General features: G+C 47.8%; 3 protein-coding genes and 2 non-coding genes across 9 annotated transcripts in view; all 5 read left to right on the forward strand.

Annotated features, from left to right (window-relative positions):
• Positions 1-10,198, forward strand: part of SLC25A38 (solute carrier family 25 member 38) — a 10,271-nt gene extending 73 nt beyond the window's left edge. Inside the window, exons 1-7 of one of the 3 annotated variants that reach the window (XM_040994278.1) lie at positions 1-11; positions 4,003-4,124; positions 4,684-4,768; positions 5,199-5,378; positions 5,602-5,776; positions 7,816-7,982; positions 9,507-10,198. The exon at positions 1-11 is cut by the window's left edge and continues 73 nt beyond it. In XM_040994278.1, the coding sequence (XP_040850212.1) occupies positions 1-11; positions 4,003-4,124; positions 4,684-4,768; positions 5,199-5,378; positions 5,602-5,776; positions 7,816-7,982; positions 9,507-9,629 (863 nt within the window). In that variant the 3' untranslated portion in view covers positions 9,630-10,198. The remainder of the gene's footprint in view (positions 12-4,002; positions 4,125-4,683; positions 4,769-5,198; positions 5,379-5,601; positions 5,777-7,815; positions 7,983-9,506) is intronic. The other 2 variants (XM_040994279.1, XM_040994280.1) reach the window with 2 other exon arrangements.
• A 2,725-nt stretch (positions 10,199-12,923) lies between these two features.
• RPSA (ribosomal protein SA) lies at positions 12,924-17,717 on the forward strand. The gene is made up of 7 exons (XM_040994281.1): positions 12,924-12,988; positions 13,842-14,008; positions 14,844-14,962; positions 15,519-15,764; positions 17,017-17,145; positions 17,242-17,407; positions 17,559-17,717. Exons 2-7 carry the CDS (start codon positions 13,876-13,878, stop codon positions 17,651-17,653), a joined length of 888 nt encoding a protein of 295 aa, XP_040850215.1. The 5' UTR covers positions 12,924-12,988; positions 13,842-13,875; the 3' UTR covers positions 17,654-17,717.
• LOC121166202 lies at positions 14,630-14,777 on the forward strand. Its single transcript, XR_005885364.1, has one exon. It is a non-coding gene; the product is annotated as a small nucleolar RNA SNORA62/SNORA6 family (small nucleolar RNA).
• LOC121166201 lies at positions 15,816-15,969 on the forward strand. The gene has a single exon (XR_005885363.1). It is a non-coding gene; the product is annotated as a small nucleolar RNA SNORA62/SNORA6 family (small nucleolar RNA).
• A 17,316-nt stretch (positions 17,718-35,033) lies between the features above and the next one.
• LOC121165914 (myelin associated oligodendrocyte basic protein) lies at positions 35,034-60,554 on the forward strand. 3 transcript variants are annotated; one of them, XR_005885331.1, is made up of 5 exons: positions 43,033-43,113; positions 55,238-55,447; positions 58,380-58,560; positions 59,754-59,837; positions 59,955-60,554. XR_005885331.1 is itself a non-coding variant. In XM_040994934.1 (3 exons), the coding sequence occupies exons 2-3, from the start codon at positions 55,242-55,244 to the stop codon at positions 55,993-55,995; spliced, it is 468 nt and encodes a 155-aa protein (XP_040850868.1). In that variant the 5' UTR covers positions 43,033-43,113; positions 55,238-55,241. The 3 variants fall into 3 exon arrangements, 1 of the variants encoding a protein (XP_040850868.1); XR_005885332.1 differs by lacking the exons at positions 59,754-59,837; positions 59,955-60,554 and adding an exon at positions 35,034-35,093 and having other exon boundaries at positions 43,035-43,113; positions 58,380-58,554; XM_040994934.1 differs by lacking the exons at positions 58,380-58,560; positions 59,754-59,837; positions 59,955-60,554 and adding an exon at positions 55,734-55,995.
• The last annotated feature ends 394 nt before the right edge of the window (positions 60,555-60,948 follow it).

Consider the following 60,948-nt stretch of genomic DNA (forward strand, 5'->3'; position numbering starts at 1 on the left):
GAACGCTCATGGTGAGTGCCGGCCGGGACGGGAGGGGACGCTGCGGGCGAGGTCCGCACGAGGTTGGGACCGCTTTCCCGGGCGTCGACCTGAAGGATGCCTGGAGCGACCGCGGCCTCCTGGCCGACCTCGGCGGGGCCGCTGACCCCAGAGCCGGGCACCTGCTGACCCCAGAGCCAGGTACCTGGTGACCCCAGCGCCGAGCAGACCCCAGAGCTGGGCACGTGCAGACCCCAGACCCGGGCGAACCCCAGAGCCGAGCCAGGTACCTGCAGACCCCAGAGCCAGGTACCTGCTGACCCCAGAGCCGGGCACCTGCTGACCCCAGAGCTGGGCACCTGCTGACCCCAGAGCTGGGCACCTGCTGGGCTGCTGGCACACGGACCCACGGGCCAGGCAATTCCTCTCCGCGTCCTGATTGGCTGTCGTGGCCGTGCCGCCGGCCGCCATTGGCGGAGGTGGAGGCGGGGCCCAGCGGATGTTGTGCGGCTCTGGGCAGGTGCCTGGCGGGTGCGCAGCCGGCCCTGGGAGGTGTGTGTGGGTTTGTACTGTGAAGGGGAGAGGAGAGAACTGATTACTGCGGCTAACATGACATGCACAGGGTTGGAGAAGGGGCGACCATGCAACTACGGAGTGAAGGACAATGACTTTAAAACAAATTCCGGGCAGCACTAGGAAACTGCTTAGAGGTGCCTGCCTTGTCAGGAAGGCACTTTCACAGCTTGTGTAGGGAGGGCTGGGGGCTGGAGGGAGCTGGGAAATGGGCCTGGCCTTGAACAGGGCCTGGAGTGGTGGGGTAGAAGGAGTTGGCTCAGGAAAGCAAGGACCTTGGGGCTGTTTGTGACATTTCAGGCTAATCCTCCACCTTGCAAGACCGGCATCCCATATGGGAGCCGATTCGTGTCTGGGATTCTCTGCTTCCTAATCCAGCTCCCTGCTCGTGGCCTGGGAAACAGCGGAGAGTGGCCTAGGACTTTGTGACGTGCACCCACCGGGGGGCCCTCAAGGATGCCCCTGGCTTCTGGCTCGTCTCTGGCCGTTGCAGCCATTTGGGGAATGACCCACTCCAGTTGGAGGACTTCTCTTTCCCTCCTGTCTCTGTAAAATCTTACTGTCAAGTGTAAGCAGAGCGATTAGACCCAAGTCTAAGTGTTAAAGGCTGTAAGAGCCAGCCATAGTGACGGGGTGTGTCATGCCTGGCCCAGTGCTGCTGTGGAACCCGAGTGGAGGGTGCATTGTCACTGCTGAGGGTGGAGACTGGCAAGGAGGCCATTAGGATGGGTCACCAGGGTAGGAAAGTGTTCAGTGCCAAACCGAAGTCCCTTACAACACCGAGCTCACTGGAGCCAGCAGGGCGTGAAGAGGAGGGTCTGCCATTTGTCCACTGACCGGTGCTGTCCTAGAGGACTGCCTGTGCTAACCATAACCTGAGGAGTAACTTTGCTGAACCACAAGTTTGAAGCAAAGGTCATTTCTACAAAGACACTGCCCCAGTACCTGGCAGGTGCTGGGAAATACGGAGAGCAGCCAGGGCCTGCGTAGGAAGCACCAGCTCTGTGGTGGTGTCGGTCAGCGGTGGGCTTTGTTTCCAGGACACTTGCCTGACTTCTCCCTTTTGCCTTTAAAAAGAAAAAAAAGCCTCCTCCTGCAAGAGTGCCTGTGAGTCGTCATGGTACACATATCCCGGAACTGTAATTCACCTGCTCGTTTCAGAATAAGCTTGTTCTTCTGTAGAGAGCCTGTTGCTTAGGTCAGAGGACAGACTGGGGTGCTTGGGGTCCATGAGCAGGGCCTGATCTTGGGGCAGCAGGGTCTTGTGTATCTCTTAGGGTGCTAGTCTGGGTGCCAGGAGTAAGTAGCCCCGCACGGGCTGGGCAAGAGATGAGTGTGTGGAGAACTGTTACTGGAGTTTCCATCTGGGACATGTTGAGGTTGAGGTGCCTGTGGGCCACTGGAGGGGAGAAAAGAGATAGGCTGGTGGCATCTGGAGAGAGGCCGGGTTGGGCTGGAGCGTGGGTGTGTTGCCAGCCTGTGGGGAGGAGCTCCCAAATGCCGGGGGAAACTGAGGGAAGAAGCTTCAGGAAGGGCAGCCAGGAAAGAGGCGAGGGGATCGGGCCAATGCAGCAGAGATGCCAGGTAAGGCACGGGCAGGCCATTGCAGATCGTTTTCTGGAGCTTTGCCTGGCTGGTGGCCTGGGGCTGCCAGGGTGACTGACACACAGCAAGTGGAGGCACTGGTGGACAGGGAAGACGAGGCCCTGGGTGAGGGAGGTGCCGATTGAATGGAGAGGCCCTGCCTGTGAGGGAGCTGCCTGGAAGCCTGGGATGAGGGTGGGGAACCCGGGAACCCGACAGCGACCCACACACCTTTGCCGGCTCTGCTTGTGTCCCATCCAGCTACCTTGGAGTCTTTGGGAGCTCATGTGGACTTATCCTCTTCCAGACTTGCTCGTTTGGTAGAATTGATAGATTTCTGTGTGAAACAAACGTCACAGATGACAGAGTTCAGTTCCAGGTAGGAAACTGTGAGGAGTATGACAAGAAACTTGATGTTCGTTGTAATGTTTATGGGACCTTAGTATGTCATGGAACAACAAGGACAGTGCAAATGCATTTCATGAAGGAAGAGATTTTTTTTTTTTTGAGGTGGAATTTGCCAAGTGTCTTGAGAAAAAAGGGCTTTTTCTTCTCTCTTGGGTTTCTTTGTTTTGTTGGTTTTTTGAAGGCAGAGTGACCCAAGATAGTTAGCTCTTCCATCTGCTGGTTCACTCCCCACATGCCCACGACAGCAGGGGCTGCGCCAGACTCAAGGCGGGGTTCTAAATGTAATCCAGTTCTCCCTGGAACCCGATGACTCGCTGCCTCCCTGGGGTACCCCAGCAGGAAGGCTGGAATTGGGATACAAGCCCAGACCCTCTTACATACTGTGCCAGTGTCTCACCTGGGGCTTCCGTCCCTAGGCCAAATGCTGGCCCTTCCACCCTGAGCTGGGTTTTTTAGAAATTTTTTTCATGACTGTTTATCAGTTCTGTTGAGTGGCAGGGGCCTGTCGTGCTGTGATAACCCAGTGCTGGGAGCGGCTGACTTGAAACAGCTCCAGGGAGATAGAGTGGGTCTTGGAGGTATCCTGCCCTGCCTGTCTGGCAGGGTCTGCAGATCAGCCAGCACATGGTGACATTGCACAGGCTGATGGGCAGGCAGCAACCGAGAGCGGCCCCTTGGCTACAGAATTGGCTATCACCTGCTCAGGTGCCCTGAGGTGAGTGGCAGTGCCAGAATGGGACAGTGTGAAGCCAAGGATATCCACAGATGATACAGAAAATGGCTCTTGCATGTCTCATTGTGGCTGAACTGAAGGTTTCATTTGCCTTTTCTACAAGTGTCTGCAGGTCCTGCAGTTCACAGTAAAAGTGTTGTGCTCAATTGCTTTTGCAAAGATAAAGAGATAGTAACGTCCTTTTTTTTTTTTAAGATTTATTTATTTTTATTGGAAAGGGAGATTTACAGAGAGAAGGAGAGATGGGGAAAGATCTTCTGTGTGATGGTTCACTCCCCAAATGACTGCAACAGTTGGAGTTGAGCCAATCCGAAGACAGGAGCTTCTTCCGGGTTTCCCACGTGGGTGCAGGATCCCAAGGCTTTGGACCATCCTCGACTGCTTTCTCAGGCCACAAGCAGGGAGTTGGATGAGAAGTGGAACAGCTGTCACATGAACCTGCACCCATATGGGATCCTGGCACATGCAGGGTGAGGATTTAGCTCCTAGGCTATCATGCCAGGCCTTGAGTAACAAGGAAGCATGGTCGGTAGCTTGGAAATAGGACAGGGTGCTGAGCGTGAACACGTCCAATAGCAACCCACAGTGTCCTCCACAGCAGTCAGCTTGGTTTACTTCTGGCTACACTCCTCACAGGTTCGTTTGAGTGCGCCTGGTGAAGGCTGACTTTGGGCCAGGTCTGGCTAAAGGCTGAGCGGCTGACCCTGTGTCTTCTTGTCCCACAGCTGCATCCGGGGATCAAAGCGTTCCTGTGTGGCTCCATCAGTGGCACCTGCTCCACCCTGCTCTTCCAGCCTCTGGATCTCCTTAAAACCCGCCTGCAGACTCTGCAGCCCGCAGAGCACGGGTAGGACCTGCTGTGCTGTGCTCCCTGAACAGCACTGACCCCACCGGGGAGTACCTTCCCTGTGCTGCCCAACTGCACTTCACTGGGGCTCAGAGAGGCACTCAAACCAGGCCCAACTTTTGCACACACTCTTTTTTGTAAACATTTGTATTTATATTGGCTGTGAATTAAGTTGGAGTCCTTACCTGAGCTGTCTTGGTGACCGCTGCATTTGATTGTGTTGGCTTCTGATGCTGTGGCTGCACTGCCTGGTACATGCAGTGGGCGGTTTCTGAAAACGCTGCCAGAGCTCAGTGTCCATGTTGGTCTCCATGTTGAACTTACCATTGCAGGAAGCAGGCAAAATGTTTATAACCTGGGAGGCCCTCTGATTGCTCCGTGTAAATGAACAGTAAACCTGCATGCCAAAGAGTGAGCATGTGGCACATCAGAACATTTGAAGTTCCATTGTAGGGATTCTGAGGTGTTCTCACATTCCACACTAAGGGGTCTTGGAGTGTGAATTTCTTTGTGAGGAAGTTGTCTGAGTGATAGTCTCCCCTCTCCATTTGACCTTCAGGTCCAGGCGTGTGGGGATGCTGGCCGTGTTCCTGAAGGTCGTGCGCACTGAGAGTCCTCTGGGTCTTTGGAAAGGAATGTCTCCTGTAAGCTGCCTCTGGGTCTGGGTTCTCCTGCCACACCCTCTCCCTCAGTAACCAGCCATTTCCCATTCACTTCTCCAGCTCCTAAGGATACAAGAGTAGAGCACTTCCCATCTTTTCCATGATTTCAGTCACCTGTGGTTAACAGTAGTCCAGAATTACTAAATATACAGTTCCAGAAACATCCATAAGTTCACTGTTACTTCCCTGCCTCCTCAGGTGAAGAGTTCTGTTCTGATTCCTAGTGTTTGCCAAAGACATTTATAAGTTGCCCACCCTCTTATCTCACTTCCCCATGCCCTTATTGGCACTCTTGCCATCCCTTAAACCACCTGCGTGCAAGCATCTTGGGGCCTTCCGGGAGCACTGAGCTGAGACACTCCTTGCAGTGTTGGATCTTTGACTCCGTGCCTCCCTCTGACTTTTCCTGCAGTCCATCGTGAGATGTGTGCCCGGCATGGGAATCTACTTTGGCACTTTCTACTCTCTGAAGCAGTATTTCTTGCGAGGCCATCCCCCTACTGCCCTGGAGTCAGTCCTGCTTGGCGTGGGCTCTCGCTCCATTGCAGGGGTCTGCATGTCGCCTATCACAGTGATCAAGACACGGTACGAGGTGAGTCGGTCTGCTCTCTGGCCAGATGCAGGGGAGGTAAACACAGCCACCGCGCGTGCTGACCGTCAGCGTCAGTGCTGGCCTGTAATCAAACAGAGGCTACATGACCAGAGTTGCTGGTCATAGGCAGGCTCCTGGCAGGTCCATATAATCTCTGGTGGGTTTGGACGGGCCTCAGTGGGAGGATTGCCAAGCAGTCACTGGTTCTGTGCTCCCCCTGCAGAGCGGGAGATACGGCTACGAGAGCATGTTCACGGCCCTGCAGAGCATCTACCGCAGTGAGGGCCACCGGGGCCTCTTCAGTGGCCTCACAGCGACCCTCCTGCGTGACGCGCCCTTCTCCGGCATCTACCTGATGTTCTACAACCAGACCAAAAGCCTGGTGCCCCAGGGTATGGGTAAGGGAAGACGTGTCGGGGAGAGAGCCCCGCTGGGAGGGCAGCTGCTCACCGCTTCCTGTGGGATGTGAGATGATGTGTTTCTGTCAGCAGCTGCAGCTTCCTAGCGGAGTGTTAGCATTGTGTCAGGGACTGGGCTGGGGGCTGGGTTGGGAAGGTGGACATGACTGGCCTGCTCCCTGCCCTTGGAGTTTGAGCCCTGCTAAGGGGAAGAGTACGGATACACCCGTAACGTGGGGCGGGGGGCGAGAATGGAGCTTGCTGGGCAGGGGTCCTACCAGAGTGCTTCCCAGGGTTTGTTCTGGGGTTGTGGGGTCTCGCCCGAGGGCTCCCAGATTGAAGCCTTTGGGATCCATCCTGGGCGCCTGTATTTTTTAAGGAGCACCTGATGTGGTTTTTGGCAAGCAAGTTTAGAAAAATCTGCTACATTACAAATGTAAAGGAAAGTGATCTATCCGTTTCCCTTGCTTTGTTCCTAGCTCACATTGTTTTGAGCCCTCTGTTTGGGTGGAGCTGACAATGCCAGGCCCACTCCACTTTAGGTACCAGGAGGTCCTGTTGGGCTAGGAAGGACCTCCTGTCTAGAGGTTTATTTATTTTTATTGCAAAGTCAGATATACAGAGAGGAGGAGAGAGAGAGAGAAAGATCTTCCATCCGATGATTCACTCCCCAAGGGGCCACAAAGGCTGGAGCTGAGCCAGTCCGAAGCCAGGAGCCAGGAACTTCTTCTGGGTCTCCTATGCAGGTGCAGGGTCCCAAGGCTATGGACCATCCTCGACTGCTTTTTTCCAGGCCACAAGCAGGGAGCTGGATGGGAAGTGGAGCAGCTGGGACAGGAACCAGCACCCATGTGGGATCCCGGCGCATGCAAGGCGAGGATTTAGCCACTAGGCTATCATGTCGCCCTCCCCCCGCCTCCACTAGAAATAATTTTAAATTTGTGAAAAAGTCACAATAGAATATGATTTTTTTTCTGAGCTAAGTGGATTATGAATATGATGATATTGTAGATGCTGTAGTTCTCTCTTTATCATTTGGATAAGGTAGTATCTGCCAGGTATCTACTGAAAACTTTTTTCCCTTTATAATCTCTTAGTATCCTTGTGAGGAGAAGACTGAATCCTCTCTTCAGAGATGTTTTAGCATTGGTTTTGATCCTTGCCTGAACTGCTAATTGTAGTAGAAGTTGTAAAAGGGTTTTTATTAGTCAGATTTCGTTACTCCAGTAAAATGCCTGAGACAGCTGTGTGTGTCAAGAGAAACAGCTCCTTGAGCTCACCATTTTGGAGGTTCAAGCACGAGGTGGGTGGTCTCATTGGCTTGACCTCTGGTGAGGGCAGCAATGGCCATGGTGGGTGGGGTGTGGGGGGGGTGGGTCACAGGGCGAGCAAGGCTGAAGGCAACTGGGCACAAGCTTAGGATTCCTTTCAATCCTTGGCAAGACCAAATCTGCAGTGACAGCCTCCATTATCTCCCGGGAGCTTTACCTGGAGACCAAGCCTGTAACGTGGACTTGTGGCATGCAGATGATGTCCAAACCATAGCCACGTGCTTTCCTGCCTCCAGTGGCCCATTTACATTGGTAAATTGTATTTTTAACTTTAATCCTTGAGGTGGATGATACTGACATAACACAAAAGAATGCTGCTTCTGCTCCAGCTTCCTGCTGCCACAGCTGGGAAGCAGCAGAAAGTGGCCTGAACACTAGGGCCCTTGCTACCTGTGTGGGGGACAGGATGGAATTCCTGGCTCCTGGCTTTGGCCCGGCCCACCTCTGGCTGTTGCAGTCATTTAGGGAGCAAATTAGGGGATGGAAGATTCTGCTTGCCTGTCTCTCTCTTCGCCTTTCAAATAAACAAGATCCTTTTTTGGCTGTTAAATTGTTAGCTTTTTTGAAATTATTTGGTAAGAATGAGTGGGTAAAATAAAGAAAAATAAACAAAAACCGAAAACAAAACAAGAATGAGTGGGTAGCTTGTTGACAAGAAAAAGTGAAGTGTTAGATTTATAGCTGTGTATTCTGTTTGTTTGATTTCAGACCAGCTGGATGCAGCCGTTACTCCTGTTGTGAATTTTGGCTGTGGGATAATTGCTGGGATTTTGGCCTCACTGGTAACTCAACCTGCAGATGTGATCAAAACTCACATGCAGCTCTCCCCGATGAAGTTTCAATGGATTGGCCAAGCAGTGATCCTCATTTTCAAAGTAAGACAGTGGGATAAGTATTGATTCTTTTGACTAAGGATCCGTCTCAAAAGCAATCGTTGACATGCTCCATTCACCTTAGAGTCATCTGGAGAAAACTGTCTTCGTTCCCAGCACAAAATATAGGCCAGTTATATCAGAAGCTTGGCAGGGTAAGAGCCCTGCCTCAGGAGTTTGTTTGCTTGTTTGTTTTTAAGTCTCCAGGGTTGCTCAAGTTGAGAACCATACATTCCATTGTTGGTGAGGGGCAGGCGCCTGCATTAGCATCTCCTGTGCTTCAGCACGCGGATGGCTGGGCTGAATGAGTCTGCTTGTCTTTGCCATAACAAAATACCTGAGGCAGGCTAGCAGAACCAAGAAAAGAGGTTTATTTGAGCTAGTGGTTCTAGAGGGTCCAAGGGACAGGGACCTCAGTGATGATGGCCTTCTTGCTGGCAACGTCCCAAAGCAGAGGACATCACACAGCAAGAGACAGGGAATGTGCACAGGTGCCCTGTCTGTGCTTGTCCCCACTTAGGAAGCCAGCAAATGTCAGTCGGAAACTTCACCTTAAGCACCGTGGTCAAGCAAAGTTTTTCCTTCTCTGCACCATTAGCCCAGCATGAGTGTGTGGGGAACAAGCCACACTCAAACCCTAACTTGGCCTCCACTCACACCTGCTGGATCAGTGCACCTTAGTGGACACAGTACTAAGGACCAGGGACAAAACGTAAGTTAGAAAAGACAAAAAAAAAAAAAAAAAACAAACAAACCCCACGCAGTTTGGTTCTAGCAATCTGCTCTAATACAAATGGACAAATAACATTATTGAAGATAACCAATAGAGTAGACATAAAGTGTATACTAGAGTACAGTATTTAAAGCCTGGGTTGTTATGACAAACCAGATATTCCTGTGAGAGCTCAGTGTGAGCTTGTGCATCTGATATTCTTTACAGCATATGGGTTTGTCTCTTCTTAACTATAAAATCGTAAAGTTTTATAATACTAGTGGTTCTAGTGTATTCTTTGGAATATGTGAAGTTACCACTCAGTCCAGACTCTGAGCAAAGATGAAGAGGTGTTATGTCTTTAGTTCCTATGGAAGGAGAGCTCCGCTGAGAACAGTGGATCATAAAAAGACGCACACACCTGACAGACAAACGGCGAGCAGGCCAGATGCTGTTTCCTTCCGACTGCAGCCAGGATCCCTTGCTTGAGAAACAGACGACTAACTGCACTCCATCTGTTACCAGTGTTTTGGGAGAGTGTACAGACTGTGCAGCTGGACCTGACAGCCTTGTCTGCAAGTTGCCAGCTAAGAGATTCCTATAGATAAGACTAGGGCTAAAAAGATTGAGCATTGCAACTATGCAAAAAAAAAAAAAAAAGTTTGTTGGTTATGTCCTTGTCCTTGGCCCCTTCACTCATAGATTTGACATGAAGTTTAGATTAGACAGGAAGACTCAGAGTGTAACCCAGAACCCATCCCTCTGATGGCAGGAGACAGTTCATTGTGCAGTTCTGATGTTTGTTTTCACCGTAGGACTACGGGCTGCGTGGCTTCTTCCAAGGCGGGGTCCCCCGAGCCCTCCGCAGAACTCTGATGGCAGCGATGGCGTGGACAGTCTATGAAGAGATGATGGCCAAGATGGGCCTGAAGTCCTGACGAAAGGACTGGGGGCAGGGTGGGATCTATCATCCTGGTTGCTTTTTCTGCCAAGGGCTGCCTCATCTCAGTCCCATGGAGTCAAATGGAATCCTGCCTGGTATACAGGCGGGAAGGTCATTGTCTCAACTACGCTGTCCAGGGAGAGAGCAGATGGACCTGACTCAGCCTGCTTGCATGCCGGGAGGCTGCGTGCAAAGGCGTTGCCAGAAAGAGCTCTGTTGGGCATCTCAACCTCAGCCATCACCTGCACCACGATGGCTGCTTGCCTGTGTTGTTGGGCCAGAGAAGCTGGAGGCCACCTGCCATGTCAGACGCCAGCAGTAATCTGAGGAATGAGGCCCTGTCGCCAAGCTCCACAGTGTCTGAGGTGACATGAGGAAGAGCAGGTATCGTTATTTACCTGGCTCCAGAGTGCTTCCCGGAGGCTCTGCAATGTGGACAGTGGCTTCCCAGCCAGAAAAGTGGCTTTGACTTTGGCCCTGCACTATTGTAATTCTAAGTTGTTCTGGCATTTTTCTGCAACTATATTTCAGAGAAATAAAGTGAAACACTTTATGATATATATACACAAACGTTTTAAGTTTACTTAGCAAGTTATAAGCTTGCAGCCAATACTTTTGGTTTTGGGTTAAAATGTTCTTTTCAAAATGAGAGTTGGGGTAGAGCTATGGGAGAGGGTAGGGCAGGCTCCTGATCCCGTCGAGCACCCAAGGCTCCAGTGTTGTGACCTGTGCAGCTGGGGGAAGGCATGCTGCATGGAGTAGCTGCCTTCTGGAAACCTGGACACTGGCAGGGCGTTCCGTGTCCTTTCTGCAGGCTTCTCTGACCCACCAGTATCCTGAGCTCAGGGAGCTGCAGGAGGCCTGCAGTGCAGGAGAGACAAGGCCTTGGACTTGACTGGCGCTTTCATTTGTTTTGCAAGGGACAGGCAAATATGATACCGTCAGCAGTCTTATTTCCTCTAATACTGAGTGGGCCCTGTGTCCAGTGGCAGGCCACCCTGAGTGCTACCCAGGGCCTCTCGCACTCAGGTTTTGCTGTCTTGCAGCCTGTCTGTAAGCTCAGTAAGAAGCCAGCTTGCGAGCTGTAGTGTGCTGTGGGAACCATGCCCTGCACTGCTTTTTCTTAGTGATCTTGGCTGCTTCAGACTCAAATTTCTTAGAGGTGGACCTCTGGGGAGGAAAACGGTGCCCTGGTGACCGAAGATAAGGCCTCCTAGGATGTGAGCCAAGGAAGCAAAGCCAAGGTTTCCAGCTGCTTCCTGAAAATATGGTACAAGGAAATGTTTCGGGCAGTCACAGCAGGACCGAAAGTGCTTTTGGGCCTTCATTCCCTCACTCACGTGGAACAACTGTCAAGATTTTGCTACACCGGAGGCCAGTGTTGTGGCCCGATGGGTAAGGCTTCAACACCAGCAGCGCCCATCCCAGCTGTTCCACTTCTGATACAGCTCCCCTGTGACCTGGGAAAAGCAGCCAAAGATGGCCCACATGGGACACCTGGATGAAGCTCTTGGCTCCTGGCTTCGGCCTGGTCCAGCGCCTGGTTCAGCGCTGGCCATCTGGGGAGTGAGCTAGTGATGGAAGACCACTTTCCGTAACTCTTTCAGCATAAATAAAAGTTGAAGGAAAAAAAATTTGCCACACTTGCTAGTTTTCTCACCACTTTCATATCACACTTTCTTTTCTTCAAAGGTGAGCAGGGTGACTGCCCCACGTCCTTGCACATTTCAAGGTACATCACTGAAAATTAAATGTCGTCACCCCACATGGCAAACTCGAACAGCCTGTGGACAGGGCATCCATTCATCCTGCCCTGATGGCAGAGTTACACAGAGAAGCTTGCTTGTGCGGGTTCACTCCCCAGATGGCCACAATGAATGGGGCTGGGTCGGGTCAGAGCTACGAGCTTCTTCCAGATCTCCCACATAGATGGCCAGGGTACAAGCACTTGGGCCATCTTGCTCTGCTTTCCCAGGCACATCAGCAGGGCGCTTTGTTGGAAGTGGAGCAGCCAGGACTTGTACTGGAGCTCCTGGGGTGCTGGAGTCCATAGGCAGATTAACACTATGCCACAGAAATGATTTTTCTAGTTGGCTTATTTGTATCAGAGCCCAAGAAAATGTCCATATATGGTTTTAGTTTTTTAAGTTTCTTGCTAACCCAGGATAGCACTCTGCTGCTTTCTCAGTAGTTCTAGTTTGTTTCTGTGTCACATCATTTCCCATAAACTAGGTGTTGGCTCAGCTAGTTGGATTAAATTCAGATCTGTCCAATTTCCTAGCCAAAAACAGAACATGCCATGGCTTGCGTCATAGCAGGGTGCCCCAAGGGTTCAGCTATGGCTTTTTCACTGACACGGAGATGGGTAAGCTGGTTTGTGTGGTGACCACCTAACCCCTCCATTGCCAAGCTGCTGTCAACCTTTCACCTACTGACAGTGTGGCCTTGCCAAGTTATTTCCTCCTGGTGGCTTCCACATTTATTACCTGGAATTGTTTTGTAATAAAGCACTTTTCCTGAGGCTGATATTCTGGTATAGCAGGTAAAGCCATGGCCTGGAACACCAGCTTCCTACGGGGCCACCTGTTCCTGTTGTGGCTGCTCTGCTTCCAGGGAAAGCAGAAGAGGGTTCCCTAGGTGCTTGAGCCCTGTCATTCATATGGGAGACCCGGATGAAGCTTCTGCCTTCAGCCTGGCCCAGTACTGGCCATGGTGGTCATCTAGCGAATGAGCCAGGCCGGTGGAATCCCTTTCTGTCACACTCCTTCAAAATAGGATTTTGTGGAGAAACCAAACACCTAGGGACAAGCATGGCACAGCAAGTTAAGCCACTGTGTAATGGGTTCAAGTCCCAGGTGTTCCACGTTTGATCCAGCACCCCTGCCTTCCAAGTTTCATGCATTCAGCCACGCAGTCTCGTGCTTTTGCCTTAAAAATAAAACAAAACCTACTCGTAACTGATTATGTGCCGTTAGACTGATCTCCAAAAAAATCAGGGAAGGCGACTGCGGCCCAGGAAGCTGCCGCTCGTCTCACGGGCACAAGCGGCGGGCTGGAGGGCCAGGCAGGACAGGATCAAGCCCGCGGGGTGTGCCACGACGGGCACGGGGACGATCGAGCACAGGGCGGCGGGCAACGGGGACAGCCCCACGACTCCAAACGCCCCGATTCCGAACGCCCAAGGCTGCCCTTCCGCCGCGCTCGCCCCGCCCCGGAACCTCAGCCCTCCGGCTCCGCCTCTCTTCCTGTCCCCTTCCCTTGCCATTGGTTGCCGACGGCTTATATAAACACGTCACTTCCGCCCTCCCTTTCTTTCCGCGCTCCTGGCGAGGGCTCTATACGGCGTTGTCTTTGGTGAGCTGCTCCCGGGGTCGCCGTCTCTCCCCGAGCACCTCTCCCAGCATCCTTCCCGCCCTCGTAGGGGGCATGGAAATGGGGCGGAGAGTCGATCGGGCTGGATCTATGTGCGATCTGGCGGGCCCCTGGTCCCCGGCCGGCGGCCCGCACGTGGCGGGGCTCGGGCCTGCACTGTCCCGTTCCGGCCCACGCCTGCCCCGGGAGCCGAAGGCGGACCCTCGGCCGCCGGGCTCGGGGCTGGGTTGGGCGAGTGCGGGAAGCCGAGCGAGGGCCCAGCGAGGTCGGCGCCCTGGGCTGGTCGGCTTGGCCCTCTGCCCTGCCGGCTGGGGACTCAGGCTGTTGCTGGGGTTTTGAGAAGTGGGTGTGGAGGTGCGAGAGCGTGACCCCCGAGTGCCAAGGCCCGCCCTGCCTGACCCGCACGTGCGCTCACTGCCCTTGGTCTTGGACCCTTAGCTTCTCGCGTTGCCTTTGATGCACACTGCGGATCGTACTGCCTTAGCAGGGCCAAGCTGGCGCCTATCTACCATTTTGTGTCCCGTGGCTGCACTACTGGACGCTGCATGTAGGCTCTGTGTATGTGCGTCTGTTTTTTAATCATCTTAGGAATATTCACGGGGACAAGGAGAAACGGGGGGGAAATCTTCGATCCGCTGGTTCACTCCTCTAATAGCCACAGTGGTTGGAGCTGAAGCGGTCAGGAGCTGGGAGCTTACCATCTCCCAACGTGGGTGCAGGTCCGCTGCACTTGGGATCCTGACGCCTGCAGGCAGAGAATCAGCCAGTTGAGCCCTAGATGGAGGGACCGGCCCACTCGGCTGGCCTGTAACTGTTAACCGTTTTCCTCCCTCAGATTCCCGGCGTAACTTTACAGGGAAGCTGTCGCAATGTCCGGAGCCCTTGACGTCCTGCAGATGAAGGAGGAGGATGTCCTCAAGTTCCTGGCTGCAGGAACCCACCTGGGAGGCACCAACCTCGACTTCCAGATGGAGCAGTACATCTACAAAAGGAAAAGTGATGGTTAGTCGTTGCGTTTTTCTCTTTTGATGGAAGACAGAATGATGGATATCCATATTGATAATATGGATAATATCCATTTGATGGATAATACAGGGAGTTCAAATGACTTAACGTACTGAATTTTTTTAAAGTTATTTATCTTTATTTGAAAGGCAGATTTACAGAGAATATTCTTTCCATCTCTGCACTCCTAAACTGGTCACAAGTGCTGGAGCCTAGCTAGGAGCTTGTTGCAGGTCTTACCATGTGAGTGTAGGCTGCTATCCTGGGCTGCTGGGACATGAATTGACAGTACCCATATGGAAAAGAGGCACTGCAGGTGGAGGGTTAGCATAATGAGGTGCACTGCCAGTTATGGCTCGAGCTTATCTGACTGAGTACCGAAGGAATTAGGACAAGAAATGAGATTGTGGCTTAGAAGGAAGGTAGGTTAGGGCATGAGTGTGGACAGCATTCGTTAGGCGATTACTATTAGAAATAAGAGGTCAGTAAAGGATTCCAGCCTCTTGGCAGCCCAGGAGAAGTTTTACAATGAACCTGCCTGGCATTGGTGCAGGTGCGAGTAGCAAGAAACCTGCCAGGACCCCAGGGGACAGGAGGAGGACCTGCTGACTGGGTCCCACTGCACACTGTTAAAGCTCGGGCGGAGGCCTTGGTGGCCTGTGAGCTTCCGAGTGTCGGAGGTGTGCTACAGCAACGGCAGGGTTTTCGCTAACACCACGAGAGCTCGGCTCTATGACTGGGGTTGATAGTACCCGCTGCCACATCCCCTCAAGGTGCAGAAGGATGTCTGCCCGCTGGGGCCCGGTTCCTATGTCCTGGCGTCCTCCCCTAGGCATCTACATCATCAACCTCAAGAGGACCTGGGAGAAGCTCCTGCTGGCGGCGCGGGCCATCGTGGCCATCGAGAACCCTGCTGATGTCAGCGTGATCTCCTCCCGGAACACTGGCCAGGTCTGGAGGGGCCCTCCGGTGTGCGGAGGTTTACAGGCGGATGGAAAAGAGTCTTGTAATTTATAACTGAGTAAAATTGTCTTTTTTGGTCACAATTTTGTTTTTTTTCCTGTTGAGAAAACTGGGTTTATTGGTTTGTAAGGGTTTTCAACCAAGTTTTTATAAACCCTTTAACTTGAGAGATCTGAGACTGTCCAATAAGGCAGGTTACATTCAGGCTAATTTGGGGGGGGGCTTAAGTTTCTGCGGGGCCTGAACCTTGTCCTTTAGGATCATGCATAGTAAAGAGGTGGATGTCCAGATGAGGAAAGGGAGTGGAGAGAGAGCCCTGAGGAACGAGGCCTGTGCCCCAGGGGTTCTGCGGGGGGGGGGGGGGGGGGGAGGGACTGAAGCACCCGCTGATCCCTGTAGGGGACACAGGGGGCCTTGGTGTCCTTGTTGGAGATGCTTGGGGTCCTGGAACCAGGCTGCTTTCTGTGATGAGGGAGCTGGGGTTGGTATGCCGGGAACAGGACAGCCACTTGACTGGTGTTGACTGTTCTCCCTCTGCCTTCAGAGGGCTGTGCTGAAGTTTGCTGCTGCCACTGGAGCTACTCCCATTGCTGGCCGCTTCACTCCTGGCACCTTCACTAACCAGATCCAGGCCGCCTTCCGGGAGCCGCGGCTCCTGGTGGTGACAGATCCCAGGGCCGACCACCAGCCCCTCACGGAGGCGTCGTACGTGAACCTGCCCACCATTGCTCTGTGCAATACGGACTCTCCTCTGCGCTACGTGGACATTGCTATCCCATGCAACAACAAGGTAATGGCATGAAACCAAAGTGGACTTTGCCAGGAGGGGAAGCCATGTCCCTGTGCACATTGTTAGAGCTTGGAGTTGAGGCTGCCGGTCGGCCGATGAACTCCCAAGTGTAGGTAGTGTGCTACATGAGCGGCAAGCTTTTCGTCAACACCACGAGGGTCCCTGGCCTCATGAGTGGGGTTGGATAGTAATCCTTGCTACAAGTGTGATGTTGCTGTGTACCTGCGTGAGGAGGCGTGCTTGGGAAATCGCCGTTTTCCTCTGCCTTCTCCGCTTCTTGCTGTACCTGGGCCCCTGGTGTAACTTGGCTTGACAGTTTTTGTTTGTGTCTGTTGAAAAGGGAGCACTAGCGTGAGGAGACCTGGGCTCTGCTTCTCACTTGAGGCTGCCACAGCCGGGGCTGTGCTAGGCTGAAGCAAGGAACCAGGAGTTCTTCAGAGTCTCCCTTGTTTGTTTAGGGTCCTAACTGCTTGGGTCATCACCTGCAGGTATCTGGAACCCAAGTGGAGCATCCCCTGGGATGCCAGTGTGCAGATGGCATTACACTGCCATGCCGGCCCCCACTTTCTGTTTTATTTCACTTGCGCCTGAGTCTGGAAGTCAGGAGCTTCCTCTGCTCTCTAAAGGAGGGCACAGGGGACAACCTTAGGTCAGGTCACTCTGTTTCTTTCCTTTTTTTTTTTTTTTTTTTAGATTTATTTTATTTTTATTGGAAAGGCGGATATACATAGAGGAGAGACAGAGAGGAAGATCTTCCGTCCGATGATTCACTCCCCAAGTGAGCACAACGGGCCGATACTATGCCGATCCAAAGCCAGGAGCCTCTTCCGGGTCTCCCACACGGGTGCAGGGTCCCAAAGCTTTGGGCTGTTATCGGCTGCTTTCCCAGGCCACAGGCAGGGAGCTGGAAGGGAAGCGGGGCCGCCAGGATTAGAACCGGCGCCCATATGGGATCCCAGGCGTGCAAGGCGAGGACATTAACCACTGCGCCATCGCACCGGGCCCAGGTCATTCTGTTTCTTTACCAGGCTGTTAATTGTCAGGAAGCTGGACCAGAACTGGAGCAGCCATGACCATTTGGCATGCTGGTACTGCAGTCAGGATTAGCCATCTATGCCTCTAATTCTCGGATTTCAGTGTTTGGTTAGTGTTGATTGTTTTGGTTTGTAATCCAGGGGACCAAGATGATGTAGGCACAGGTAGGATGAGCTAGTTTGGGGTGTCATTTGCTAACGGTTTGTTGCTCTTGTAGGGAGCCCACTCCGTGGGTTTGATGTGGTGGATGCTGGCCCGGGAGGTTTTGCGCATGCGTGGCACCATCTCCCGTGAACACCCGTGGGAAGTCATGCCTGATCTCTACTTCTACCGCGATCCTGAAGAGGTGAGCTTGCTGCGCTCCTGCACCTGAGCCTGTGCTCTGCTCGTGAGGGCAAGGTCTCAGTGCCTCTACGCTTTTTTGGTTTTATTTCGAAATTAGATTGAAAAAGAAGAGCAGGCTGCAGCTGAAAAGGCTGTGACCAAGGAGGAGTTCCAGGGTGAATGGACCGCGCCCGCTCCTGAGTTCACGGCTACCCAGCCCGAGGTTACAGACTGGTCTGAGGGTGTGCAAGTGCCTTCTGTGCCCATCCAGCAGTTCCCTACTGGTATGTATCAAACAGGTGTGCAGCCTGGCGCTTTGGGAAACATGACCTTTGTCCTTTGGAACGTGTGTGTGATGGCACTGTTGCAAGATGGCTGTTTTGTTGATAGAGCTGAAGGCTTTACGTTTCCTTTTTTTTTTTTTTTTTTTAACAGAAGACTGGAGTGCCCAGCCTTCCACTGAAGACTGGTCTGCAGCCCCCACGGCTCAGGCCACTGAATGGGTAGGAACAACCACCGAGTGGTCTTGAGTGATCTGCACTCTTGGAAGCAGATGTGAAGTTGACGGAAAATAAATAACAGTTTCTAAAGAAAGTGCATCTGTTTTTTAATTTCGTGTCAGATTATTGGGCATTGGTTCATGTATCCAGTAGTGCTTTACTCTGGGACTTTTTAGTGTGCAGAAAGTAAATGAGAATGCTGGCGCATGTGTAGGTGGTAACTATTTGCATTAATATGCCTAGTAAATCTAGTCTGTGGGTGACAGACAGCCTTTGTGTCTGCCACTGTGTGACTAGCATTGGCAGGTAGCTCCTTTTTCTGGAAGCTTAGAGGGACATGACCTTAGCATTTTATTGTTATTGGAAAGGCGGGTCTAGTTTGTAGAGAGGACAGATCTTCCCTTCACTGGCTCACTCCAAGTGCTCACAGCAGCCATGGCTGGCTGATCAGGACCTTCCTCCAGTCATCTCCTGGCTGGGCACAGGGTCCCAAGACCACAAGTGGGGAGCAGGTGGGACACAAACCAGCACTCATGGATTCCAGTGCTTACAAGGTGAGGATTGAGCCACTGCATCAGCACTGGGTAGGTTAGTAGGGATTGTGTTGCAATGATCTGTGGGTATGGCTGGGAAGTTAGTGACTGGAGACCTGGTAGGGACATGGCTGGGAACTGGTCAGCAGGGCCAGGTTGGAGAGGGCTACTCAAGTATGGTACTCCATCTGGCAACTGCAGAATCCCCTCTTAACCTTCTAGGCATTGCAGTTGTTCCTGCATTCTGGAATTCTGGCAGAAGGAAACCAGGAGATGTTGATTTTTCATAAAATGCTTCCCACTCTGGGCTTCATTTCCTGAGAAATGACTACATTTCCTGAGAATCGTCTTTTTCTGTCACTTTATGTTAGAAGATAGTGGCCCAACCCAGAGTGAAGTTTTTCAAGTCAGGTTACCTGTTCTGGCCCTCGCGGCTTCCTCGGCTGCAGAGCCAGGTTTTGCAGTCATCTACAAATTCAAATTGGCCTGTCTGCTGGCTCCCGGTGGACGGCTGGGCCGGTCGAGACTTGCTCCTACAGATTTCTGAAGCAACCAAAATCTTCCAGGGTTAAGCAAGGTCTATCCAGCTGCGCAGAAGGGGCGGGGTGAAGGAAGAGGCCCTTTAAATATCAGGTGAGTCCGGGAGCGCTGGGTGGGGACGGTGTGAGGAATGCGGCGGATTGGTGGGCAACCGGAAGGTGGGAAGCTGGCGAGCTGCGTTCAAGATGGCGTCTCGTCTCACTGCGGAACGCGCAGCCCGTAGGAAGGAAGGTAAGATGAAGAAATCCTGAAGACAGAAGGGGCGTTCCTGACTGGGTGAGCCCACTGGAACGTCGGGGACGGCCTGTAAGTCGCGGGAGCCCCACGTGCCTGGGCTCCGGCCCTGCGCCCTCGAGCCGCCGAGCGCCCTGGCCTTCCCGCAGCCCTGAGCCTCCGTCCCCCTCGGTCCCCAGAGGTGAGGGCGCCCGCGGCAGGTGGTGCCCCTTCCTGGTCCAGCGGGCCCCGGCGCCCGCAGCGCTCGCGGCCTGCAGCATCAACCGCCAACGGTCACTCCAACCGTCCCCTGCTCACTGCCCCCAAAGGCCTTTCTCGGCCCTGGTCGGGGACGCTGGCGCTGGGAGGGCTCCCTTCCCGGATGACGCGGGCTGAGGAGCAGCAAGGCCACCCTTGAGCAGAACCTGGGGTGGCGGTGGGATGGGGGTTCCTTGGCGTCCGAGAGCCGAAAACTCAGCGGCCGACTTGGCCAGTTTTCTTCAAAGCGGCAGGCTGGGAGGGTCCCCAGTTCAGTGTTGCCTTTGGCGAGGGGGAGCGGGGACACGCTGTACTGTCCGCTCCATGGCCTGTCTCAGAATTGGGGGAAGCGGGAGGTGGGAAGCGGATGGGAAGCTGGGCGGTCAGAAACTGCAGACATTGAAATAGCCGAGCATTGATCAAGGCCAGCGGATGGTTTCATTTTCACTTTCCAGTAGGGCGTTTTTAAGTGTTCACAGAGGGGTTTCTCTACTCCTTTCTGAACAATCTGATGAAGCCAGAGGTAGGGGTATGAATTGAGAGGTTGGGGTCGGAGGCCAGAGCTCTCCGGCCCTGACTTAGGGTGTTTGGTCGCCATCAGCTGTGTGATGTTGGAGACCTGGGCCAGCTTCTCCAGTGGGAACAGTAGAAATGTGGGGTGGGAGGCCCATTCAGGAGGAAGGCGCCGGAGGCCAGCTCCAGGAGCACGGAGACTGTCGCTTTGTGCCCTCTGCCCACAGTTCAAGAAGCTGTCCTTTTACTCAGACACATCACAAACTTGTGCACACACGTTTGATTGTTGTATTTTTAATTTCATGACCAAGCTGGCATGCAAAGAAGTTCGATTAATTAATTTTTTACTTCATGGTCAACCAGGTGCTTTTAAAGATAATTTTGTAAGTTACTGTAATCAGTTTTTTCATAGCAAGCCACTATTCATTCTTCAGTAGTATACGTTAGGCTACAGCCAGGACTCCAAGGCCAAGACACGTGTGATTACGTACTAATTAGTAATACTTTCCCACTACACTTCTCTTTTTTACTATCTTTTAACTTTTCTATCACTTAATGGGAGAAATACATCAAAAGGAAAAAGATTCAAGACAAAAAATTTCAAACATTAAATCCCCTGTAAGCTCTACAACCCCATAAACAGTCAAACAATAACTAAAAGCATATCTATGATATTTATCATGCACCCTATAATTCCTTTAGCTAAAAAAAAAACATACATTTCCTATGCTGCAAAGAGTTGCAAGGACAGGCTATCCTTTAGCGTCATACTAATAGCAGTTTCAGCTTATACTCCCATCACTTTCGTTAACTTTTAGGATACTTATCAATCCCTTTGCCAGAAGACTTACTGCATGTCTGGGCCAGATTCTGGGACAGTAGTTAGGCACACAATAAGGTGTCCAGAAACAGCATGGGCTTAACTGTACTCCTGTGTGTGAACTGATAAAGGCCCACTCACCAAGACATGATCAGCAATATTAACTCCCAGGCTCACATCAGTTGCAAAAACCATCCCAGAGGGGCAGACAACAATGCCTCAACGGAGTACAGAGTTCTTAGTCGGGTGGTTGAGTGTCCATGCAAAGGGGGTGGGACTGCGTCAAGGTGGTCGGAGTGACATCTGCCAGGCCTTGCCTGCCACACAGCTGGAAGCTCCTCACGGCCTTGCCAACAGCCTCTGTCATCCTCACACTGCATGGACCCCAGCAGGAAGGGATAGAGTCCAGGGCCAGGGGTGGCCCTTAGAAAGGAGAATTTGTGAAACTAAATTTGTTTTTGAGAGGCAGACAGAACCCTCCTGTTTGCTGATTTCACTCCCTAAATGGCACGGAGGCCTGGGCCTGGGAGCTGAGGATGCCTCCGAGTGCCCCCCACAGGGGCCCTGACTCAGTGAGTCGAGGGTCTGCATTGGTTGAAGGCTAGACCTAGGACCTGGGGAGTGGGCCTCTGAACAGAGTCCCAACTGCTAGGACCAAGCGTCTGCCTCGTGGCCTTTCTTTTTCTGTGGAAAAAAAAGGAGCTAAGAGCTGGGTCAGGGAAAAGGAACTTAAAGTTTCATGCTGTTGGTTTTTAAAAATCTGTTCCTAGAGAAGTGCTGAGCCTGTACCCGCTTGCTGCAGAGGTGTCCGGTGTGTGGTCTAGAGGTAGCAGAATGACACGGGCTCGCCTTGGTGCTGTCCAAGGGGCAGGTTCATGGGAAGTTCATCTGAGGAGACTGTCCATGCATTTCAGGTGCCTTTGTACCAAAATAAGCCCACACGGCTTGCAGGAACGTGTGAGCAGCTTCAAGTGTCAGGTACTTAGAAGGATCAGATACCAATTTGTAAAGAGCCCTTATGACAACAGTATGACTTCTGAGATTGGAAAAAGAACAGATATAAAATTTATGGTGAATTTAGGGTAGAAGAATGGTGAAACAGTAGATGCATTACACAGAGTTTATGGAACTAGTGTGTCCGTTGCTTCTCGGCCCATTTTCCAAAGGGCTGAGGTAGTGTTAGAGCATTCTGGGGCAGACCAGCCATATGAATTCTCCCAGGGAAACAATCTTTGGTTATTGAACCAGGAATGAACAGTTAACAGCTCCAGCAGTTGCCAACACCATAGTTGTTAGGGTTTAAACACACTTGAGGTTCTTAAAACGCAGCTGACTCCTGCAGCCAAGGAAGATTTTTACGATTAGTTCACTGCAGGTCCAAATCCCAGATGCGGTGAGGTGCTTAGGAGGGCCTTTATTCCAAAAGGATAGGGACCAGAACGGGGGTGGAAGTGGCAGGATGGGGGGCTGCCAGGGGAGGGGAAGGGGGCAAGATGGAGGAGGATAGGGGAGAGCCAGGAAAAAGGGGAAGAAGGGAACACACTTGGAGGCTCATTTATACAACTCAGCTGAGCCTTCAGGTGCGGGAGAGGGGCTGGGGTGGTCCCCAGGGACTGGTGACTGAGACGACCACAGGTGATTGGCAGGTGGGGTGGGGTTGGGGCAGAGAGAGAAGGGAGGAGGGGGAGGTTCTCAGGGGGCGCCGCCCTTAGGTTACCTATCATTCCTGGATTTTGTCAGCTATAGGAAAGGGGAAATAGGAAGTGGCCCTGTGTCCAAGATTGGTTGTTATTGACAATTCTTTTGTATAAAATTTACTTGAATGGCAGAGTTACAGAGAGGAGGAGAGCGATCTTCCTTTGTTGATTCATCCCCATGGCGGGAGCAGGCTGAAACCAGGAGCCAGGAGCTTCTTCTAGGCCCCCCACATAAATGCAGGAACCCAAGCGTTTGGGCCACCTTTCGCTGCATTTCCAGGTGCATTACAGGGAGCACGTGGGCAAGGGAGAGCTTTCATCTGCTGGTTCACTGCCCAGATGCCAGCAACAGCCAGCAACTGGGCCAGGCCAAAGTCAGGAGCTAGGACCTGCATCTGGGTCTCTCGTGGTGAGGGAAGTCAAAGATTGGGACCACTGTCTGCCACTACCCAAGGACCCCGGCATCCCACTAGAGTCTATTTGCTATTACACCTGTCCCATATACCTAAAAAAAACCAAAAACAAAACAAGCATTGCTTTTTTCATAAGCTCGGTGTGTTTTATTTTTGACTTTCTGGAAGGCTAAAGAATGGTACCGGTACTGTCTAGGCAGGCAGCTAGTTCAGGGGTCATGAGTCTGGAAGCCACACCTCCCCCGCCTTTGTAATATTTTTTTGCACACTCATTGGGCAGGGAGTGCATACCCGTTGTTATCTGTGACTTGATGGTGAGTCAGGTGCTTGGGCGGGGTTTGCAGTTTACGTAGCCACGCCCTTCTCAAGCCCTATATAAAAGCCTGTGCCAGGAGCAGCTGGTCACTTGGGTCACTGCTTGGTCAGCTGGCTTCCTTCACCTCCAGCCTGCTCTAGCTCTTGGCCTCCCTGACCATTAAGAACAGGAGGTAGCCATCTCTCTGCCTCACCATTTGGCGTTCTGGCTCACTCCCTCTGAAGAAGATCCACAGAAACGTGTACTTCTCACTCTCTGAATGAACTTTAGCACTTACTTAAGCCATTTCAGTGTCTGCACTTACAATGCTTTTTAAGTAAAAGCCATGAACCTAGGAGATGAATATTTGGCCCAAATTTGGACCACCACAGTACCATCTGCTTGTGAAAGTGTTTTGAGAAAATTAGCCAGAGAACTGGCAGGCAGTTGCCCAGAAATGCCTCCCTGGGATGCCAGGACACCTCTGTCCCTCCTGCCCAGCAGCCATTGCCCCAGGAAGCCGTTATGCGTCCACCTTACAGTTCTGATTTAGTTCCTTCTGACTTTTCATTTCCTAATTTTAAAAAAGAAAAATTTTTTCCAAGGTCCTCTTTGTAGTCCTACCACCATCTGTGGGCTCTCCGCAGCTCTCCTGCTCCACGGGAGCCACAGGAAGTTGTGCTGGGGTAGGTCGTGCCTCTGCTTCCTGGGAGGGTGGCAGGTCCCCCATTCGACCTGGCCATGTGGGCCTAGCTTAGTGGGCAGCAGCAGAGCTGAGGTTGCTAAGGGGCTCATTGCCTGGGAGGTTCTACAAGGCATCTCGTCCTCCCCTGTCACGTGAACACGTGTGGCCTTGTCTCCCTCCAGGTGCCCTGCCCCCGACCCTGCACCCCAGCCCACAGGCCTTAGGGCCTCAGTGTGCCAGCTGTGGCTATGGCAGGAGACACCCCCTTCCCCCCCGCCCAAGTGTGAACAGAGGCAGTGGCTAAGGCCTCCAGAGGCTGCAAATAAACAGAGCTGCCCACCACCCCTCAACCACCAGGAAGGGGCTTCATTTCTCGTTCTGTTGATCTTCTCCACAAGGCTGCTCCTTGAAGTGTGAGGGGGGAGCTGGCGGAGGTGTTTCACCCTAGGTAGTGGGTAGGAGTGCCCAAAACCCCCTCCTGCAGCTAGGGTGAGATGAGTCACTAACCTCCTGCTGCGAGGCTGTGGGGCAGGGCTCAGCTGGGGGATGGGGGCAGGAGCCAGAGCCCTGAGTTTTAGTGGGAATAGGGTGAAGGGGGTGCCCCCAGGGCTTGGTGCTCTGCCTCCTGTGTGGTCCCTTACCCTGTCTCAAGCCCTAGCCCCGCTTCACTTCTTCAGGCCCCTTCCCTTTCTAGCTGCTATTTTCCTTGAGACATTCTAGATTGTTCTAGAGGCCTCCTTCTGGGTCTGGCTGGGGGAAATCTGTGCTTGTCACAAAAGGGTACCATGCCAGGGCAGTTTGTGAAGTAAAGGAAGTCCTGGAGAGGAGTTCAGTGTCATAACTTTGCGAGCTCACATCTTGATGCTTGTCAGTGAAAGATGGGAAGCCAGCAGGGTGTGTGGAGGGCCAGTTCTCGGGAGGACTCCGGGGAGCACCTGTGACTCCAGTCGGGGGGCAGGGAACACGCAGCCTGGAGGCTGGTGGCAAGGGACGGCTGGGAGGGGTGCTTAGCTTCTGCTCTGGTCAGGAGGCTTGTGTGGAGTGAGGAGCTTGTGGGACAGGTGGTGGCACGCGGAGATACAGGCATCTTTGGGGCATTGACTGTATCCTTCCCTCTGGGACACCTGATGGGAGGTGTCGTGTCTTAGGGGAGATGGCTGCCTGGGAGGGCTTGAGGAGGCTGCTCATGGAGGCGCATGCCAAGGCCGCCTCCGGCTGCAAACACGTTTGAGGAGCACCTGTAAGAGGTGATTGAGAGGTAGTTATGCATCTTCCAGTTCTCCGTGGGTGAGGCAGGACCCCACGCAGCTCCTCGTATCATAGCACATGGGGATCTGCTTGCTGAGGTTTCAGAAAGCTCCTCGGACCCACAGCTGGCCAGTCTGGGCAGCGGAAGACTTTGGGGAGCGAGGTCACTGTATTTCAGAAAACCAGACTGTTTTCCAAAATGGCCGCATCATTTTGCATTCCCCGTCAACATGTACAATACCCAGCACAACCGATAGTCTACGGGACTCTGATTTTGCACACTCACCAATCTTTGTTTGAGAAGATTGTTTTGTTTTGTTTGGTGTGCTAATGTTTCTTGAAAGGCAGAGTTCTTTAGCTGCCACTTCATTCCCCAAATGTCCACAACCATTGGGGCTGGGCCAGGCTCAGGCTGGCAGCTGGGAACTGGTCAGTCTCTCGGTCTCTAGGTTTCTCTCCTGGATGGCAGGAATCCGTGACTCTGAATCATTGCCTGCTGCCTCCCGGGATGCATGTTAGCTGAAAGCTGGACTTGGGAGTTGGAGGCAGGTGTTAGGGGGAGCGGGGAGATATCTCAAACAGCATAGAACCCCTCCACCCAACAGCCGACCCAGCATATTTTTGATAGGTCCTGGTACACATGTGTTTTCTGCTCTCTCAGGTTTCTTTTAGATGAAGAAAAAAATATATTTTCAGAACAGAGTGGCGAGGGAAGGGCAGTAAGGAGAGGGATAGAGATACGTCCTCCATCTTCTAGTTCATTCTCAGTGCCGGCAGCAGCCAGGCCTGGGACAGGTGGATGTCAGGAACTGGGGGCTCAGCTCAGTTCTCCGAAACGGGCAGCAGGAACCTAAGGACTTGGGCCATGGTCTGCTGCCTTGTCAGGAGTGTGAACAAAGTGCTGGAGCAGAAGCAGAGGGGCTGGGGCTGGAGCTGGTGCTCTGATATGGGAGGTGGGTATCCTGAGCGGTGGCTGTTTCTAATCGGAAAACTAATCTTGAAGGAATTTGCTCATGTGCAGGTGGATGATAGGGCTCCAGTATGTAGACGCATGGAAGAGTTTTGGCTCCGTTGCAATGTCTGAATGAAATTCATTGCAAAGACGTCAAGATTGCATGATCAGCTGGGCTGGGGGCACAGAGGCAGGCAGAGGTGAAATGGGCTTCTTTGTCAATGGACCTCTTGCTTGCTTTGCCACTTGGGAAAGAGTTGACAGGTCAGTTAACAATGGCAACGACACACGGGAGTGAGGTGCTGTGCTGTTGGCAGAGGGAGCATGGGACCACATCTGTTTCACCAGCTCTACTAGTGTGCTGGCATCCTTGCGTGCTCAAGGGTTTCAGGCTCAGAGGAACAAGTTTGTGGGGACCAAGTGCTTTTTTTATTTAAAAAAAAATTTTTTTTTCATGATGCTATTCCTTAGTGGGACTAAGAGCTCTTAATTTCAAGTGACAGTGCTTCTGCTTATCAGGCTTACTTCCAAGCAGGATATTCTGGATTTGATGGTGTGTGTCAGTTTCTGAAGCTCAGTTTCCTTGTTTGTGGAACAAAGACAGTAACATTGCCTGTCTCAAGGAAGTCTTGGAAGATAAAAGGAGAGAATCCAGAGTAAATGGCATCTAGTTAAAAATTGAAATTTCAGCCAGCCTATTAGAGCGAGGTGGGACAAGGCATCTCCCACCTGCTGATCTACTTGCCCGGATGATCTCAATAGCTGGACCAGGCCTGAACCAAGAGCCTGGAACTTGATCGAGGCCTCCCTTATGCTTATCAGGAACCCAGGAGTTTGAGACATTGTTTTCCAGCCCTCTTATTGAGAAGCTGGAATTGGAGGTGGAGCCAAGGCCCAAATCGAGGCACTCCCCAGGACTCTGATAGGGAATATAGGCTCTTAATGGCTAGCCCAGATGCCTACCCCCAGACTTGACTTGTTGATAACTTCAAACATGGTCTCTACCTGCTCTAATATCTTCCAATTCAAGACAGAATCGAATGGGAGGTGATAGCGAAGGTGTTCGACGCCCTCAGGCTCGGTTTATAGACACGATCTCTGCTCCTAGTCAACGTTTCCATGCTTCCGTGCTGCACCAGGAACATAGATCATGGACTTGGGGAAAGGCTGCTGGGCTGAGGGTTGGCATAGCTGTCCTCCAAATACATGCTATTTTTTTTTTAAGTTTATTTGAAAGGCAGAGTTATGGAGAGAGAAAGAGAGATACAACACACATTCCCCTCTTCCCCCAATCTCTTCTGGCTGAAGTGGCTGACATCACTGGGGCTTGGGTGAGGCTGAAGCCAGGAACAGTCACTTCTTCTGGAAAGGATTTCCTATGATGGTAGCAGAGGGCCAAACACTTGAGCCACCTTCCACTGCTTTCTCCAGCTGCTTAGCAGGGAGACAGATCAGAAGTGGAGGAACCAGGACTTGAACGGGAACTCATAATGGAATGTTGATGTTGCAGACACCGGCTTAATCCACTGCACCACAGTGTCAGCCCAGGGCATTGTGTTCTGAAGAGGTTTTTTATTTCTACTTGATCCAGAAGCATTTATGTTCCCTGACAGTTAAATTTACTGTGTTTGCTTGCAAGGCGGATGGAAATCTCCCATCTACCGATTCACTCCCCAGATGCTAAAATCAGCCAGGGCTAGGCCAAGGCCACGTCTGGGACATGGGTCTCACATGTGGGAGACGGAGACCCAACTATTTAGGGCATCATCTGCAGCCACCTATGGTGTCTATTAGCGGGAAGCTGGAACTGGAGGTGCCATCAGCACTCTGATGCCTATGTGCCAGGCGGGAAGTGATGAATTAGCTACTCTGGCCGATGCTCAGCTGCTCCACTGGTTTTAAATTCTAACTTAACCAGATAATGTCAGCTGGTTTCGCTAAGAAAACGCTGTCCTTTCTTCATTGCACACATTGCTGCCTGTCTCTCAGAAATCCATGATCCCTGCCTGTGGAGGCTGATCTTGACCGTGCTACTTTGCTAGCTCTGCGTCCATCCCAGAGCAGGTTTTCCCATGTAGGAAATTTGGTTAGAGAAAAAAACAAAACACAGATCTTTCACAGGGCTTGTGAAGGGATATTCCACAGGCAGTGATCGGAGTGAAGGTGGGTGGTGTCGGGGGACTTGCTTGTCCAGAGCCTCGGAGGTCTTGCAGGGTCCAGTCATGAGGCTGAACAGCAGCTGGGAGGGAAAGAGGGTTAAAACAGACCGTGCAACACTCTTTGCCCTCCTTTAAAAAATTAATGGGGCCCGGTGGCGTGGCCTAGTGGCTAAGGTCCTCGCTTTGAACGCGCCCGGGATCCCATATGGGCGCTGGTTCTAATCCTGGCAGCCCTGCTTCCCATCCAGCTTCCTGCTTGTGGCCTGGGAAAGCAGTCGAGGACGGCCCAAAGCCTTGGGACTCTGCACCCGCATGGGAGACCCGGAAGTTCCTGGATCCTGGCTTTGGTTCGGCATAGCATCGGCCGTTGCGCTTACTTGGAGAGTGAATCATCGGACGGAAGATCTTTCTCTCTGACTCTCCTCTCTCTGTTTATCTGACTTTGTAGTAAAAATAAATAAATCTTTAAAAAAATTGATTAATGTATGTTGTTATTATCATTTTATAATAAAGTTCCATAGGCCCTGGGGTTTCCCTTACCACCTCTCCAATTCGCTCCCCTCACTGAGGTCCCCTGCACTATTACTGTGGTATAGTTCTTTACACACACTCATGTGCCCATCATTGCGGGCATGGACGATGGCAGAGAGTCCAGCATCCTACTGTCAAGACATACTTAACAGTTCCTTTGGGAGTCCTTCTTTGATCTGGAAGTAGAGATGCATACTGCATTGTATGCTCACATCTGGATATGATAGTCTCCATTACGTGGTTACTATACATCCCCTTAAATGAAAAGCCACAAAATCAACAGGAAAAAAAAAATGAAACTTACAACACCATGAAGTTAAATAACATGCCAATGAATGACTAATGTGCCACTGAAGGAAATGAAAAGGAAAATCAAGAACCTTGAGTGAAGAAAGTAATGCCACTGTATGATCTGTGAATCACTGAAGAATTTAATGAGAAGTTGGCTAACATCTCAGTCTCCAGTTCAGTGGATGGCCAGGGCAGCAATCTAGTCAGAGCCGGTTCTCATGCCGCATTCCCGCCACCTCCACACCCCAGTCAGCTCTAACCCGCAATTGTTTCCACTGTCTGTGGCCACAAGGGGGCAGTGTAGCGCCGTGATCGCCAGCAAACCCGGGCTCACACACTGAAGTCCCATTTCTATCTTTTGCTTTGCGACTAGGGGAAAGTTACCGAAAACCTTTGTGTTTTAGTTTCAACATCTGTAAAATGGGATTAACAGAAACATCTACCCAATAGGGCTTTTGTGGGAGAATACGTAAGAGAATATAAAGCACATGAAAAAGATGAGTGCACTAGGTAGTTTATGTGCTAAGTTGCCCAAAAGCTTCCAAATGGAAAATTTGGAATTATTCTTATGCGTGTATTTTGTGTGCTGCAGTATAAAATCATGAACTTGGGCGCCCAGCACGGTGGCCTGGCGACTAAAGTCCTTTCCTTGAACGTGCTGGGATCCCATATGGGCGCTGGTTCTAATCTCAGCAGCCCCACTTCCCATGCAGCTCCCTGCCTGTGGCCTGGGAAAGCAGTAGAGGACGGGCCAAAGCCTTGGGACCCTATGCCCACGTGGGAGACCTGGAGGAGGTTCCCGGCTCCTGGCTTCAGATTGGCTCAGCTCCAGCCATTGTGCTCACTTGGGGAGTGAATCAGGGGACAGAAGATCTTCCTCTCTGTCTCTCCTCTCTGTATATCTGTCTTTCCAACAAAAATAAGTATTTTTTTTAAAGATTTATTTTTATTATTTTTTATTGGAAAGGCGGATATACAGAGAGGAGAGACAGAGAGGAAGATCTTCCGTCCGATGATTCACTCCCCAAGTGAGCACAACAGTCGATGCTATGCCGATCCGAAGCCAGGAGCCTCTTCCGGGTCTCCCACGCGGGTGCAGGGTCCCAAAGCTTTGGGCCATCCTCGACTGCCTTCCCGGGCCACAGGCAGGGAGCTGGAAGGGAAGCGGGGCTGCCGGGATAGAACCGGCGCCTATATGGGATCCCGGGCGTGCAAGGCGAGGACCTTAACCACTTGCGCCACCGCGCCGGGCCCATAAGTCTATTTTTTTAAAAATCAAGAACTGGAGGTGACATGGTGTGGGTATAATACCATTTAATTACAATACCCTGTTTTTGGTCTATTTTCTGTCTTTGCATGTGTTTTATCTTTTTTCTGTCCCTTTGCTCCATGCTGAATATTTTCTTACAACTAGTCTTTGGGTTCCTAATTCTCTCTTCTTCTGAGTCTAATTTTATACAATTCTGTCACGTTCATGGTTTGCATGATTTTATTTTTAAGTTTTAAGATGTCTATATGTGTTTTTTTTTTTTTCAATTTGCCTGGAAACTTTATGATTCTCAGTTCAAAATCAGATTTTCTAATCTTGCCCTTTTCTCTCTTTGTAATAAGCATCACCATTTACAAATCCGGTGCTGTAATCGCAGGGTTTGGAATCGCGTCTAGCCTCCCGTGGACTCCGTTTCCTGCTGCTTCCCACTTACGTTGTCCAGGTCCTTTTGTTCGGGAAGGATGCCTGTTAACAAGCGGAGTGATTTCAGCTCTTGGCGAATGTTGCCTCCTTCCAGAGAGGAGAGTCCTCGCTCCTTGCTTGGGATTCCCTGGCGACTTTCTGGCACAACTAGAGGCCACGAGATTGTGCAAAGGCTGTTTTCGTTTGTTTGGTTTTTATCCCTGGGTATGTCTTTGTGTGATGGTTCAGAAGTTTGGAAGGTTTATCAGATGAGCTCTGACCATTTGAGCCCTTGGCCCAGTGCCCAGGGAGGGTGTTAAGGTTGGCCCACTCATGTGCCTTCCTTCATATCAGAATCCTAAATGCCCTTCTGTTGCAAGAGGGACTTTGCAGAAACAATCAAGTTAGAGATCCTGAGAGCAAGAGCTCATTCTGGATGATTTGGGTGGGTCCATTGTGATCACAGGGGTGCTTGGAGTGGGACTCTTGGGTCAAAGAAGAGGAACTGGGAGCAGAGGTGGAAGGGGCCGGGGAGGGAGGTCCCAGGATGCTGGGGTCCTGGCTTTGAGGACAGAGGACGAGGCCACAAGCAAGTGTTGGAGAAAAACAACTAAAAACAAAATCTGCTGCCAGCCCAGGGAACATCTCCATAGGGAAAGGAGAGGGTAGGTATTCAGTGCAGCAGCCAAGACTCAACCAAGACGCCGCATGCCATCCCGCAGTCCTGAGGTTGGATTCTTGCTGTGGCCTCTAACTCCCGCTTCCTCCGAGTGCATGTCCCAGGAAGCGGCCGGTGATCACTCATGCAGCCGGAACTGGGCTGATCCGAAGCCAGGAGCCAGGAGCTTCTTCCAGGTCTCCCACATGGCACAGCATCCCAAGACCTTGTGCCATCCTCCAGTGCTTTCCCAGGCCATAAATGAGGAACTGGGCTGCAAATGGAGCAGCTGGGACTCAAATTAGTGCCCATATGGGATGCCAGCACTGCAGACTGATGCTTGCTCTATCGTGGCACCGGCCCCTAAGGAGCACCTTCTTTTCCGTCATGGATGGCTGGTTATCTCAGGCCAGGGTATTCACATGTTAGTGGATGGAGGCAGAGTATTGTGCTTTTCTTAAAATCTGAGCTCCCTGTGGTAGCTTGCTGTGTTGCATCCCCGCTTCTTGGTAGAATTTGGGAACCCTGAGTGTGACATATTGAATTGCTTTTGTCTCCTCAACCTGTATCCACACCCTTGTCTTTAATGGAGGTGTTGTAACAGCAGCAGTGTGCCTTCTGCAGAGAGAATTTTAACACAAACAGTTGTACAAAGCCCAGTCCCTGAGTTCAGAACACAGTGTACGTGATCCCGCAGGTCACCACCAGCCAGAACACAATCGTGCCTGTCGCCCTAGCGGAGCAGAGGGAGACTGACAGAGATGCTGGGAGCACACAGGGGCTTTGTCTGGGCGGCTGGCAGTTCAGTGTCATGGCCCACTGTTTACCATTGAATGCTGCTGAGTGTGGCCATAATCTCCAAGATCAAGGTCAGAGGTCTCACGGGCCAGATTTACCCAGACGGTGGGGTGGGAGGGTGGTGAGGAGCGCGGGCATTTGCTTCGCTCCCCTTTGGCCAGTGAGCTCATCCTTACTGTCCATGAATTCCGCAATCTGCTGTCAAACAAAAGACCCATTTTCGTATTTATAAGGGAAACAATATTGCTATAAAGCTGAAGACCTCTGCTTTATCATTTTAATCTAAAAACAACTTTTTACAATACTTGGACACAGTAATCATCTAATTGTGACTGTGACATTTTGTGGAACATGGAAGAATCCATTGTTGGTGATGACACCACAGTCTTTGGACTGTATCAAAGCTGCTACATGTTTATAGTTTAAAATGGTGAACTTTATAGTATCCAAGTTATGCATCTATAAAAATAATCAGTGTGTCCTTTGGGTAGAAGTGTGGCCTGATCCTCCCCCCCTCAACGACCCTCGAGAGAATTTGTCTCTTCCCCCCTCTAGCCCCTCCCTATGGAGAGGTTGCTCGTTGTCCCTGCCCCTGCATGCCATGCCTGCTGGGCACCAGCCAGGCTCTGAGTACCCCACCGTCTCTCTACAGTGGGGTCATCCCCACCCCGGAATCCGTGCCTGCCCTGCCTCAGCCGGTAAGCTCTCCAGTCACTCCACCAGGGTTGCATTCACCTCCAAGCCCTAAACTGGACCCTCCTCCTCCCAACACCCCCTCGGACCCCAACATGGACTACTTGCAGAAAACAAAACAAAAACAAAGCAAAACAAAACGTGATAGCCTCTGTCATTGTTGATCCAACACACTACTCCAGTCAGCTTAACAGCAGCCTGGGCTCGCTGTGGGTGGTGGGTGAGTGTAACCTCTCCTCTCAGTAGGTTCCTCTCCATGAAAATCCAGGGTAATGCGAATCCCACCGCCTTGGCCTCTGTGCTTTCCTGCCAGGCCCCTTACAGAGTCGCCACTTGGTCACCTCCTAGAAATCTCAATTCTCAAACCTCTGTCCACGCCAGCCAATCTTCCTGTATAGACACAAACTAGACGCTGATTCCGTTTGCCATGGTCTAGATAACGTCTATCGCTGCAGTGGCAAACATTAAAGATTTTCTATGTTTAAGTCATTTTTTTCCATTCTCCTGCTCTGTCAATCCTGCTCTCCCTCTCAAGTCTTCTAACACACTGTAAACCCTCAAACTTCCTAACTCTTCCCTAACCAGTCTAACTCCCAAACACCCCAGGATAGTCCACCTCTCCTAAGTCTCCTCCCACCGCAACCCCAGGGTTAAAGCCTGACTCCCTCCGCCTCCCTCAGCAGCAGTCCCAGCGCCTCCTGTGTCCTCTGTGAAGCCACTCTCCCCAAGGCTGCAGGGAATTTTCTTTCTTGCTTAACCCCCATACCCCCTTAGACAAGAGGGGTGGGGTTGGAGATAAACAGGATCCTTAGAAAAATACTTGGCCTTCTGTGCTCTATAAACAGTGTTTGTGCATAATTAAACATAACTCCTAAGGTATTTACAGTGTTCTCTAAAGAATGTAACATTTACATCACAAGTAAATTGGTACAAAGTAAAATCCACTCCACTGTTAAGTTGTTCCAGGGTTTGAGGTGCACCCATGTGCTTTTATCTTCTGGCTTTATATTAAGATTAAAAGATAATTACAAGCATGCAAATGTGTTCTTCGTGTGAGAGATTGTAAAGGAAAGAATTTTTAGATAAAAAGAGCATGGCTTGTAAAATATTCTATCCTACAGAAAGATGGTTATATTAGACTGCAGGGGTCAGCGACATCACAGGTAAAGCAGTATGTTTCCATCGGGAGCCACTGCCTGTCCTGTACTAGCCTTCTGTTCGGGCCAGCTCTCCTCTCTGTCCAGCCAGGTAGTGGGGGTCAACAGGATGTCTCCCCCTGAAGAATTTCACACCTCCTTATGATGTTTCTTCCGGGACCACACTGAAGAGTAATGGTCCTGAGCCTCACATCCACCTGGTCAGGCCTTGACTCCACCTAATTACCAACCCCTCCTGTCAACGTCCATCTGCCTCTCGTCTAATATATATATACACACACACACATATGTAATAACATGTAAATATAGCTGTCTATATTTACAATAAAATTTAGTAGAAGCGCAGAGTTCTATGGTCCATAAAACTGAACACCGCACATGGAATTATGGGACTTGATAGTGTGACCCTTACATTTTAGGAACATGACAAGAAAAAGTCTAAGATCAAAGTCAGTATTTGTTGAAACCATGTATCTCTCATACATGAAAATGTTTATAAAAAATTTTGTAAGTTTGAGCACATAGGGTAATCGCTATAGTCTTCTCATCTCAATCTTAGTTGTAACCAGGTAGGAAAACGTGCAAGGACACACGTGTGTTAGTGTTGTGTGTATGCATGTGGCTCTTTCAGAGAGGGGAGTTTGGGTGAATAATATGCTTTGATTATGAAAACAGGACCCTAAAGATAGGAATTTGTCAGTTTGACTCCAGCTATATTCCTGGCCTCTGGATATGGCTTAGGAGGTGCGGGGTGCTGAGTGGTGATGAAGTGATTGTTGCTATGATGGCGTGGCATTTTGTCAGCAGGACACGAGGCCTGGTGGTGTGGGCTGGTGTGTGGAATGGTTAGCCCCAGCATGTGGTTTGCTGGGGGTATGGGCTGGTGTGTGAAATGAACATTTCTGGTCGTTGGTATGGTGAGCTGTGAGAGATGGGAGGCTGGAGTTCTTGAGTGTGTGTGAGGGTACAGTGTGGATACCGTGTGCGGAGGGGGACCGTTAGCTTTTGTTTAGATTTTCTTTTGCTCTTTGTTTTGGCCTTTGTTTTTGCTTTTGTTTGGTCTTTGTTTTGCTTTTGTTTCACTCTTTGTTTAAACTTTCTTAGGCTTTTGTTTGGTCTTTCTTTAGCCTTTTGTTGAAACTTTGTGTGGCCTTTTTGTAGTCTTTGTGTAGCTTTTGTTTTAAAGTGGATCTTGGCTGAGGACCCATCAAAAACACCTTGTGTAATGACAAACCCAGATATATAATCTCTCCCTATATATTCTGCATGCGTTGAAGTAGCCAGAACCCTCCCGGGACCTGGTACAGATGTGGAACCTGTTCACACAACAGCCGCTGTTTGAAGGTAAGGGAGCCTGCCAGTTTTCCTGTCACTTCATGTTGTACGTCATCTTTAAATCTCAAGCGGATTTATGTGGATTCTTTGGTGGTATCTCCCTGGGGCAAACTTGCAATTAAACAGCGGTCGATGTTGGGAGGACAAGAAATTATGGGGAAAACAAGAACAGAGGAGGCAGAGGGCTCTCTGTGGAATGTTCCAGACAGTGTTTGGGAATTGCCTGAGCTCCCGGAAAGTCTCTGAATCTTACCTCAGATTTCCCTGGGTTTTAAGCCTTTTGTCCCGGATGTCAGGTCCAGGTCAGCTAATTTTTCTTCTAGTTTGTATCTTACCACTTGTTCTGTAACTGGCTTTGCATGTGGAGGATCCTAACAGAACAATAAAGCCTGTGCTTTCTTAGATTTCTGTTCCTGGTACAACACTGGTTTTAAATGGAATGACATGAATGCCTTGGTCTTCTATGAAATCTCTTAGAAATCCGAGGCAGTTTTTGGATCTGTGGTTGATAGAGAAAGGAATGGAAAGAGGAGAATCCAGAGGACTCGGGTAACTTGGCTGGAGGACTAAGGAAGGCAGTGGAAGAGGAAAAGATTTTTGATGCTGTGTGAGTGGAGCAGGGAGGCAGAAGACAGACTGCTGCCAGATGTGCAGCTGTGCTTGGGCAGAACGGCGGGGAGTCGTCAGTGGAGAGAACTTTAAAAACTCATTCAGATTCACAGCAAAGTTGAAAATGGTGCAAACGTCTCAGATGCATCCAGCTTATCCAAATGTTGGCCTCTCTTTCTGTACACTTACACACATGGCCTATATGTTATTCTTTGGGGGGCCTTTAAATTGCAGACATAATCCAAATCATAAAAAATTAACATTGGGAAAATAACATTATTTAGTCTTGAGGTAATACAATTGAATCAACTACCCTGGGACCAAGCCAAGGCCATGCATTATCTTTGGTTTTCTCTGTGACCTCCTTGTTTTCTGGAAGTATAGCTGAGACAGCAATTCTCTTTTACAGTCTTGAGAGTTTGGAAGAGTGTAAGTCAGTTACTACCTTATTATCAGTTTCTAGGTCTCTTAAAAAATATTTTACTGGAACACAGTATATATACCAAGAAATGCACATGTGTGTGCAGATAAATGAGTTTTTGGTCCTCTGATCTTGCTCAACAACCCAAATTAAGAACAAAGCATTAGGGCCCGGCGCAGTGGCGCAGTGGTTAAGGTCCTCGCCTTGCACGCCTCGGATCCCATATGGGCGCTGGTTCTAATCCCAATGGCCCCACTTCCCATCCAACTCCCTGCCTGTGGCCCGGGAAAGCAGTGGAGGACGGCCCAAAGCTTTGGGACCCTGCACCCGTGTGGGAGACCCGGAAGAGGCTCCTGGCTTCAGATTGGCATAGCATCGGCCATTGCGCTCACTTGGGGAGTGAATCATCGGATGGAAGATCTTCCTCTCTGTCTCTCTTCCTCTCTGTATATCCGCCTTTCCAATAAAAAATATAAAATAAATCTTTAAAAAAAAAAAAGAACGAAGCATTAGTGCTGCCCCAAGATGCCCCTCATTTCCAAATTGATGTTTGAATCTGTTGATAGAAACCTCAAATTCAAGGTATTATTTAGGATTTTAAATGAGCCTCTAATATATTTTTATACAAAATGATAAAGACTTAAAATCCACAACATTTTGGAAAAATTCTTCAACATCCACTAAAAGTGGGCAAGCATGACCCTTTGTGAGTGGTGGTTACCATGCTGTAGGAACTAGATAACCGTAGCTTAAGTATTTAATATGTGTCCATTGGATTCACCTCTAGTGCTGTGTGAGTGTTTGTCTCATAAATGTGATCACTCCTCTCTAAGCACAGCTGTCTGCAACAAACGCAGTGCAATCAAGCGTGGTCCCGGTAGGTTGCTGATAACCCTTGCTGGGCTGGTGGGCGGCATGCACGAATGGAGGGGACACAGCTCTGTGTTGTGATCCCAAGTGCTTCCTCTTTCACTGAACGTTCTCCAGTAACATCCACTTCTCTGAAATGTCAGGATTGCAGTCTTTCGTTTTGTGACTGAATAGTATTTTACCGTGCATGCAGATCACAGCTGTTGATGGACACCCAGGTTGATTCCATCTCTTGCCGAGTAGTGCTGTCATGAGCGTAGACGTCCACCTCTTTCTCTGATAGATTGATCTCAGTCCCCTTGAATATATATCCAGAAGTAAAGTGGCTGGGCCAAATAGAGTTTAATTTCTTTTTTAAAAAATGATTTATGTATATTTTTTGGAAAGGCAGATTTACAGAGAGAAGGAGAGACACAAAGATCCCCCATTTGCTGGCTCACTCCCCAAGTGGCTGCAACGGCCAGAGCTGAGCCGACCCAAAACCAGGAGCCAGGAATTTCTTCTAGATCTCCCACATGGGTGCAGGGTCCCAAGGCTTTAAGCCATCCTTGACTGCTTTCCCAAGCCACAAGCAAGGAGCTGGATGGGAAGTGGAACTGCTGGGACACCAACTGGTGCCCTTATTGGATTCCAGTGCTTGCAAGGGGAGGATTATGCAATTGAGCCATCATGCTGTCCTTTCTCCCCTTTTTAAAAATTAAGATATTGTACATGTTAAAGTTATAGCTAGTACTGCGCAAACAAGCATAGTCACTGTCTTGAACTTGGGTTCTGCCCAAGTGGTTTGGATAGTTCTGAAATGCTTTTGATCTCGCCGATCCAAGTATAAGGAACCCCTAAAATAAATCTTTAAAAAGTTGGGGTTCTCGGGCCCGGCGCGGTGGCGCAAGTGGTTAAAGGTCCTCACCTTGCACGCCCGGGATCCCATATGGGCGCCGGTTCTAATCCCGGCGGCCCCGCTTCCCTTCCAGCTCCCTGCTTGTGGCCCGGGAAAGCAGTCGAGGGTGGCCCAAAGCTTTGGGACCCTGCACCCGTGTGGGAGACCCAGAAGAGGCTCCTGGCTTCGGATTGGCATAGCATCGGCCGTTGCGCTCACTTGGGGAGTGAATCATCGGACGGAAGATCTTCTTCTCTGTCTCTCCTCTCTGTATATCTGCCTTTCCAATAAAAAAAAATAATAATAAAAAAATAAATCTAAAAAAAAAAAAAAGTTGGGGTTCTGCACATATGCTATGCAGTGCATAGCTCCTGGGTAGAGGCAGTCCTGACTGTGATGACGGCCTTGTCTGGTTACAGTGTGGTTTTAGAAAGTGTTTTCTCCACACTTAAAGGATTAGTGCTCTTACAGTGAACCATGCAGGTGTCAGCAAGGGGACCCTCCTCTCCTTCAGCCCAAAGAATGGATTCAGGAGATGGGAAGCTTGGAAGGCCCCTCCTTGTCACTCCTGGTTTCTGGAGTTGATCAGCACATTTTCTTTTTAAAAATGTTTGTGAAAGGTAAGAATTCTAGAATTCCAGAGGGAAGAGAGACGAGTCTTTCATTTGCTGTTTCACTCTCTGAATGGCCACGATGGCCAGAGCTGGCCAATCTGGAGCCAGGAGCTTCTCCCAGGTCTGCTGTGTGGGTGCGGGCTCCAAGCACTCAGGCCATTCTCCTCTGCTTTTCTAGGCACATTAGCAGGGCTCTGGATCAGAAGGGAAGCAGCCGGGACTGGAGCTGGCCGGCACCCATTTGAGGTGATGGTACTGCAGGCTGTGGCTTTACTTGCTAAAGGACTTTCAGCATGTTAATTTATCTCTTTTGATCTCAGCAGGTCAAATGCCATAGATACCTAAGGTTAATTACTAGCTTTTCTTAAATAAAAAAATTTGAATTCCACAGTTGATTGCTTAGCCAGAACGGATGACTTTTATTGCAGTAATTTCAGATTAAGCATTTTATGATAAAATGTTCTAAATGTTCAGAAATTCTGTTTACATCCCTCAGCTTCATTCCATCATTTCCTGTCTTCCTTTGCTGCACCCCCACCTCCACATACAGACCAGTCTCCAAACAAAGGGAACCGCTTCTAATCCCAATGGCCAAATCTGCCTGCCTGCAGGCTTTTGCATTTTAATCCCCAAATTCCTGTCTTCTCATTCATTCCTTAAGTGGCAGCAACAGCTGAAGTTGAGCCGATCCAACGCCAGGAGCCAGGAGCTTGTTCCGGGTCTCCCACTTGGGAGCAGGGTCCCAAGGCTTTGGGCCGTCCTCCACTGTTTTTCCAGGCCACGTCAGGGAGCTGGATGGGAAGTGGTGCAGCCAGGACACGAACTGGTGACCATATGGGTTCCCGGTGCTTGCATGGGGAATATTAGCCAACAGAGCCATCATGCCGGGCCTACTGTGTGTTGGTCTTTGCTGTTTATCAGAGCTGGATGCATTTATTCTACTACTCTCCTATCATGCACCTGACACCCAGGAGGCGCTTAAAACATAATTGTTAACAAAGCAAATTTCAATCAACTCATTTCCAGGGAAAGGGGGAGAGAAGGAGAAAGTAAGGCCACGCTTTGGCTCCTTAGGGATCCCGAGGAAGTAAGTCATGACTGGAAGATAACGTTCGTAGTCCGAGGGCGCCATGCTGTTGCTAGCCCTCCCATCTGGAGTTCATGGCCTGGAGGAATCAAATGCATCTCCGTGCTGGGCTGAGGGAGCGTTAACGGAGCGTAACGAAGGACAAAACCGTGTGTAAGGGAGGTGCACCTATCTCGTCACTTCGAGCCGCCGGGGTGAGGGCGCCCACGGTGACGTAATCAAGGCGCGCGGTGCCTTCACTTCCGGGCGGAAGGCCTGACTCCCGCGAACGTGCCCGGTACCCCAGCGCCTCAGCACACCGGAACTGGACGGATTTCGCAGAGCACGCGTGCCTTGCACTTATGAGATGGTTGTTTGTTACTGAAGCCACCCTGTTCTCAGTGGTCAGTGGCGCTGTTAATGAGCGGATGTTGAGTGGAATGAGGACCTGAGGGCCCCACTGCCTTATCTCGTTGTGGTTCTGTCCTACACGTAAGTCTGCAGAGCTTATGTTTTTGGAACATTACAAAGAATATTCTTTTTTATCACTTAAAAAGGATTTATCTTTTATTGGAAAGTCAGATTTACAGAGAGAAGGAGAGAGAGATCTTTAGTCCGCTGGTTAACTCCTGAAGTGGCTGCAATGGCTGGAGCTGAACTGATCCAAAGCCAGGAGCCAGGAGCTTCTTCTGGGTCTCCCACGCGGGTGCAGGGTCCCAAGGCTTTGGGCCGTCTTCAACTGCTTTCCCAGGCTGCAAGCAGGGAGCTGGAAGGGAAGTGGAGCAGCTGGAATACAGATCGGCACCCACATGTGTGTGCAAGCTGAGGACTTAAGTCACGAGGCTACCGTGCCGGGCCCAAGAATATTGTCTTTTTGTTTTTTGTTTTTTTTATGATTTTTTAAAATTGTTATTAACATTGTATTGTGTGATACAATTTTATAGGCACTGGGAAGAATATTGTCTTAATCATGTATTACACAAGCAAAACCTTTACACTATAAAAGATAAACATATCTCAAAACGTGAAACAGGGAAAATTAGCCCAAACACAGATTTCAACTATTTTTGTATTTTGTTTGTAATATGAATAGAATTTTACTCAAAATTTTGAGAGATTCATTTTACTTGAAGAATTGCAGAGAAACAGAAAGAGAAATCTTCCATCTACTCGTATATTTCCCAAATGGCTACAGTGGCTGGAGCTGAGCCAATCCAAAGCCAGGACCCTCTTCTGGGTCTCCCATGCGGTGGAGGGTCCCAAGATCTGCTGCTTTCCCAAGCTTTGAGCAGGAAGTTGGATGAAAAGCTGGTGCGCATATGGGATGCGAGTGCTTGCAGACAGGATTAGCTGGTTGAAGTATTGGGCTGGTCCCTCTCCAGATAGCTTTAAACAAGGTAATTTTATTTGGAATCATGTTTCATCAAGAAACACATTGTGTTGGAGAATACCTTGGTTTATAACTTAAAGTCTAAAATGTTTTTGGTCTATTTTAGACTATTCAAAGAGTTATGGGCTTATTAATCAGTTGCACGTTTCCTAGTAGCTGTACATGGGATAGCTTTGGTGCTTTGTTGTTGAAATATAGTCCCTTGGTGCTGGTCAGGTACCAGTGCACGGTGCCTGCTAGTGCCTGATGCCTGTTGGGGACTCCAGGAGCTCGGAGCCGCCTGGAAGCCCGCATCCAGCAGCTCTCCCCGGGTGCTTCACAAGCATACGTCATGTTTCATTTCATTCACTTGTCCTGCAAGTGTCTTTGTTGCAGACACTGAGTTAAAGTTGTGGACGTTGAAATAAAATGGTGGGCAAAGCATGTGCATTTTAGTAGTCATGAGAAAATGATCACATATAAAATGCCAGAGTCACACATGGCAACTTAACCTACTGTGCCAAAACAGCAGGCCCGGCCCTCTCTCATCTCTGCTTCTTCATTCTGCTTGGGCTCCTTTCTCCTCCTATACAGTGGTTTGAACAGAATATCTTCAGAGGAAATCCAGGATGAACTTGGACTTGAACCTTTTTGCATTTTTTTCTCCCAGGGATCCTAACCCTGCCATCCATTACCTGGGAACACTTCTTTTACATGTTTTTATTTAACTTTATTGTTTAGATTAGGAATATAAGCTCAGTACTTGCCATTGTATCATATCTGATTGATTTTTTTTAAAAACTAAGAATGCTTACAGACTCGAGGGCATCATTTACTCTGTCAAGCCGATGAGCTGAGGGACCTGCTTGTGGTTCTTACCAGATTTAACTTGGTGTTCTTACAGAGACTTAGACAAAACCCAATAACCCCAAGAGAAAGCTATCATTCTGATTGGCTGCCTTAGTCAACATAAATCTTTTTATTGCGTAGGAACATAATTTATATATCCCTTGGATATTCTCAATTTCATGTCTTATCATATTGGAATCCTCCAATTAGTTTATATGTAGAGAAATGCATCTCTTTCTGGAGCTGTAAGGGAGAATGGCATTAGTTTAATTCATTTATTGGGGTGATTCAGTTAATTATAAAAGATTTTCATTTTTAGAACCAGACTCGAATTCTATTCATTACTTTTCTAAATAAACGTTGGACTAGCACCATGGCATAGTAGGTTGAGCTGTTGCCTGCAATGCCAACTTCCTCTATGGGCACCAGTTTGAGTCTTGGCTACTCTACTCTTTTTTTTTTTTTTAAGATTTATTTATTTTTATTGCAAATTCAGATACACAGAGAAGAGGAGAGACAGAGATGTTCCGTCTGATGATTCGCTCCCCAGATGACTGCAATGGCTGGAGCTGAGCCTATCTGAAGCCAGAAACCAGGAGCTTCTTTCAGGTCTCCCACATAGGTGCAGGATCCCAAAGATTTAGGCCATCCTTAAATGCTTTCTGAGGCCACAGAGAACTGGATGGGAAACTGGGCCGCCAAGATTAGAACTGGCATTCTTATGGGATCCTGGACTTTAGTTGCTAGACTACCGCACTGGATCCAGCTACTGTACTTCTGATCCAGCTTCCTGCTAATATGCCTGGAAAGCAGCAAGGATAGCTAAAGTGTTTGTGCATGTACTCTCATGTAGAAGACCTGGAAGAAGCTCCAGGCTTCTGGCTTTGGACTGACCTAGCTTCATTTGGGAGGTAAACTGGTGGATGGAAGATCTCTGTTTTTCCTTGTTTCCCTGTAAATCTGCTCTTCAAATAAAAATATGTCTTTTTCTGAAAACTTCGTTTAAAAAATTCAGGCTTGTAGAGCTTAATGAAAGAAATGGAAAGAAGACTGAAGATTTTTTACTTAATGACAGTGAAGTAACTGGACATATAGAATTTTTTCTTTTTAATATTAAAGTAGCTTCTAAAAATTTGTATATGATAGCCCCAAATAATAAAACATGTTCCTTTGTAGGATTCTGAAAATGAAGCTTCATGTATAGCACATTTGAATTTATCTGCAATCCAAGCAATACAAACAGTACGTTAACATGTTCTATTGTTTCACTTTTAGGGAAAAAAAGAAGCAAATGATACCAAGACAAGCTCATATCAGAGATTTAATCGGCAAATGTGTGTGGAAGAAAATACAGGTACAAATGAGTCTGTTGGGTCTATGTCTAAATAGTTGTATAATAGTAACGTATTCAGAATGTCACCGCCGAATGTAGAACAGCAAAAAATACCAAGGAATCAGACTTGCAGTAAGAGTTTAATATTATTTCAGTGTGTTCTGGTTTTTACAGTATGCCCGGTTTGGGGAGTAGGGATGTAAAGATTATTTCTGTGCTTCATAGATTGTAAGCCATTTGTTTATCCTTGACAAACCCATGTGGTTGTGTACAGTGGGGCAGGTATTCTATGAGAAAGAGACTTCCTCCTTTTATATCTTCAAGCTCTACTCAGGACTCTTCCCATCTCTTGGTCTTAACTGAATGGAACCAGTCCTCTGAGAGCAGAGTTTCGTCTATTAACCTCCCAAGAGGATGTCCTTTTAAACTCCAAGTAGCTCCCAGTTTGAAAGTGGGGTCAGTGACCTTCCATTGCCACTTTGCACTCCACTACACCTTCACTCTCTGCTTAGGAAGTTTATAGGTGTGACATCTCAGTCACTGCTTCTCTTTCCTTGGCAGTTTCCAGACACCTCCCTTCCTATCTGCTCCATGTCCATCCATCAATTTAGATGACTTCAGTAGATATGTAAACGAGCCATTTGCTATTCCGGTGAATTATCCAGTCTGCCTCATCTATCTGTTGTCATGTGCTGGACCTTGTCAGTACTTGACACTGCTCCATCAAGCAGACAGTGCAAACATCTAGCATCTCCTTCTCAACCTTCCAACTTGCTTTAAGTGTCCCGCTAGGATCAGTCTTCCATTAGGTGCTTTGAGTTGACTTTTTCATTCTTGGACCCATTCATCTATGCATTCATCAATCACCCTTTTCTATCTCATATTGTCTTCGTATTACTGGTAGATTCTAAAACACATCATTTCAGCTCTTCTGCAAATTCTCTGGCAAATCTAGATCTTGGATGAACTTATCTGTTTTCCTCATGTCTCCACCTGAGCTATAGAGAACTTTGGAGAGGAATCAGTGGAGCAGACTGATGCCATTCTAGGTTAATAACCCATGGATTGGAGAGGAAGCCTGAGATGCTTAGTAAATTAAACACTCTAAAGGTACTAAGCATGTGAAATAAAGAAATATTATACTAAGATGTGCATTTTTGTAAGATCCATAAGACTTTCTGGTTCTTTCCTGCCAGAATCTTTTTAAAAACCCACTCTATTCTCAAATATCCAACTTTCTCATTCTTATCTGCTAACCTTACTTCTCATTTCACTGAATAAATGGAACTTCATGCGACCAGCTGTTTTTCCTCTCCTAACAAAGCCCAGCAGTCAGTATGTGCTATGAATTCTTTCTTTCTTTTTTTTTTTAGATTTTACTAAGAATGCTAGCTATAGCCTCTCTAATTTTATTTCCGTGTCTTCTTCCATACTGGATTCTTCTCAATAGCAATTTTAAGTTCTATAATCTCATTATAATAAACAAACCAACAAACAGCCAACCTCCTCCTACCTCTACATGCTTCCCTCCAAATTCTTCTGGAAACCATGCTTATCTAATTACCATTAGTCTTCTTCTCCCCCCATTCTCCAGTTTCTGGTCTGAGTTTCCTGTCATTTTTCTCTCTGAATCTTCTGCCCCTGTTCTGTCTAGGAGCCCTTGGATTTGAGTCCTGTTAGTCACTCAGTAGGAATCATTCTTTTTGAAGCATTAATTGCTGCCATAGTACGTAGCCAAATGTGCTTTTAGAGTCTTCATGTCACATTGCCTCTCAGAGTCATTATGCAAAGTTGGCTCTTTCCTCTTCTGGAACACTTCTTCCTGTTGGCTGTCACAATAAAACATGTTTCTAGGTTCCCTCTACTTCTCTGACAGGTCTTTATCTTTTGCCATTTTTTCCTCTTTTGTCTCACCTGTGTCTCAAGGCTCAGTCAGAGCCTCTTCTAACCTTACGTTCTACCACCAGGGCAACCCTATCGCCCCTGATGGCTTACTCCGACATCTGTACTTTCCAATTCTCTCTGCGGCCATACTCCTCTTAGGAACTTTCCATGTGCCATCTCTATCCAGAGGACTTCAGATGCCTTAACTTGAATGCATTTTAAATTGAACTCAAATTCCCGAACTTTTCTTTTTTCCATTGGTAAACATTTCCATGAACCCCTTGCTCAGGCTATGTGCTTTGGGTTTATCCTTGTTACCACTGCTCGTGTGCAACGAGTCACCAACTGTTGCTGCTACTCAGAATATTTTATTATCAACATTATTTTCCCATGGCCATATCAAATAGCCTTTGACAGGCCATTTTTTTTTTTTTCTCCTCAGGCCTCCGTTCATTTTCCTCAAAGCTTTAAGAGGGACCTTGCAAAAATGCACATCTTCGTATCATATTTCTTTATTTCACATGCTTAGTACCTATAGCATGTTTGATTTACTAAGCATCTCAGTTTTCCTCCCCTAGCCCATACTGCTTTTCTTCTCTTACATACAACATGCCAGTCACGCTGGTCTTGTCCTGGGTCCTCAGATGTACACCTGACCTCCTGAACCCGAACCTTTGCCTCAAACACTCTTAAGTTCTTTGCCAAGATAACATTGACCCATATTTTAGGTTCTTTCCTCTAGAAAGCCTTCCATGACCTCCTACGCTGGTTAAGGGTCTTCATTCTATATGGACTTGTTACCCCTTGCACTTTTCCTTCAAGGCACTAATAAATCTAATTAAGTAGCTTCTTCTCAAGATGGCATTATTTTAATGCCTGTCCCCTTGCTGGGCTGTGTATTCCATGGAGGTCAGGGTGTTTGTCCACTGCTGCTGTATTGTCAAGATCTGACACTGTATTTGGTTCATCACATGTGCTGATCACCTGCTGTTTTAAGTGGATGAGGGATTTAAATAAAATACAATAAATAAGAATGTAAAGATGGAAGCCCACAGATTGCAAAGTGCAATAAAGATAAGTGGCAGTTAGCCCAGCTGAGGAAATCTACCAGCCTAACTGCCATTGGTGGCTCCCAACAGAGTCTTGGACACAAAGAGGTGGCCAACACTTGAGTTCTTGGTTTAACTTCTCTCTCTGTCCTCTGCCCTCTTTGTCTCTCCCTTGGAGAGTGCAAGGCAGCTTGGTAGTTGTTGCATCCATTCTTTGGGAGTAGAGCAATGCATCAGCCCTTCTTTCCTGGATTCTTCAAACCTGGATTCTTAACTGAAATCCCCAGTGAGGACCATAGATGAGAGTCACATTTAGGTTGTTCTAGAAAGCAATACAAGGTTAGTTGCTTTCTCCATCCTTCAGAAAAGAATTAACAAGGGAGAGATAGAGAGGACTTCTTTAACTTAAATATGTGTACATCCAGTACCCCTCATTCTCCTAGGGCGAAGCTTGCCATTCTTGTTTCTTACATCACAAACACCCAGTTAACATGGAAATTCTGATCACACCTGGCACACTTTAAAACCAAGAATATGTTGTCCAGGAAACTCATTTTTTTTTGTATAAACCTTAATTCTTAAAATAGTCCTACTGGGCTGGCACGGTAGCTTAGTGGCTAAAGTCCCCGTCTTGCACACACTGGGATCCCATATGGGCACCGGTTTGTGTCCCAGCAGCCCTGCTTCACATCTGGCTCCTGCTTGTAGCCTAGGAAAGCAGTAGAGGATGGCCCAAAGCCTTGCGACCCTGCACCCGCATGGGAGACTCAGAAGAGGCTCTTGGCTCCTGGTTTCAGATTGGTGCAGTGCCAGCCGATGTGGCCACTTGGGGAATAAATCAAAGGTTGGAAGATTTTTCTGTCTGTCTTTCCTCCTCTCTGTATATCTGACTTTCCAATAAAAAAATATAGTCTTACTGATGATCTGACAAAAATAGTTAGAGTCCTACCTAACATGCCAGGGAACAGGCATTATTTATTTGAAATGCGGAGTTACAGAGATGGAAAGATAGATTTTCCATCCACTGGTTAACTCCCCAAATGGCTGCAACAGCCAGAACTGGGCCAGTCTGAAGCCAGGACCCAGGAGCTTATTCTGGTTCTTCCACATGAATACTGGGGCTCAAACGCTTGGGCCATCCTCTGCTGAATTCCTAGTGCATTAGCAGGGAGCTGGACCAGAAGTGAAACAGGCAGGACTGGTGCCCACATCTTTTTTTTTTTTTTTAAAGATTTATTTATTTTTGTTGAAAAATCAGATATAAAGAGAGGATAGACAGAAATTATCTTCCATTTGCTGATTCACTCCCCAAGTGGCTGCAATGGCCAGAGCTGAGCCAATCTGAAGCTAGGAGCCAGAAGCTTCTTCTAGGTCTCCCATGTAGCTGCAGGGTCCCAAGACTTTGGGCCATCCTCAACTGCTTTCCCAGGCCATAAGTAGGGAGCAGGATGGGAAGCAGGTTAGCCTTGAGCACATGAACCAGCATCCATATGGGGTCCAGGGTCATGCAGGGTGAGGACTTTAGCCACTAGGCTGCCGGGCCGCGCCCTGCAACCCACATCTGATGCTTAACTTATTGTGTCACAAGGCCAGCCCCAAGGTATTTTTTAAGACACTTTTAATCCAGTGAAAGTCAATATTCACTCACTGTGGGTGTGGTACAGCAGAATCCTGAGGGCTGGGACAGAAACCCTGCCCTTGAGGACCTGAAATCAAGATCCCGGTCCTTGGCTGCACTACAGGCTGTCAGTAGAAGGGAGCACAGGTTAGGGAGGCAGCCTGTAGGAAGGTTGGATCCTTGGATGAGGTAAGACCTGAGCTGGACTGCTAAGATTAAACAGATGGTCACAACACAGCCACGATGGGGAGCAGGCATTCTAGGTAGAGGAAACAGCATGTTCAAGGACACATAGTCTGATACAGGTTGATGTATTTGGCCTCCAGCAGTGAGTTGAGGGGTTGGGGGAGCAGAAAAGGTACACAAGAATCAAATCATGAGGAGTCTCCCATGCCGGAAAAAGTGAGGACTAGATCCCGTATCTGTGGAGACCTTCTGGAGCCTTTGAGTGCGAGCAAATGGGGTACATTGAGCATTGCCACCATGACCTTGTGAAGGACAGACTGGGCAAAAGTGGGTCTGGAGAAAGAATTGCCCAAGGGCTGCCTGTGGAGACCAGCTGGGCCCTGTTGTCCCTTCAGTCTTTAGGAAATGACACGATTATTCATCCAGATTTGATTGCAATAGAAATTATTTGTCCATAAACTAAAGGCCTGTATTGTGTAACCTTAAATATAAATAAGCAAGGATTTTGTTCTTGAAGCATTTGTGAACTGCATTACCTGCACACTGAGGATGAGTTGAACCCGTGCCTGTCCTTAGGCTAGCTGGGGTCGGGTAGACTTGGGTCAGCTGAAAGAACCTTTGCACAGCTCTGTGAGACAGTTGTCTGCCAGTGATACGATTTTGAACCATTGCAGCTTGTCTTTGTTCCCAAAAGTCCAAAGCCACAAGGGCAGTTAGGATGGACTTAGAATTTAGAATGGTTTTAGTCTGTGTCCAAGAATGGGCTGGTAAATATGGTCCCCCCGCCATATTCCCGTGTTTTTGTGCAGTCTCGAGCAGGCTCCCATGTCGTTGCTAGATTTTGGCCACTCACAGCTTGCCATTGAAAAGCCATCTGATTCCAATAATTGTCTGGATAGAATTCCCTGCTCTCTGTCATCAGTTTGTCTCCGAAGAATTTGCTGTTGAACACTCATTGGGCTAATTTGTAAACATAATTATTGTCAAAGAGACAAATGGTTGGACAAGGACATATAATTCAAGATATCCTTAGAAGCAGCAGGTCCTGGTGCTAAGCCTGACATTTTTGCTGCGCTTGACTGATTCACACAGCAGCCATCATTGTATCGAGTGTGACTACGCTCAGCAAAGTGCAGTTTTGGAAGAGCAGATCAGCAAGTTGTTAGAAACTATTGAACTCTCCAGAGGAGCTGGTGCCTGGAATGTGCTTGCTCAGCAGGGAAAGCTGAGGATTTTTCTCACAGCTGAGGGGTTCGCTGAGCAGCCTTTGGGAGGCTGGGATTAAGGTCAGGTTAAATGCAAGCTCTGGTCTATAGGGAAACCAGACCCTTCACCCCATCCCCACCCCAGGTGTTACTCCATAACAGCTCTTGTGCAAGCACAGGTACGCATGCCTCACATACAGCGCCTGCGATGGTTTCCTGTGGTTTCTGATTGCCTGCCCCTCTTCGTCCTTTGCTGATACCATTTTTTCCCCCTCCATTTTATTTTCTTAACATTTATTTGAGAAGAGGGAGGGAGGGAGAAAGAGAAATTTGAGAGAGAGAAAGAGAGAGAGAGAGAGAGATAGAAGTGTTCCATCTTCTAATTCATTTCACAGATGACCTCAGTGGTCAGGGCTTGTGGGCAATCCAAAGCCAAGAGCCAGAAGCTTCTTCTGGGTCTCCCAGATGGGCGATAGGACCAAGGCACTTGAGCCATTGTCTGCTGCTTTCCCCAGGCCATTGGCAGGCAGCTGGATCAGAAGTGGTTTAAGTGAGACTCAAACTGGTACTCACATGGAATGTCCGTGCCATGAGTGGCAGTTTTATCTATTGTACCACAATGCTGATCCCATTATAAAGTTTAAGTAAATTAAATATATAAATACATAAATTAAATGCACAGGTACAAGTGCCTGGCTTGTATCTTTTAAAAAAAAAGATTGAATTATTTTTATTGGAAAGTCAGATATACAGAGAGGAGGAGAGACAAAGAGGAAGCTCTTCCTTCTGCTGATTCACTCCCCAAGTGGCCACAACAGCCAAAGCTGAGCTGATCTGGAGGGGCAGCTGGGGCATAGACTGGCATCCAGGTGGTCATGCAGGATCCCGGCGCATGCAAGGAAAGGACTTTAGCTGCTGGGTTACTGTGCCAGGCCCTCCAGCTTATGTCTTATACCAAGTATATGCTGTTATCAATAAAGTCTTTGATCTGATTCCATTTTGTCTGTCTTTTGAGCAGTCTGTTCATTTCCTATTTAAAAAATATTTTTCTCCATCTGTTAATTTCTGTCCATAGGTGAGTCTGTTTCTGGACTCTTCCTTGATTGCCTGGATCTATTGCTCCTCCCAAGTCAGTGCTATTTGAATCAGTAGAGTTTGTGGTGAGTGTAATCTCAACACTCACTTCTTATTAAGTCTTATTAAGTCTTCTTATTCAAATTAGCTTTACTTCCATAGAACCGTAGAATTGTTAGTTACATGAAAATCATTATGATTGGAGTTATGTTAAATTTACAGAATTACTCAAAAACACTCAGTGTATTTATGATACTGAACATTTCTTTTTCAGCCTTCAAAATGATTTTGCAGATTTCTTCATGAAGGTTTTACATATATATAAATCTGTCATCTGATGTATTTCTACCTGTAAGTGTCCTGTGGTTTTATGGTCAGCGAAAATGTCTTTTTTCGTGTCAAATTTTATATCTGTTAGTTGGATCCTCCTGATCTATAGAAATGGTTTTTGATTTCTGTATGTGGATCTTTGTCCAGAATTCTGTTTGACTCTTTTTCAAATCAGTTCTACTAGTTTGTGGAGGCTCACAATATGTGTGTGTGTGCGCGCGTGCACACGTGTGCATGTGTATTGGCTGGGTTTTCAAGTTCAGTGTTAAGCAATGGTGATCATATATGATATCCAATGGACCTTCCCTTCCCACCGTGCTGAGCATTTATTAAGCATGCATATTACATTAGATTGAATGCTTAGGGTTATACTGCCTGAGGACGGCCCACACTCACTCCAGTCCCTCACTTGTGTTTTGTAGGGCTGTTATAGTCTCTCCCAGCACCCAGTTCCTGTCCATCAGAGTCCTAATCACATCTCAGTAGGTGTGGAGTGTGCTATCCTGGGGTGAGGGATATCAGGAGAGGAGAGACTGATTCATGTTCCTGTCTGTCTGTGCTCTGAGCTCTGTGAGTACAGGGACACTCCTTGTCTTGTGTACTTCTGGCACTTTCAGGTGCCCAGTGGAACTTGGAGTGAGTGACCGAGTGTCAGTGTTGTACTCGACTGTGTTTTCCTGTACTCACTTTATGGGTTTGTTTTTACTCAGATGGCCTGTGCAATCTGACACCCTCTCAGTGGGGGTCTTTTGTGGTCACAAATAGATTATCTCAATAGCTCCTATTTGCAGTTTCTTATCCTTCACATTAGCACCAAGAATTGGATTCCAGAAACATCTGTCCAAAGTAAACGTATAGGTTCCCTACTGCTGAGGGCCGTATGGGGGGTGGGTCAGCAGGACTGCTCCCTCAGGCACCTGCTGGGTTGTCTGGATGTGGACTGCCACTGACTCCCAGATGCCTTCAGTAAGGATGGTGGTTACAGGGATGCCGCCAGTCACTGAGCAAGCTTCCTACGGCTTTCAGTTGGTGTCATAGAGTCATTTTCTCATGTCCGTGCAACCTCTTCATAAACATCTTTTACAATAGCTGCCCAATATTCAGTTGCCCTTCCAATGATTAAAATATTTCCATAATAAACCAATTTTAAGAATATTAACAAAAATAAAATTATTAAGGCTCACATTGTATTTTTTAATAAAAAGGCAAAGGTTTCTCTGCTTTCCTCCTCTATTTAAATAACATTGATTAATTTTAGGAAAGGGGAAGAATAATGAATGCTCCATTTTATTTGTTCTGGCATTTTCTTTCCCATCTCTGCTTCTGGGGACTATGCAGAAATAAAGTTAGGGTTGTTTTTTTTTTTCTACTGTTCTTCCCCTGTCCCCATGGGTAAGTCTTTTCCATGTATATTCTTACATTATTACTGAATATATATTTTATTTCTGTCTCTCTTCACAGAATATGAAATTAAAAAATTTTATCCCTCTCAAGGGTATTGACTTTCTGAGAGTAAATATTAAATTATGAAGTAGAGGCAACATTTAAAAAATACATTCAAGGCTTATAAATATATTAAGGACTTGAAGTCAATTCTGCATGCTTCAAAATGCCTTAACATTTTACATGTAAGACATTTTCTCTTGTCCTTTTAAACAGTATGTGAGAGTTGGAATTCCAAGTTATTGCCTTCTGTAGTCCCTCCCAAGCACTTGAAGGCGTGCAGGAGGGCAGGCTGGGCTTCAGTGAGAGGTTGCAGCCCTGCCGAGGAGAAACTTGGAGGGAAATGACAGGCGAGGCCTCATAAGTTGTGACCTTGTTTACTCAGGCTTCTCCAGATCTTGAACTTGGTGGATTCTGTGTTCTATGGAGCACGCTGTTAGCTTATTGAGGGAGCCTTCTTGCCCACTGCATCCCTTAACAAAGGGTGTGAAGGAAGCGACCTCAGATAGGTAGTTCACTACAGCCACCTTCACCCTTCCCCTACCGTCAGTCAGGTAGGGGATACAGTATACAGTCAGGTATATTATGGTGATGTCACCCCTTGGACTTTGGATGCTTGTGGAGGATGTCACCAAGACCCTGTCTTCCCTGTATAGGCTCGGTGGACTGGGCCCCACCTCACAATTGTGCTTATTCTTGCTTACCTATCTTTTTTGGGCCTTCATTTCCTCATCTATAAAATGAGGGTATCTGCTCCCTAGGTTTATTATCAGGGCTACATGGAGGAAGGAGTGATTTAGAAGTGGGCTCTACATTAATATTAGTGCCTCATTTCAACTGCTATTGGTAACTTGTTTCCCATAGATAGATATGATGGCAGACATATTAAAATCTTAACACTTTTTTTGGTTGTTGTTCTTTGTAATTTTTATTTCCAAAATGCATGGGCACCTCACGTAACAAGAAGCATTTCAAACAACTCGGATCACATGTTTCTGTGCGCTGTAGACCTGACATCCCTGCTGCAGAAAGGCTGAGTTGTAGCTTTGGTCTCCTCTCTGGAAAGAGGATACAATGGGAGGGAAGTCTTTGCCAGACAGAAAGAGCCCTTCCTACCTAAAGGAGAGGGGGAAGGAGGGAGAGGCACAGAAAGCTAGGGCAGAAGCTGTCCATGTTTTCTCTTTTTGTGGTTGAGATCTCAAAATCTTGGTGGTGGTTTGAGATGGCTTATGTATGTGTATGAGTGTATTATAGTAGCAGTGGGGAGCAGCTTAGGGACTCACTTCAGCAGCAGCAGTAATGTGAGGCAGGCTGCAGTGCAAGCGTGTTGAGGAGGCTGGTCCTCAGCCCCACCCCGAGGGAATGTATAGCTTTGAATGAGGTACCTTCAAGACCAGGGGCTCCAGCATGGGGCTCTTGCTTCTTCACATGTAGTATGCAGTGTACATGGGAGCCAGAAGTTTTGTAGAATCTGTGTGGGGGAGCAAAGAGCCTTCCAAGAGTGGAGGGATATGCTGTATAGTTGTTGGGTGGAAAAGAAGCAAGGGGCAAAAACCCTATGGGATAAAAATCTAAATGCTTGGAATAATCATGCCCCCTTTTGGGGTGCTTGAGAGCTGAGTCCCACTGGAAGCACTCCCTCCTACACCCCGAATAAAAGGTCTCATTTTAGGGAAAGTGCACTTTCCTTGTGGACTTTGGCCTACATCTCCTGACTAGACCATCACTTGGGGGAGTGGGTACATTTCACTGATCAAAAATAAAAATTGCTATAGGCTGTGTTGTAGAGTTCTCTGAACTTCTTGGGGCCTTAGCCTGTTCATCTGTAAGACAGGGAGCAACAGGGACTGCCTGGAAGGGTGATGTTGGAACTCAGATGTGATTAACACAGGGTAATCTGGAATACTCCCAGCAGGAGCATCTATCTGCTCTTCACCTTCTCCTCCTTCGAAGGCATGCTTCAGTTCTCTCTCTCCTTTGGGTTTAGATTACATGGAAATGTCTGGAGAGTTTAGAAAAGATTGTATTTTGCAGTTTCAAATTTGTTTATATTTCTCTTTATGCTGCCATGCAGTTTGTAATTAGGTGGTATCTTTTGTGAAAACATATATAATGTTTATGATAATTTATGGTTAGCCACTAAAGTACGTAAAGATGTGATTAGTGCTTGGGTTAAAAGCTATCAGAGGTATGTGTAAAATTAGTCTAAAAATTCTGCAGAATATGAATGGTCATTTAAATGGATTCCTAGTCAAAGAGAGGAGAATTTATTATTAATCAGGTTATACACATGGAATACTATGCTGGGTTTTTAATTTTATTTGATATTTTCAAGGCCCTCTGAGTTAAAGATAGTCATTATTATATCTTTTGGATGAGGAATCTCAGAATTTCAGTTGTATTTCATTACTTGTAATGGGAATAACTGATTAAACCAAGGTAACAATTTGTCTCTTGAGTGAAGGTGTTCAGAGTTCAGGTGCCCAGGTCTGGACTAGCAACTCCACTGTCATCAAGGATTCACCCGCTGGTGTTTGTGTTCAGCCACCTGCCTCACCTGCGTGGTGGACTGTGCCCTGAGGAGGCTGCTGCACCTGGCAGTACAGCGCTAGGCTGTGGCTTGTATGCATTAGTCATCTCCATTCAGAAGCCCCAAAGTAGTTCCAGAATTGGACATCATTATAAACTTGCAGGTCATTTAAAATATGGACTATATAGTTGGACACAAAGCAAATCTTAATGAATATTAACGAGTTGTTATCACGCAGACTGCTTTCTGTGACTACATGCAGTGAAATCACGAGTCATGAACTCTTGCCCCTCTCCTCCATGAGGAGGGTTGAGTAGGAGTGCAAAGCCAGGTCAGAGTGCTGGCGTCACTCAGAGGTGAATTCAAGTTCCGTCTACATCATCCTGGCCTTGAACTTAACCATGGTCCATAGACTCTCTCAGATGTCATTTGCTGATCATAATGTCACATTACAAAAGTGAGAAATGTGAAGCGGCCACCCTACAATAAGCCCTTGAATACCCTCTTCTCTGCTGTATCTGCTGATGCTGATGTGTTGGGAAAGGTTAACTCTTGTGTGCATACATCAGTGTTTTTAAAATATTTTTCTGATCCTAAGTGGGTCTCTGAAACTTAAGGGAGAAACAGTCTATGTTTCTTTCTTAGCAAATATTAAAAAAACATACGCAAAAACAAATGAACTCTTCAGTTAGTTCTTTCCCACAGCTGTTCAGGGAAGTGATCTTTCAGACTTGCCTGGTGTGGGTGTTAATTGGAACCAAGAGCTGGAGTAGGCGCTTTCCCCTGCTAACGGACTGCTGTTGTCTCCCCTGTCTCCCTGCCTCAGTGAGATGAGTCAGAAGACAACAAAGGAGGGTCCCCGACTCTCCAAGAACCAGAGGTTCTCAGAGCACTTCAGCATCCACTGCTGCCCGCCCTTCACCTTCCTCAACTCCAAGCGGGAGATCGTGGACCGGAAGTACAGCATCTGCAAGAGTGGCTGCTTCTACCAGAAGAAGGAGGAGGACTGGATCTGCTGCGCTTGCCAGAAGACCAGGTGAGCTGCCCTAGGCTGGACCTTTGTCGGCACCAGGCCCACCCTTCCTCCTCCTCCTCCTGTGTTCTGTGATGCTGCGGCTCTCGGGTCCTGCCAGCTGCTCTGCCCCTGTACCCCTGGCCGTCGGCTCCCTGTGAGGTTCTGTTAGTGGAAGGCACCTGAGGGAAAGCAAAAGTTGGGGAGGGAGGAGCAGGGCCTGCCTTCTGGTTTCCAGCTCCTTTCAGCATACCCTGAGCCGCCTTGGAGAACCCTGGCTGCAGTCTCCAGCTTCTTTTGGCCCTCTCAGCACCAGCCGCCGTGCAGCGTCCCCTCAGAGGCCCAAGCTCCAGCCAGCTGCGTCCCCCGTGGTGGTCAGAGCACCAGCCAAGCCACGGTCCCCTCCGAGGTCCGAGCGACAGCCACGTCCCCGCCCAGAGGTCCGACCACCGCCAGCCAAGCCTCGCCCCCCTCAGAAGGCCAAGGCCAAGCAGCAGCCGCGCAGCAGCCCCATCAGAGGGCCAGGCGCCAGCCGTGGGGGGTCTCCTGTCAAAGCTTCTAGGTTATGGTAACACCATCGCTTACCTTTTGTTACCCCAGGCCTTAAGGTTAGTAGCTGCTTCCCATGTTTACTAATGGCAATGGACTTCCTCCAGCCTTACCAAGCCTATGTAATCTTCTCCCTACATTAAATCCCCTCTGTTTGAAATACCTAGTGTGGCCTCTGTTTTCCTTCTAGATGTGGTGGTCGTCGTGTCCATTGAGGTCTGTGATTGGACTGGAAGTCATCCACTTCCCAGTTCAGATTATTTCCCTCAGTTTCAGAAGCAGAGAGAATGGTTGTTGTACTGTAATGTCTGAATATGTGTTAGAAAAAAGAGCTTCAGTCATCTCATCCTACCATCCTCCTAATATATGTCATCTGATAATAAATTTGCTCTCAATATCACACACTCTCATTCAGTCATTCCACAAACCTGATTGCACGCAAGAAAGGTATATAGGCTGTACTGGGGAGTGTATACTTCTGTGACAGTTATCTAGACATGTCACTTGTGATTCACACAACAAAATCAGATAACAGCCATCATGTAAAGGGTAAATGCTCTATATTGTCACAATCAATAGGTGCACTGGACTGTGGAGCCCTAAAAAGGGAGATTTGACTCTATTTTGAGAGTTTGGGGCTCCACGTAGGAGATCAGGAGAGGATGAAGAGTAGGCAAAAGGAGGGTGATACAGGTAGAGTGAAGACGGGGGCCGAGACATGTCTATCTATCTCCTAGGTAGGGCAGCTATTAAAAAAATCAGATTTTATTATACTTTTTAAAAATTTATATAAGAGCAGTTTTGAAAAAGAGAAGTTTTGGGTTTACAGAAAAATTGAGTGATTTCCTCTGATCTCTTGTCTCCACACATATTTGCCAACTCTTATTCCCTTTAATATGTGAAAATGAATGTATTTCATAAGTTCATTGTAAGTGTGTTTATTCAGCAGGATCTTTAGGGAGTTTGGACACACCCAGGCTGCCCCATGTCTTGAGGCTGTGGAAGCAATCTGAAAAATGTAAATAGGTTCCTTCTCCAAACATCAAGGGATGTGTTCCATCCCCCTCGCTACAACTTGCTCTACGAGTTTCAATAAAACATCACTTCATTTATCTTTCCTAGTTGCCTCAATTCAGGTAGAAGGAATTGATGTATCGTTTAAGATTCTGGAAAATGCTGTTGTTAATATCTAAATACAATTTTATTGCTAATATAAAAAATTCTTAAATTATAAGAAAAACTGTGGCTCCACTCCCTTAAGTTTGATTCTAAGAATAAAACGATGCCACCTTCCTAATGCATACGTTTTAGTTTCTTGTACCTTGTTTTATAAATTAAAAAAGTGATGTTGCTGTGGAACTGTTCAACACAGCCTCACCTTTAAGGTAGTCAGAGTTGTGCTAACTAAAGGGGATGTCACAGAACATGCTAGTTGAATACACTTGGAAGGAATGCTTATCTAGGGCTACATGTTTGTATAGTGTCTTTATTGCATATTGTTGATTTCTTTCTTGAACGTAGTCTGTTCCCCTCCAAGTGAGGAGCATATCGGTGTGGTCATAATTTTATGAAGTGAGTGCATGAGCTCTGTCTGTGCATGTGTGTATCTTCACATCTTTGTGTCTGAGAGTAAAACTTGTTTTTTTCCGGGAGTTGGGTGTATTTTTATTTCCTTAGTGTGTTTTTTATGTTTCTGAATTACCTGTAAGAGTTAACCAGAAAAACAGCAACAATGAAAAATGGGAGAATTAGATTATTTCAGAGGCAGGGAGGTAGAAGCAGAAGAAAAGAGAAAATTAAAAAAAAAAAAAGAGGAAAGAAGGAAGGGAGGGAGGAAAGAAGAGCAGAGAGGGAAACAGAGAGAGAGAAACTGACTCTTACCTTTGGGTTCACTCCCCAGGTACACATAGCAGCCAGGACTGGATCAAGCTGGGAACTCAGCTGGGGTTTTTTACATGGTGACAAAGACCCATCTTCTTGAATTATCACCGTAGCCTTCTAGGGTGCACATTAGTAGGAATCTAGTATTACTGAATATTGAAATTATTAGTCAAGCTAATAATTGAAGAAAACCAACTAGCAGTTTAACTGGTATGCTAAACCTCTGCCCCAGGAGAAATTTTTAAGAATACGTTTTGTGCTTGCTTTGGCAGCACATATACCAGAATTGGAAAGAATATGTTTCCTAGGCCTAGTCCATGAAAAAAAAAGATCATGTCAGTTTTGGTCAGAGACTGCCAGAATTGAGTCGTTAAAGAGAAGAATTCTAAGGCTGAATTTCCTAAAAGAAAAATAGCCCAAAAATCATCTGCAAATTCACAGTTATACTAACTGAATACTCATAGTTTGTGTATGTTACTTATCAGGGTTGCGAATTTTTTTTCCTTTTTTTTTCTTTGTTAACTAGATTGAAAAGGAGAAGCAAGCCAACCCCAAAGAGGAAGTGACCAAGCAAGTGAATGGATGGCCTCAGCTCCTGGACTCCCTGTTTTGCAACATATCTGCCCTCGGACAAGTTATCTGGCTTTGGCAACTTCCATCTCCCATAGCCCCCTTGGCATGGGGTCCTGGGGACAGCCAGCCTGGAGGTGAGAAGGGGCTTCTCTGGTAGGATTGAGTCGCTGGGTTCCAGTAGCACCCTCTCAGGTTCAGGTCTCAGTGTTAGTGCTTTAGTTCCAGCTGTCTTCATGCTTCCCCTAGCATGTGCACGAATCTCTAGAGTATTGAGGTAACTACCTACCCTTTTTAGGATCTCACCTTGCATGGAATCCTGGAATAGTAGGTACTGTTACAATATATTTAGAAGATAAAAATAATAATGTCTGCCTTTAAATTGATGATACTAGATACCTTAGGAAAGGCACTCCAAGGATTCAGTTTACATGGATGCAGAGAGGTTGTGGGGCAAAATGAGTTAGAAGTTCTGTCCCTGCATCTGTCATTACCAATCTCTGTTATTCCATACTTAATCGATGATCTTTGACTCACCATTTATGTGGCAAAAGGGTTATATTAAAGAGCCCTTAAGACACTTTCCAGTTCTTCAGTTCTGTGGTTTAAATGGTTTTTGTTGTTTTTAGCTTGATATACGTGTAACATAAATGTAAACGCAGGACACAGCGACACTCGGACACACATGGTTTTTGTGCTTTTGATGGGGGTACACACAGAGAACTTGAGCTGCTGTATTTCCTGAGATCCAAAGTTGTTTGTAGATGACTCTGCAAAAGCTCATTTAATGATGAGCAGTGTTCGTATCTATTTATTTTTTTGTCTCCTGTATTTCACAGTGTTTGTGTTATAGACCTGATTTCACTTCTACCACTCCTACACCGCCAGTCTGTTAAAAATGAACTCTGAGTAGAACTTCTCGAATTGCCATTGTGTTTGTTTACCTCATTTTCTCTTAGTCCTGTTAGGCCCCTCTTCCTGTTTTTCATTTTAAGGAAATATTCCTAATATTTCCTGCCGGATGCCAGGGACAGGAACAAGGATATGCATCTCCCAAACTTGGCAAGGGCATGGTTGTACAGGTCCCAGAGCTGACTCTACCTTTATTTTATACCTACTCTTGGGACCAATTATGTGACCAGGGAGCACGAGTTTCTAGACATCTAATCAGTTTCATATATTTAGTGACTCAGTTGGCCAAGGCACAGTATCTGTCCATTTGTGAAGAAGATATGGAGACCAGCTGGGGATGCACACATAAAGCTGTTTATAAAATAACTGTGAGTTAAACAGTTGTGTTTGACAGATTTTTTTTTTTAATTCTTCTTAGCACTTTGAAGATGTCATTCCTTTGCTTTCTGTCTTCTGTTGTTACCGCTGAGAAATCTGCTGTCAGTCTGCTTGTCCTTCTGTTGTAAGTAAATGCTGTCTTTCCTTTTGTTGTTCTGACATCTTTTCTTTGTCTTTGTTTTTCTAAAGTTTCACTGTGATCCTACTAAGTGTGACTTTATTTTTTTATTATTCTGCTCAGGACTCGAGTTTCTTCAATCTGAAGATATGTATCTTTCTTCAGGGATACACAAAAAAGATTGTTTTACAACCATCAGTATGGAAAAAATAAAAAAAAAATCATGTTGGCAGGATGTGGGAAGAATTCTCATAAACTACCAATGAGAATTTGTGAACAATTACAACATCATCAGGGTGCAATATGGGAATAGTAATGCAGGTTATTGTATCTTTTGTGCTCATGCAATTATCTTAGAAAAAAAACTTACATTTGTGGAAAAATGAGATACACCCAAATTTGTTTACTGAATCATTGTTTACCATTGAGGAAGAAAAGACAGATAATTGAAGTTAACTAAAATGTCCACTAACTGTTCACCACAAATGAACGAATCAATTGTGACATATTTATGAATAAAATACTAAAGAAGAGTCAAGACACATGAATCAGATGTACCTATAACAAGTAAGTAAATTTGGAGAAACAAATAAGGAATATAAAAGGCAAACAGTGGAGGTAAATGCACTACGATGCCTTTTAAGAACCAACAGTAGTATATTGCATATTGCTCAATAAATAAAAACCATACTTCACATTTTTTCTATGATCAAAAATGACAACGAAATTCAAAAACATGCCCACAAAATGTATCCTTTTAGAAAAGAGTTTAAGGGATTTCTTGTTTAAAGAAATAACATAAATTAAAAGCTGTCTAGAAATGGTTAATAATGTTGATCAAGCAAATTTGTTTAGAAAGATAAGTAGGCAAAGAAGAGCCTAGCAGGTGCTCAAGGTAACAAGTCTTAACAAGCAATGTGTTTGTTAAGAGTTTATTTTAGATCTATGCTTTTGATTTTTGCCTTCTAATGGCTTCTGACATGGGGGGAAATGGGAACAATTGAAATACATCTCTGCCTCCAACATCTTTCTCTCAGTAATAGATAGTGAAATCCAAAAGAAGACAATAGAATGTTGTAGAATGTGGAGGTATGTAATGTAGGGTGCAGGGAAACAC

The sequence above is a fragment of the Ochotona curzoniae genome, unplaced genomic scaffold, assembly GCF_017591425.1.
Source record: "Ochotona curzoniae isolate NIBS_2020 unplaced genomic scaffold, NIBS_Ocur_1.0 contig_908, whole genome shotgun sequence".
NCBI lineage: Eukaryota > Metazoa > Chordata > Mammalia > Lagomorpha > Ochotonidae > Ochotona > Ochotona curzoniae.

Bases quoted from the DNA above. Each gene is read 5' to 3' on its own strand.
- RPSA (XM_040994281.1), top strand. From the start codon at position 13,876: ATGTCCGGAGCCCTTGACGTCCTGCAGATGAAGGAGGAGGATGTCCTC. The intron at 14,963-15,518 runs GTCTGGAGGGGC...CTCTGCCTTCAG, and splicing joins CCTCCCGGAACACTGGCCAG to AGGGCTGTGCTGAAGTTTGC. The intron at 17,408-17,558 runs GTATGTATCAAA...TTTTTTTAACAG, and splicing joins CATCCAGCAGTTCCCTACTG to AAGACTGGAGTGCCCAGCCT.
- LOC121165914 (XM_040994934.1), top strand. From the start codon at position 55,242: ATGAGTCAGAAGACAACAAAGGAGGGTCCCCGACTCTCCAAGAACCAG. The intron at 55,448-55,733 runs GTGAGCTGCCCT...TGGCCCTCTCAG, and splicing joins TGCGCTTGCCAGAAGACCAG to CACCAGCCGCCGTGCAGCGT.